Source organism: Halichoerus grypus, chromosome 12 (genome assembly GCF_964656455.1).
Source record: "Halichoerus grypus chromosome 12, mHalGry1.hap1.1, whole genome shotgun sequence".
Taxonomy (NCBI): domain Eukaryota; kingdom Metazoa; phylum Chordata; class Mammalia; order Carnivora; family Phocidae; genus Halichoerus; species Halichoerus grypus.
In genome coordinates this window covers 10,744,129-10,816,217 of record NC_135723.1, presented here as the reverse complement: position 1 = coordinate 10,816,217, position 72,089 = coordinate 10,744,129, and positions in this window count along the sequence as shown.

Sequence of the window (72,089 nt, the reverse complement as noted above, 5' to 3'; positions counted from 1 at the left end):
TACTTCTCGGTGTGGAGCCAGGTACCCCTGAGTGCAAAGCCCCTCGGAAGCAGATCTGAAATGCTGGGGCGGTAATAGTCTAGGTTTGCTCCATATTTTTCTATGTGGTCCCCAGACCATTCTCCACTTTTGTCTTGAAGAGCCTGGAATTCTCTCCCTCAAGCCTTCTTATGCTCTTGCCTTTCTCCTTCTTCACAGCTCTTTCCATCTTCAAAGATCTTTGTCTGCTTTTGTATTTGACTCTCCTACTTCTTGGGTTTTCCCCATCCCCTCGATGGTAAACATACAAAATTGGAGTATTTAACATAGTATTCGCTTCTGCATTGAAGAAAGCACACTATCCATTCTTAACCCTAAAAGGAGAAAAAAAAACAAAAAACCTGAAACTGTTCTAAATAAAATCCCAGAATGAAATTATTTGGCTTTGATGTAGCCCTTAATTATTGGTTGTAGTTTAAATATTTCCTTGTGAGTGGTCCTCAGAAGATAAATGTTCCTTTCTCCCTATCACAGATAACATCTAAGGCCTAATAAGGTCCAAAACACAGGGACTAAAAAAAGCCGCTCAGATTATATCTGCCAAATTTCACTAACTTTTGGCTCCACCCAAACATCCATTACTTCTTTTTATTCTTAGTCTGACTGTGATCCCACTGATGAGAAAAGAACCGTATTCACGCAATATTCAATATACATTTCTTGGACAATACCCAAAGGGCTTACGTTAGTTTGGATTTCTATCAACACCAGAAAAGGAGTTGGGAAATAGTAAATCCATTCTGTAGAATGAACTATGTGCAGTTTACTGAGACTTTTACTTTTGCAATATATATAATAGATATTTTCCAGCTAAAAATAATTAACTCATAAAACAAAGAGTTAATAAGGAGTCGTTTCTCACTGAAGAACAGGTAAAATCATTAGCCTGTTGGGGCTTGGGAAATTCCTCTGTCTCCTGAATCCTCTCTTTCTGTCATTATCTGGCTTAGTGTCATTTGGTAATCCCTTTCACTTTCATATCTGACTATGTCCCATATTGTTCTATTCCTTTCCTTGTATCATAGTGTCCTGGCCCTTTTTTTTTTTTTCCTTAAAGGATGATTGCATTTTCTGCCTCTGGATCTGCCCATTTTCCAATCCTGGGTCTTCAGCCTTTTGTCACTTCTATCATAGCAAATGTGCTTCCGATAACAGCCCCCCCCAATTCTTTGAGATGGGCAGACTTTATTTCTGTTGCTTGCAGTAACAACACAGACTGATTCACCTGCTTCAAATGAAGCCTGATTTGTTCTTCTGAATGTCTTCAAAAGAGGCAAACTTAGCAGATGAACCCTCTGTAGCATTTCCCAATTTTCTCTTTAATGATGATTTCATTTTTCTTTAATTGATAAAATGATCAGGTATAAAATCTTGATCTCAGTTTGCCTCAGCAGTGCTCTGGAGCTGCCTCTACCAGCTCCTGTGAACCAGGGTTAAATTTTCAGGAAATTTCTGTGAGTGGATTGTTAAATTCAGCTGTTTTTTGTTTTGTTTTGTTTTTTGTTTTTGTTTTGTCTAGAGGGCTGTGTGCGGTATCATGCTACACCCATTGTTCTGCACCTTCTCTTTCTCACTTAACCAAAACACACTGTACAACTTTCCATGTCGGTACGCACAGTGCTGCTTCGTCCTCAGCCCCATCACCTGGAAGATCAACATTCATCACGGGATCTGCAAACTAACTGCAGCCGCCGAGCACCTCAGACTGCCTGTAAGGTCCTCACTTTTCCAAAGGCAAGTCTGTGGGAGGCCAGCTTTTCTTCATATACAGCCATTAAAACAATAGGTCACAACAGATTGATGCAGAAGCATGCATGAGAATCCATCTGTCTTCTATCCATTCAGACCCAGAGAGATTAGCAAATATATAAAACAACATCAATCTTCTCACTAAAGATTTTATTTGAATAGCCATTTTTCATATGAATGTTATTTACGTTAAAATGTAATGGGTTTATTATTGTTACTTATAAATGAATTAATAAACATTTAAAACTTTTCCAGTTTTGATTGTTAATACAATAAATATTGGCAGCTGTTACCCACATAAACAAAAGCTTTTTGGAGTCTTTGATAATTTTAAGCATGTGACGGGGTCCTGAGACTAACTCTAAAGAGCACTGTCATGCCGTTGGTGTGGTGGGGTCCTCAAACTGCAGAAGGCTTCAAGTTCCTGAGGCCAATCCTCAGTGTAGGGCCCCATCTCACAGATTGTAAGATTCCAGGGCACATTATGGTGGACCTGGGATCACCAAGAGTCTCACATGAGTTGAAGGGACTTACAGAAGCTTTGCTCTCGGCTGTCAGAGCAGACTCTTTCTTGGGTTAGGACGTGGCCAGCAGTCTTTCTGGGATGGAGCAACCCCTTGGGGTGCAGACCAGGTGTTGTAGCCCTATTGGCACATTGTGAGGGTCCCTCAGAATGGCTGAGACCTGAAAAATAAGGAGTCATGCCAAATATGAAAGAAAAACACCAAATCCAAATAAATATAATCTGAAAATTAAAATCATAAAAATGTGTTCAAATTTGGGGCAAAAGATTTATATGGGAAGTGTGTATATTTCCAAAGGTATACTATGATGAAACTAAGGGTACCTAAGGTTTACTAAGGTTTTCTAGTGGTCCAATTGCAAACTCCAGGTAGAGTGAAATTTTGCAAGAGTCTCTCCGCATGTGGTTCACTGCTGTTATTTTGGAATGAAGTGGAGGAACTTAACCTAGCTTTCTATGACAAACACCTAGCCTTGCAGGATTGCCTAAAGTTTTTTCTAAGATTTTCCCCAAATCACTTGTGAAACTTTGTCCTGAGGATGGGAGGTGTAAGTAAGTTTTTGAAAGTGAGAGTGGAGTGCGGGACCCTCCCCACCCAGGTGCCCTAGTATTGGGTCACATGTAGGTGCCTCATTCTCCAGATGTCCTCTTTCCAACACTAATCATCTTGCCAGTTTCAAGTGCCTCCTTGACTGTCCTTGCACCTCCCAGGCCCCTCCTGCTTGTGGCATTTCCACTTGCTTTTTCCTCTGCCTGGAACGTTCTTCCCATTACTCCCTGACATCTTTACTAAAACGTCTTCTTATTGAGGCCTGCCTTGGCCACATCGCCTAAAACTGGCTCCTCTTCCAACACCCCCTGTGGATCCCTTCTCCCTATCATTTCCTCTTGATGACTTATCTTCGTGTGGAATATTATCTATTTTTTTCTCATTTATCTCATTTATCTTGCCTATCATCCTCCCCTCCTCTATAACGTTCACACCAGGAGGGCAGAGATTTCCTCCTTCTTTGTTCATTGTTGTGTCAACAGTGCTTACACACTGCCCAGGACATCGATGTTCAACAGATGTGTTGAATAAATTAATAAAGTCAAACCTTACTAGCAGGATATTATTTCTTCTCAGTGGTGTAGTTCTGCTTTTCTTGTACAGTCTTAGAGGAAATGGAGACGACAGGGCTAAAGGTGCCTCCTGGAGCACCCTGGTCCCCATACCATGTTGAGGTTTCAAGTTCCATAGTAAATAGATGATGGAAGGGGATAAGGACACAAGGATAGGGAGGAGATAAAATCACCCCACCTAGAGAACCTTGGAAATGACGATTCTTCTTGAGTCATCTGCCAGTGTGTCTATGAGGGCAGAGAAAGTATGGCTCTGGGAAGGGCTCCTTGGGACAAATGCTTGGCAGCCTGGTAGGGCACTGATGTTGGAATGTCTGTGTTCCTCGTAGGGGAAGGATGGGGAAATATCTTCCACATGTCCCTACTTAGAGACAGCTCCAAATTATATCTTAGAGAATTTTGGCCCTTAAAACTGCCTTCTAGGACTCCTAAAGGTACGGCATAGCATTCTTCTTAGAGATGTATTGACAAATATCAACCCTGTTCCAAGCTTAGCTGGCTGTGATAGCTGATGGGACATCAAAATATAATTGTCCTGGTTAAATAGGTGAAGGGGATTAAGAGGTACAATCTTGCAGTTATAAAATGAATAAAGCATGGAGATGAAAAATACAGCATAGCGAATATTACAATAGTATTGTAATAATGTTGTACGGTGACTCCACTTATCATGGTGAGCACTGAGTAATATATAGAATTGTGGAATCACTACGTTGTACACCTGAAACTAATATAACATTGTATGTCAACTCTACTTCAATAATAAATTAAAAAAAAAATTGTCCTGGAGGCTTAACCTCAAACTCATGGGTTTTCAATAACCTAGAAATTCAGTTGAGAGAAATATTTATGGAGAACTCTCTTAGAAATTCATTTTTTTAGACTCAGAGTTCTCAAACTTGGCCAGGTATTAGATTATTTAGGAACTTATAAATATACAGATGTCTGAGCTCACTGCTTGGGATCCTGATTCAGCAGGTCTAGAGTGGGACCCAGATATCTGTAGGGTTAGAAACCTCCACGGGTGTTGAGGCTGCTGAGACAGTATTGAGCTACTACACAGTAGTGCAAAAATTGAACACAAACTAAAATGCCTAAGGGGGCCAAGCAAGTAACATAAATGAATTAAGCCCTCACCATAGTGACGGCTATGGAAAAATCTATCACCTAACCCCTGTCCAAAAGGGTCAGCTGCTACTCATCGCCAACTAGTTTTGGCCATGTAAATCTAGGGTTGCCAAATCTTACAATTCTTTGAGGAATACGGAAAAGTCTGAATTTTTATGTGCAATTGCTGAATTTTTATGTTTGCTCAATTAAATCCCTCCCCTCCCCCAACTATTGCGGCCAAACCAAATACATTTCAGGCCAATTTTAGCTCAAGGGTAGCCTGTTTGCACCTGTGGCAAAAATCTTTTCTTGGTTGAAGCCAGTTTACTAGAGAGCCATGTTCCTGGACTGCATTGAATTGTCCCTTCATTCAGTAATTTTTTTAAAAAAATTGTCGCATTTACTTATATTAAGAGAAGTTACAAGAACAGCCCCAGTAACATGAGACACTCTATTGTAAAGGTGCTATGGGGCCTCCCTTTTCGACTACCTCTAGTCCTGGGGGACTTGGGGGAAATTTATTTTGAGCTTCAGTGTAAGGACAGGCTGAGGGGCTCCATGAGAGATTGGTTTGTACTTACTCTAAGGACACTGTGAATGATGTAACTTCTCATGTGTCCTGGTATTAATTTGGTCATGATCAAGCTAGATGTCCTAATTTTAGTGAGGATATAAATTGACATGGTATGTATTTTTTTCACACTGACTGAATTCCTGTTTTCACTTCATAATTTAATCTTTTAAATGTTTCCTTTATAACATTATTCTTACTTCTGTCTTATCTTGCTATGTTTCAATTTCTAGATTAAATATCTCAATTAACATATTTCTGCAGAGAATAGCTGGAAAACAGTGAATACTGAAATTTGTTTTATTTTGAAAGAACGAAAATATCATTTAGAGTTTTGAAAGAATACAGTCATGAATCAATACTTCTAACAGAGCTTACATCATTCTATATTAAGCCCATAATGAAACCAAAGGATTTGCAATATTTGTACATTTTTACACTATCTATATTAATTAGAGTCTGTGGGATTAATACGGACTTAGCATGAGATGAGGACTTAAAAAGTATTTATAATCAAATAAAAAAAACACCACCTTTACGGGGCACCTGGGTGGCTCAGTCGGTTAAGCGTCTGCCTTCGGCTCAGGTCATGGTCCCAGGGTCCTGGGATCGAGCCCCGCATCGGGCTCCCTGCTCAGCGGGAAGCCTGCTTCTCCCTCTCCCACTACCCCTGCTTGTGTTCCCTCTCTCGCTGTGTCTCTCTCTGTCAAATAAATAAATAAAATCTTAAAAAAAAACCACCTTTACATTTTTAATGTGCCTAAAGGAATGCATATTTAGGTATCTGGATGATACTGCAAAGTGATCCCTCCACAGTCTGTGTCTCCAGCTCTCTTCCCTTCACAACAAAGCATGAGGACACTTGTCTGCCTTTGTCTTCTCCAACACTGAACGGTGTCACTCTTGGAGATTGTTCTAACAACGTGATAGGTGATAAATTGCTTCAATTTGTTAGTGAACTTGAATATATTTTTGTATGTTGGCTATTTCTAGTTTATCTTCATAATTTTTTTTCATATATTTTCTAATAGGTTGTTTATATTTTTTCTTATGGAGTTGTGTGTGGTGTCTTTATACTATGGAAACAATATATAATTGATATCTGTTGTCAACATTTCTTGGTCACTTATTTTTAATTTTATATGACAAAGGATACCATAAACTTATATTTTCTTGTTGTCAAATTTAACAATATTACTTTGAATCTGAGTATTTTGCTCAGGAGAATCTTCCCCACTAAAATATTTGTGCAATATGATAGATATTCTCTATTTAGAAATTTTATGTGTAAATGCAACAGTACATATTTACATTTAGTTTCTAAATCTTTTTGAAATTTATTGTTGCATGTGGTTTTAAGTTAGGGATTTTCATTTTTTTTTCAATTTGAGAACAAATGGTCCCCAAACAATTTATGGTCCAAATAGCTCCTTATTTTCCCATCATTGGAACTGGTCTAGTTATTATATTCTAAATTTAGATAAATGTAAAGGACTATTTCAATGTATGTTAATATGTACAGCTTTAATTCATTCATTTTAACTTTTATATAGAGTCCAAAATGTGAGTATGACTTTTGTTTATTCATTTATCTTAGGTTGTTCATAATTTTATATTCTTACAAAAATGTTAAGCTCCCTGTGTCCATCTCCTTGGGCAATTATGTGAAAAATGTTTCTGTTATGTATAGCTAGAAATATGCATGTTAGGTATTAGGGTACCTTAAATGAATCTTGCTAGAGTACTCTCCTAAGTAGAAGTTGTTACAGCCAAGTAATGAATAACTACTCATTTCTCTAAATCCTTCTAATATTCGGTATTTTCAAACATTTCTACTTTTGCCAAACCTAAGTGTATGAAGTAGTATATCACTGTTATTTTAGTGTGCCTGTCCTTAATTGCACGTGATGTTAAATATTTACAGACCATTTGGTGTTCTTCCATCAATAAATACCCATTCTTATTCTTTGCATATTTTTCACCTTTGTTGGCATTAAATAAAATGCCAAATATTTTAAATATTTTGAAGTGTAAGTTCAGTAAGTTTTTTCATATGTATATGCACATGAAACCATCACCACCCCAGTCAAAATAGTGAACATATTCATCACTCCATTTATAAGTATGTGTCCATCACCCACATGCACACTATTCAATTTATATAAAATTCTGGAAAATGCAAGTGAATCTATAATGACAAAAAGCAGATCAGTGGTTGCAGATCATGTTGTCTGTCAATAATGACAATCTTGTGCCTTCCTTTCAAATCTTATACCTCTTCTGTCTATTTCTTATCTTATCACATTGGCTAGTAGTTGCAGAGTAGTAAGTTTTCCTCGATTTGGAGAGACTGAATCTACAGTCTCACCAAGATCATAAATAATCAGACTCAGTTCAAACTTTCTTTCATTTTAGTTTCCTTTCAAACCATAAAATAAGCACACTAAGGAGATAAGTAACCTAATTAAATGGATGCAGATTTCAATGACTTCATTATTAATCAGAGATCCTGCCCCAAATAGTGGTTAATTGCAGCTGTGAGGAGTGAGGAACCCATATGCCAAAGGAAATCAGAACCATCAGTGCAATCTCTATACAAATGAGACAGGGGAGGGGTCTCATTAGGCCCAAGGTTTCTCTCTTATCATATAAGAAATTTCTCCTCCAAGCCATTTGTTACATTCTTTTATTTTTTTTGTGTCATCAGGCCATGAATGACTATATTTGGTTTTAAAAATTTTCTTTTACCTATAGTTTTCTAATTTAAAAAATAGTGTTTGCATTAATCAAAAATTTATATATACTGAAATAAACATAAAGATTTAAAAATTTTAATGAGGTAAATTATATTAACAGATTTCTTAATGTTGAACCTGCTTTGCATTCTTTGAATAAACTCTATTTGGTCCTAATATATTCTTTTTCTTTGTACTATTGGATTTGATTTTCTAATATTTTAATATAATGTTTATAGTGTGTGACTTATAGATAATACTGATTTATAATTTACCCATCTTTTTTAACTGCTTATTTTTTCTTTATCTGTACACTAATGCTTTTATTATGTAAAAATATAGCTGGATTTTGTTGTAGCTATTGTTTTATTCCTATTTAATTTTCTCAGTCTTAAAATAGCCAATTTTTTATTTGTCATTTTTATATTAGTTATGTTTGCCAATGTTTGAAAATATTTCTACCATATGAATATGCACAGCCTGTTTGTCATTGTTTGTCATGCTTTCTCTTTGCTTCTTTTTACTTCAATATCTTCTTACAGATTGAAGACATATTCTTTATCCCCTTTTTTGTTACTAATTTAGAGGTTGTAAATTTTATTTCTTTTTTTTTTTGATTGACCTTAAATTTTTTAAATTGTTGCTTACATTTAAAATTTTATTTTATTATTTTTTTTACATTTTTAATTTTATAACAAAGTCTGTGTTTGTTCAATAAACTCTTCTCAAAGAAATTAACATGTTCTTCTCAAAGAAATTAACATGCTTTAACTTTCCTCTAAATTCTACCATTTCTATTAATAATATGTGATATTTTAGTTTTATTTTTTGACTACTGAGAATTATTAATTATTACTTTATTTAGATTTATCATCTTTTATTGGTTTCTTTGTTCACTTTTTCTTTATTTTTTTTTGTTCTCCCCTTTATTTTTTAGTATTTTATTAAGTAAATAATTGTTAAAGTAAAACCTTCATTTTTATATGTTATTAATACCTTCATTTCACTCTTAATACTCAATACTGATACAATTGCTTGGCATAATATCTTTAAAGATACCATAATTTCTTATGCTATTACTGTTCACTGGGAGAAGCCTTCTCTTACTCTGTATTCTTTGGTATATAATCATTTTTCTCCTAGTTACTGAACGATTTTACCTTTGATGTTATACAATTTTATTGTAGAGTTTCTAGATGGGATATAACTTGTTTGAGGACTAATGAATTTCTGCAGATTTGGAAAATTATCTCTTGACTGTTACCTTTCTCCTATTCTACCTCATCTTTCATTTTGGAATGCCCAGATGTTTGATCTATATTTGTCCTTCCCTATGTCCTCCATGTCATTTCACTTCTTTCCTATTTCCAAGTTTACTGTTTCATTACCTGTATCTAGTGAATCACTCAGTTCTATTTTCACGTTCACTAGTTCTATCTTAAGCTGTACCTTTACTATTTAACTCCTGTATTTTTTGTGCTATTCACCAAAGAATGTTTATTCTGCATTTATAGAATGAATAATGTTTTTCCTGTAGAAGTCCTTTTGATTTTTCATACCCTCCCAAATCACAGAATATAAGAATACAGAAAACATTTACATTTTCTCCCATAACTCAAATATAACATTTTCAACAAAATGATGCAATGGAAAATACCCAAGTTATATTCTAAATATACAGGTAGAGTGTCAGAATCACATGTGGCTATTTTGGGAAATGCCCCCAGTGCCAGCAAAGGGCATCTACAGTATGTAATTGCATATGAAGCAGCTGTTCACTAACAATCATATTAATCTTCCAGAAGTGATGCTTTAACCACTTCACATTCTAGCATGATTGGAGGAAGAAGAGCTGAAGGCATCATGTCTAAGAAGGCCGTGGGCAAAGTCAGTCTAGGATTGGCATAAACCACCTCAAGGAACTCTCTCAGGAACACTGTGAGTGAGGCGTGTTTAGCCTTGTTTTACAGATGGAAGATGTTTATCCTCAGAGTAGTCAAAGTGCTTCACAGTTTCTTTCTTTAGGCCTGCCTCTCCTTGGTGTCCCGCTTGACATGGACCTCTCCACCTGGAAATCCTATGCAAACAGCAAATGCAATATATTGCAATACATAAAACCCGAGCACGTCATCTTCCCTAGGACTGCTCCTCTTCTGGTCATCCCAGAGTCTTCTCTCTTCCTCCACGACACATATAATCAGACATTGAGTTTTGTGACTCAAACTTTTAACATGCTTTTGGAAGCTGTGGTCTGCTCATGCATGCTTCCACTGGCCCTGCTGAAGGCCTCATCCCTGCTCTGCTGCCTATTTCAGCAGCTTCCGGACCTGAGCATTTCCTCCACATAACTGCTGGAGTTATCCATCGGAAACTTAAGTGAGAACAAGTGAGGCTCTTTCTTAAAATAACTCTGTCTTCCTGGGGCCACTGAGTCTCACTGTCTATGGCTCAAGAGAGGCCCCCTGCACCTGCAGCCCCTCCCCAGCCCCTTATGGTTGTTGGTCATCCCTTCTCTGTATTCTTGCACTATTTAGGGCATGTTGCTGTTATAGCCAGAATGAGTCCTGAGTAAAAATACTGAGGTAAAGAAGACAGGAAGAATTATCCTGAAGATTCAAGGGAATGGTAGATCTCTAAAAATTATTTAATATAAGAGGGCACCTGGGTGGCTCAGTCAGTTAAGCGTCTGCCTTTGGCTCAGGTCATGATCTCGGGGTCCTGGGATCGAGCCCTGCATTGGGCTCCCTGCTCAGCGGGGAGTTTGCTTCTCTCTCTCCCTCTGTACTCTCTTGCTCTCTCTCAAGTAAATAAATAAAATCTTAAAAAAAAAAAAAAAGAATCAGGAAAAAGATTCCAAAAGAACAGGATGAGTTAAAAAGGCAGCAGGTTGAAATTTAAGTCTAAAATGAAAGGGGCAGTGGTGGAGAAGAAGAAAGACTTCTGGGAGACCAAAAATGATGTAGCCAAATGAAGATTAAAATTGGAAGCAATATAGAAAAGAACAAACATTGCAAAAAAAAAAAAAAGACAATATTTGAGGATAACCTGGAGTTCTCTCAGGCTGTAGAAGCAAAAGGGAAAGAGGATGGATTTAGTTTTCCTCTCTGTTACATATGATATATGAATAGTAGTAGTTCCTTAAGAAACTAGAAAAAAATAAGGAAAATGTAGTAATTATATACATATATACATAATAGAAGAAAATTTTAGAAGTAATTACATAGATAATAGAAGAAAATTATATAATAGAAGAAAATTTTCTTAGCTATATTAAGAGCTACATATGGAGATTTCAAATGCTTTTCTTAGAAGGCAAAGCTGATAAAAAGTACTTGCATTTGGACAAATATTGGCAAAAATGCTTCAAATACAAAGAAAAAAGTAAAGTGGTTTACTTTTTGCATAAGCTGATCTTAGACTTATTTGTAACTCTCAATGCCAGAACACATGGAAACAATGATTATAGTGGATTAGGGGAGAGTGTGTGCCCCTAAATTGTATATTCAATCCAAGCCTTGTTATGTTTGAAGGCAACAAGATAATTCAAGATTAGCAGTTTTAGGAAGTGTAAAATACATATAGGAACAAAGAAACAAACAGAAACATTGCTTCTTAGAAACAATCTCAATATAATTGAGAAGCAAAATAATATTAAGAATTCAAAATGTACAAATCATATATGAATAATGTGACAATGAGCACTGAAATCTGTTAAACATATAAAGAAGTTTAAATATTGATTTTAAATAAACATACAAATTAGATACAAATTGATGTTGGTAAGTGACTGTCATGATGGAAATACCAGAAATAATATTTCTGTCCTCCAGGCTGCAGTACATGCACAGTAAACCAGTGGCTGATCTAAGGTGTTATAACTCTATTGGTTAGAATCTTAAGTCCAGGAACCAAGAAGTGGAAGTAGAATTGGTTCTACCCATGTGCAGAATATTATATTGCTACATTAGATATCCTAGATCCCCTGGTTGGGGGAGGAGGGTGGACACTTCCACCAGGACACAAACTATGGGGCTCCTTTGAACTTGGGTCACTCTGGGCTGGGAGCGGTTGACCACGATCTCCATGTGGAGCTAAGGTTTCTGCTACAATGGAGCATGGATATTCACTGGGATGTGTTTAGCTGCTCTCATGCCCAGTTATCTAATTGAGTAAACATTCACAGCAACCATAGGCTGGCAAGTTCATGGCAACTTAGGGCATCGATTTATCAGTGACAAAGGTCTGGGTCATCCTATCCAATTAGCTTCCTAGATGAGCCCAAGTGCTGGCCAAGAGTGAGAGAAATGTAGACTAGGAGGTAGATGAGGGGAAAGGTGAATAGCAATTGTGGCCTTGGGACAGGATGCAGCAGAGGGACTGAAGCCCATAGCTTATTCCACTAGCCCTTGGTAATCACCTTTTGAAATAATTAATCGGGCCACCACCTTGAAGGGGATTCCATACTTGAATGAATATACTGGAAGGCGTGAAGAGATCTGAGTAATGCAAGGGGGTGATTATGTGACACCCGTCGTGCTTTGCTTCCTATCCTCTTGCCCCTGTCCACTAACTGTAGCCAACCCGGCATACACAGGCTCTGACCAGCCTGACCCAGGTGCAGTCTCAACCCCATGCCTTAGGACACCTGCCATGTACTTCTTGCTTCCTGCCGTGGGGCTTCTCAGTCTCTGTAGCGTGAACCACTCCGGGAAACTGAGTAGTGCGCATGCTCCGACAACCAAGAAATGCTGCAAAGCAAAGCGAGCAGAGACGACTTGGACCAGCAAAGGAAGGAAGCGGGCGGACTGACACTTCCTGCCTGTCGTGGCTGCGCACAGTTCTAGGAAGTACTCCGCACAGCTCATCGGGCCCACAGGGGGGCTTGACTTGCGAACACCGTGGTTTGCTCTCCCTTTCCCTGTTTATGTTCCCTGCATTCCCGAGATCTCATTGCCAAATAAACTAGCTGCACGCAAGTCCTTACTCTGGGCTCTGCCTTCGGACTAAGCCACACCTTGAACCGTAATAATTTTATTCGGAGACAATCGCATTGTACAATACAGCAGTTCTCTAGGTTTTTGGTGTCAGGACCCTTTTTGACTCTTAAAAACATTTTTACTCTTAAAAGCCCTTAGGAGTGCTTCTTAATATGGGTTTTATCTATTGGTCTATTGAAAACTTGAAATTTTTATTACTTTTACTTATAAATTCATTAAAAATGACATTAATAAATCTATCCCATGTTAATATAAATAACATTTTCATAAAGAAGAAACTACATCTTTCAAAGCAAAAAGAAAAACTGGTAAGAAGAGTGGCTGGCCTTATTTCACGTGTTTTGAATCTCTTTAATGTCTAGCTAAAGAAAAGACAGCAAGGGTCTGTGGGTGCTACTGAATTCAGTCTTGGTGATATCCTGTTTTAGTGCAAGTATTTGAAAAAACCCCAGCCTCACAGAGGCTATGTCACTGGAAAAGTGAAGGGTATTTAATAGTTTTTTCAGATATCTATAAATATTCTTCTTTGATAGAACACCAAAACTTGGCAAGTGGTAGTATCTGAAAGTTTAGTTGTAATGTGGAATCTGCTCTTTTACTGATGAAATTTTTGTTCTCTGTTACGTTAAAATCCATGTGGTCAATCTTAGAATTTGGATGGATCTTTCTCATCCATGTGTGATTTTTTTAGACCATGTACTGGTCACTTGGGTAATATTGATTTGCCGAGTTAGGCAGATCTTTCAAATATTGGCACATTTCATTATACAGTATCAAAAGAGGACATTTGTTAAAAATCCACGGATTGCAACAGAAAAATCTTTAATTATTGGGAAGCTTTCATGTGATGGGTACAAGTTTTCCAAAATTTTAATTTTTGTTTGAACACTTCAGTTAAATCATTGGCAACAAGTACCGTCGGATGTTTTTCTCAAAGTGACAGTCTCGCCTCATTCATTTTTAAGGAAAGGTCTGACAAATCCCCAAATCTGGGTAATGACAGGTTTTTAATTGTTCTTTCAAATAAAAGCGGTGTTTCGCGGAAACAGTGGCTAGTTCAGCTCCCAGCTGAAACAAGCATACAGAAGTTTTTCCTTGAGACAATCTTCCCCTTCTGTGGGCTGTAGGAGTGCTTTATGCGCACTTCCCACATCATCACAGAGGATATTAAAAAGATGGATTCTCCAGGGTTGAGATTAACGACATCAATCATTTCTACTGCCTCATCAAGGACATTCTTCTGTGAAATGGCATTTTTTAAATTGCGAGCGGACAGACGGGAGGGGATGACTGGTTTGTGCCCCTGTGGAGTTTCACCATCATGGCTTGTACACAGAGCAAATGTGAACACGGTGAAAAGAATAAGTAACAGCTTACTATGAAAATAGTTCTGGCCTCGCAGAGCCCCTGAAAGGTTCTTGGGGAATCCTAGAAGCCTAAGGCCATATTTTGAGAACCACTGATCTGAAATATTACCAGTTTTGTTTTCCCTTTCCCATATTTTCTGAAAGCCCAGCAATTAAAACAAAACAACGCACACACATACAGAAACACACACACCAATTTTATTGCAAGATCTACTTGTTTTAATATCATAGAATTTCACTCATGTGGGATTTAAGAAACAAAACAGATAAACATAGGGGAAGGGAAAGAAAAATAAAATCAGATGAAATCAGAGAGGGAGACAAACCATAAGAGACTCTTAACTCTAGGAAACAAACGGGGTTGCTGGAGGGGAGGTGGGTGGGGATGGGGTAACTGGGTGATGGGCATTAAGGAGGGCACGTGATGTGATGAGCACTGGGTGTTATATGCAACTGATGAATCAGTAAACTCTACCCCTGAAACTTAAAAAAAAAAAAAAAAAAAAAAAAACTACTTCTTTTGCCCCCAAAGTCTCCAGACAGACATTCTACCTGAAAAGGAAGTCTCTGCTTCATTTCTCACTGTGGCCAGAGTTGTGTCCTCAGAAACACAAATCTGATCATATCTCTCCCTTGTGTAAACAAACCTGTGTGAACCCTTCTTGGATTTTCTGTTGCACTGAGGATATAATTAAAACTCCTCTGCATGGCTTAGAAGGTTCTTTATGGCGTTCCTGAGCCCCCTCCAAGCATACCTCTTGCTTTCTGCCCTTGAGATGTCTGTCTGCTCTGGCCATGACTGATAATACTTTTGCTTAAATAACTCCTTTCCACCTTCCAGGTGCCAACTCTGGTGGCTTCTCTGGCATCTCTAGTCTGACTGGGCCCTCCAGTGCCCCCTGTGCTGGGATTGTGGCACTTTTCACGGTGGCTTCTGATTTCACGTCTAAGCACCCATTTTCTTCATTGCTCTGTGAGTTGATGGACGCAATGATGTTTCCTGTTCACTGTGACGTTCCCACTGCCTTTCAAAATGCTTGGTGCAGAGGGAAACCTGGCAGCTTTCACCTTCTACCTTGATGAGGAAGTTGGTACTGGGGCCTGGGCTAGGAGCAGGGACGCATCACTCAGGTTCTATACTTTCTGGAATGTTTGTCATTATTAAATAAGGAATATGTACTAGTTGTAAATACAACAATAGATACATGCATTACATATATATGGCAGTCACATACTGCAAATAATGCAATCATAATATATGGTGTTCTGAAATTTGCTTTTCACACAATAATACATCTGTGATTTTTTTATGCCAGTGACATAGATTCTCTTTTTAAAAAAGAACTGTCCAGTATTCCTTTGGCTTTATTCCATCGTATTTATAAATTTACTAGTTGTCTACTGATGTATCTGTAGACAATTTCTGATGAACTATTACAAGTAAAGTAGCAATGGATATTTTTATGCACATATCTTTGTATTATGTGAATATTTCTACAGAGTGAGTTCCCAGAAGTGAGACTTCCAAAAGTGCACTTGAAAAAAGCTGGATTAATACATATTTCACCAGGAGTATATATATATATATGATGGTGTCCTTTTCTCTACACTATATTATCAATTAAAAATTTCAAACATAAGTAAAAATGGTGTTTTATGACATTCTTTTTCATTTATTTAGGTATTAGTAGTTTGACTATAATTTAACGTCTTTGTCGTTTACATTTTTCTACCTGAATTGCTTGTTCATACCCTAGTGGTATATTCTTTCCCATTGGCCTATTGGTTTTCTACAGTAATTTAAAAATGATTATATATTATGAATAATAACCCACTGTTATATTTTTCAAATATTTTCATTAGTTTAAAAAATAGTTTTTTAGCTTAATTTATTATGTCCTCCCTGTTTCAGAAATTTAAAGTTTTCAAATAGTCAAACCTGTCAATATTTTCCTTTGTGATTATGCTTTTCACGTCATGCTTAAAAAAGCTCAGCATCTAAGAATGTAAAAGATCCCCCTGTTTTCTTCACAGACAAGACTGTTGAGTTCATCCAACTCACTAGTGCAGAACTATGACAAGAAGCCAAGGAGCCAGAAGCCCATTTTCCCTTCTCCCTGTGCCACGCCATGTCACGATGCCTTGCTCCCTAAAATAGCCAGACAAAAGGCAACTCTCCAACCTTGTCACAAACACTCTCCATGACTTTCAAAAATCAAGCACAACTTCCTGTCAGGATTGCTCCTGATTTCTTTCAGTCTGGAATTGAACATAAATGTTTTTGTGGAGGGGCGCCTGGGTGGCTCAGTTGGTTAAGCGTCTGGCTTCAGCTCAGGTCATGATCTCAGAGTCTTGGGATCGAGCCCCGCATCGGGCTCCTTGCTCAGCGAGGAGTCTGCTTCTCCCTTTCCCTCTGCCTGCTGCTCCCCCTGCTTGTGCTCTCTCTCTGTCTCTCTGACAAATAAATAAATAAAATCTTAAAAAAAATGTTTTGGTGGAAATTTGGGAGGCAATCACACAAGCTTCTAACAACTTGAAAACATGCATATCTATCTATCCAATATCCGGCAAATGAATGTGAGTTAAATGATAAATTTTTAGTTTTTAACTTTATTTTTAAATAGGTATTCCTCATTTTTTTTGAAGATTTTATTTATTTATTTGACAGAGAGAGACACAATGAGAGAGGGAACACAAGCAGGGGGAGTGGGAGAGGGAGAAGCAGACTTTCCTTGGAGCTGGGAGCCCGATGCGGGGCTCAATTCCAGGATCCTGGGATCATGACCTGAGCCGAAGGCAGACGCTTAATAACTGAGCCACCCAGGCACTCCGGTATTCTTCATTTTTTTAAGCAAAAAATCTCATCAAATTTTTTGTTTCATTTTTCTCCCTTGAGTTCTGAAATTCTTCATATACTCAATAGGAAATAGTAATTTTCACCACTGTCATCATAATTAAACATAATATGATAATAGTTAGGATTATGAATCACTGTCTTAATGAATGGTGATTATATTGCTCATTATTATGGCGGTTGCTATGATTATTATTTGGGGATTATGGGCTATCCAGAAATGGCAAGTTCTTTCCTAAGATGATGATTATAAATAATAACAATGATGCCAATAATAATATAACAACAGATTTCTGCTTTTTGGGGCAGATATGACTACTTTATAGGTAAGAATCCTTAAAAATACACTGAGAGATTTTCATCTAGAACACAAGGGACTAAAGGATGAATAGCCAAACAAGAAAGTGTGGTGTTGCTCAGCACCTCAAAACTCTTGACTACAAAAGTCAAAGGGCAGGAAGTTTTAAAACTATCACATTAATTTATCAAGTATCTATTTATGATCTAGTCTTCATGATGAATGATGCAAGGATCTAAAGATAATCAGAAGTGTTCAGTTTCAAATCTCTTATATTACAGTGATATGAGAGAAATGCCAGAAAGAAAAGAAAGGAAAAGCAAAGCAAAGAGAACACAGTGTGACAGGTGAAGGGAGTACACCATATAAACTCCAGTGGGAACATGTCAAATGAGCATCTAGAACATGAGGCTCTTTACTCCAATACCACCCCTTCTCCCACCTTCTGTACCCTCCTGGGAAATCGCATTTTCCCCATGACCTATGTGGGATAATACAGACTTCTAAATTTTAATTTACTTGAGAAATGGGAACAGCGATCTATTTTCCTTGAAAATTCTGCCCAAGAGTTTGGAAATAAGTTCATATTTCACAATTTTAGAAAAGAAGACTGCTGTTATTATCAATAATAGTACACCTGTTTAAAAGATGCTGAGGAAATGGACATACTTTATTAAAACTCTGGCTCAGCTCTCCTATTTCAAGCTCAAAATATTGTAATGCTTAGTAATACAGATAGAATATCAATTCTTATTTAGATTCACATGGAAAATGAAAAACAAACATTAGAAAAAGATGGAAAGGGCTCCAGTACAAACTTTGAAGTATAAAACCATCAAATAAAGTAGAATGAGCACTTAGAAAGAATGAATGATATTAGAACACTCAAGTTTTTCACACATAAGCCAAGGGGTATAAAGGAACCTCCTGAAGAAGAATAAGAATAGTTTGTACCAGCACTGCCTTTACATGATCACAGGACAACCTTAGGAGTTGGCTATGGCAGGTGGTATGCTCCCCAGTTTGTGGATGAGGAAACTGAGCCCCAGACCCAGCATCTGATGAAAGAACTAAAGCATAGGTTGGCTGACTCTTGGCCCAGTGTTCCAAATAGAAACTGTATTATCAGGGCTCTCCAGAGAAACAGAACCAATAGGGTGTATCTGTAGCCACATGTCAGATATAGATGTATGGAGAAACGTTTATTTTGAGGATTGGTTCGTGTGAGTAGGAAGGGTGAGAAGCCCCATGATCTGCCATCTGCAATCTGGAAGCCCAGGAAGGCAGGCAGCAGAGTTCTAGTCCAAACACGAGGGCCTGAGAACTCGGGGAGTCGATGGTACAGGTTCCAGTCCAAGTCTGAAGGCCAAGAATCAAGAGTGCTGATGTCCAAGGGTAGGAGAAAACTGATGTCCCAGCGTATGCAGAGAGAGCAAATTCACCCTTTGTCCACCTTTCCGTTCTCAGGGCCCCAGTGGATTGGATGATATCCACCCACATTGGTAAGGGCATCTTCTTTATTTAGTCTCCTGGTTCAAATGCTAACCTCCTCCTGAAACACCCTCCTGGACACACCTAGAAATCATGTTGTACCAGCTCTCTAGGCATCCTTTAGCCCAGTCAAGCTGACACATACATTAACCATCACAGTAACGTGGTCCCACCTATAACAACCTTGTTGACCAAGAGTACGTGACGCACAGTACGTGCTGTGTGCTCATCGCTGTTCTAGTTCCTTTACACATATTAACTTGTGAAAGCCTCACAACAACCATAAAAGGCAGGTATTATTATCTGTGTCTGCACATGAGGAAACTCAGGTCTACAGTATTTAAGCAAGCAAAGCCACATGATTAACAGTTGGTGGAATGAGAATTTAAAGCTCCAGAGCTCCACTGTGCTGGCTGATAAATTCTCAATACCTGGCACGCTATCTAGCACATACCAGGGATGCAATAAATACATAATGAAGAAATAAACACAGGATCGGCTTCACTTACTGATGACGTTTATTGCTAACAGTGTAACTTTTTTTTTTTTTTAAGATTTTATTTATTCATTTGAGACACAGATACAGAGAGAGAGAGAGAAAGCATGAGCAGGGAGAGAGGCAGAGGGAGAGGGAGAAGCAGGCTCCTCGCTGAGCCAGGAGCCCGATGTGGGGCTCGATCCCAGGACCCTGGGATCATGACCTGAGCGGAAGGCAAACACTTAATGACTGAGCCACCCAGGTGCCCCGCTAACAGTGTAACTTAAGGGCATGTGTACTATATATCGATTTCACATTATCCTGTGTATTCCTTCATTTATTTATTTATTCATTCAAAAATATTTATTGAACACTTCCCATGTATGGGAACTGTGCTAGACACGAGGAATATAGAAATAAACAAAAAAGATGTGGTTCTTCTTTTCACGGATTATATAATCTAATGGGAACAAAAAGCCCTAAATATCCAAACATACATTTATTTACAAATTCTTAGTTGGGGTGTGGCTAGGTGGTCCACGGAAGAACACATGGAACCATGTAGAATCTACAGTTGATCTGAAATGGAAGAACGGGCTCTAGAAGGTCTTAGGCAGGGGAGTTCTGTGATCCAATGTGCATTTTAAAACATCACTTTTCTTAGTTAGCTACAGAGAAAGTGAGTAAATCTCCTAGCTTCTGCTTCTATAAATCTGGGAGCACCTCTCCTAGAGATGCAGTTCCAGCAGTTAAATGTTACTTAGGGATTTTATATTACCCACTTGCTTTAACTGCAAAGACTGTAATGTCTCCGGGTCCAACTGCTCTGAAATCCTTTCAGCCTCTGATAAGAGAGGGAAAGCCTAAGATAGATGTTCAATAATTCTTCATGAATTTTAACCCATTACAATATATTAAAAACACGCACATCCACACACATCACATTCACACGAAACAGGCAGATTGAAGTCCTTGGTTACATTTCTAGAAGGTTCTCTAGAGGGCTAAAGCACAAGCAGTGCTGGCACAGAGCTGGGCCATTTTATGGTCCAGCCTGAATCTGCCCCAGTGAAATTCCCACCCCGGTTTTATAGACTCGACTTTACTCCATGTTGAGATAAGCATCTGAAAAGAATGGGAACACCTGCCCTAGTCTGAGGCTCACATTCTCACTGGCTGTAACTCTAGCCTTGGCCGTAAAGCTTAAAGAATGAGGCTCTCCCCTGACAGACGTGCCTGTTTTGAAGTTCATAAGGCACAATGCTTCTACCTGAAAATGTCCTTTCTGTTAAAAGGAGAAATGCCTATTTTGCAATTTTGAACTTGCAAAAACTATTTTAGCGAAAGACATTAAAGAGAACCCCGATTAATGAAGGCATCCAATTAATTGAGAAATTTTGCTGTAGTTCATTATTGAGGAGAAAGAGGCAAATTACACACTCCAGGCTCAAGGCAATCGCCATTAGCACATTTCTAATACTCTGTAAGAAGAACTGGTGTTTAGACTGATAAAAAGAGGCACATAAAGGACCAATCTTTTGTGAATATCAAATGTCAATCCTCAGTACATTGTAGTTACTAATGTGGGTTAATGCATTTTGGGAGGATTTTTCACAGGGGTAAAAATAAAAGGATTTGCCATCGAAGCCTGAATTTACCAGTAAATTCAATTAACTGGAAGGAACATCCTGCTCCCCAGCATTTTGATTAATTGATGGTCTGTGGTACAGTCATTAGATTCTGGTGTGCTAACATTAAAAGTGAAAATCATAATTACGTAGCATTTACTGAATCCCCTAGCATGTGTAAATGATACGTGGAATCCAACTAAAGAGGGCTACTCAGTCAGAAAGAACAGCCTCTTCAAAATACTGCAAGACCAACTAACATCCTGTTGCCACAACTTTTCTAATTGCTTTATAACCAAATGTTTAAAGATACATAAGGGTTACACATGTTTAAATTAAACCATGGCATTAACAGAATTACTTGTAAGTGATCTCTAAAATTCTTTACAACACAATTTAATAATAGACGTTGTATGCATCTCAAAGACAAGAATAGCCCCAGAATACATTTCACAAATGAGTCAGACAGAAATGATTTTTTTTATGGTTCTAGATTATGCCATGCATATTTCAGCAAACTCTACTTCCTTCACAAAAACATATTTCGGGCAATTTCCTTTAGATCTGAAGCTTGGGGAATACCGGAAAAATTCCCAACAAGGGGAAGAGATGCACCGGAAGAAATCCATTTTCACCTGATGGTTACTAATGGTAAGAAATATTGTGCAGGGTTCACACTAGGTGTGACTAGCAGGAAAACCCTTATCCATACACCCTAGACCTCATCAGTCTTCAGGGGTTTGAGCTATAATTGGGATGATTCAGTAGGTTAAATAAGTGGCCTTAACAAATTACTATTATTACCAATCATATTTCCCCCTGCAACTTGCTGGAGGTTCGTAACGCTTTCGGTTAGGAGAGCCGGTGCCCCTGAAGCTCCCTGCCTTATAACTGTTCTCTGCTTTCCAAAGGGGTTCGAGGGGGTGGTGCAGTTCTTGTAGAGATTTTGAATTTCCATCACAATGGGGAAGAGAAGGCATTTTGCCATGGCTCTTGTATTTTAACCTGTCTAGCAAACATACGAGCCACCAACAGTTCAAGGCTTGCTCCTTAGAGGAACACAGCACTTTCCCTTCAGAATGTCTGTATCATACTTGGTTTTGTGTTACCTGTAGAAGCCAGCAGCGCAGTCTCACGTGTGAAGGGACTCCACGCGCTTCTGTTGCAGATTTGCTAACTCTGCTGTTCATGTCCCTGAGGCACAGAAAGGAGCGGCACCACGTTAGCCTGTGTCCAACAGGATAATGATAGATACTTGGCCTAATAGCTACAGACTCCAATTAAAGTCACATGTTTCACTTTGTTTCTGTTGTTAAAAGACACATTTCTGGGGCAGCTGGGTGGTGCAGTCGGTTAAGCCCCTGACTTTTGGTTTTGGCTCAAGTCATGATCTCAGGGTCATGAGATTGAGCCCATCAGGCTCAGCGGGGAGTCTGCTGGAAATTCTCTCTCTCTCTGTCTCAGATAATAAAAAAGACACATTTCCAGGGCCAGAGATAGGACGATTCTTTGCCATCTTTGTGGATTTGTGCTTACACTGCTTCACTAAAATCAGAATGTAGCATATGCTTGCGATGGCAAGCCCATGACCGTCACTCAGGATAGTCACTGCTAAATGACCAAGCCCTCTGGAAACTTCCAAGCCCTCAACACAGCACATCAGGCAGCCACTGTTCCATTGGCATTGACATAAGTTGACCATTTATTTTACCATCATATGCATTCACAATAAAGTCTTGATGACTGTCAATAAATTCGCTTTTCAGACTTAATTGTTTTAAACTTAGTGCAGCTTGATGACTTGGGTTGTCCTTTCGGTAATGCTCAGCCTTGATTCTTGATCCTTAGTTTTCTGTTTCCTTCCTCCACTGGCTACTCTCCAAGGGGTGTCCGGGTGTTGGGGGAGTGGGCTGGCTTATGCGACTGTGTGGTGGAAGTCTTTAGAGACCCCCTCCATTTGCTGTCCAATATTCTTTTTTAAAAAAGATTTATTTATTTATTTGAGGGAGAGGTGGGGGGGGCAGAGGGAGAGAATCTTAAGCAGACTATCTGCTGAGCACGGAGCCTGACATGGGGCTCGATCTCAAGACCCTGAGATCATGACTGGAGCCAAAACCAAGAGTAGGACATTTAACCGACTGAGCCACCCAGGTGCCCCACTGCTCAGTACTCTGTATCTGCGTATCTGTATTGTATCTGTTTTGGCAGCCAAATACGAAGTCTGTGACTGGTGAACTGTGGTCTGCTGTTTTGGCTCAGCTGATGCTCTATGTGGGTCATCATTCATCTCCCACTGGCTGATATGGCCTCTTCTCTGCTTCTGGTGGCTATGGAACACCAAGTCTCTGTCACATCCCCATCCAGCCCCATGTCCAGCAATCCACCATTGTGTGGTCCCATATTGGCCCACTGCGGCTGTGGGAAGCTCAAAGGAAGCTCTATCTGGCCTTGCTGTTCTGCTCTCTTATGTGGGCTAGATTGCACCATATTGGCACAGGACTCCATGCACTGAACTTAGAGAATCATAAGTGGGGAATCTGGGGACAGCATGCCTCCCTCTGCCCTCTGAATTGCCCTAATTTATTGAATTCTTTTTAGCTTCTCTGGGTTGAACCTGGGAAAGAGGAATATTGGGACAAATATCTCTGCCTTATCATTTTTCAGCTCTTTCCTTCTTCTTTCTTAAAACTGCAGGGAGGAGAAGCAGCAGATTTTACTCTCCTGAGCCAGAATCTCTGGGGTGGGGCCTGGGGGATCTGTCGTTTAACTAGCTCTTCAGGTGATTCTGATGCAGCTGATGTCTGAGAATAACTGATGTAGGTTACCTCCTTCTTCCTGAATCCATCATGGCTGTGCTTTAATAGAAAATAGGATGGGGTGCCTAGGTGGCTCAGTCATTAAGCGTCTGCCTTCGGCTCAGGTATGATCCCAGGGTCCTGGGATAGAGCCCCACATCAGGTTCCCTGCTCTGCGGGAAGCCTCTTCTTGCTCTCTCATTGTTTGTGTTCCTTCTCTCGCTGTCTCTCTCTGTCAAATAAATAAATAAAATCTTAAAAAAAAATAGAAAATAGGTAATTGTTTCCCCATAAAGAGGGATTTGTGATGAATCCTCTGTGGTTAGCCCTTGATGTAGGAAAAGGGGAGAAAAAACTATCTTGGATAATCTATATTATGAGGGCAAGAGCTCAAATTTTGAATTTGTCCTGTCAAATCCTAACCTTTCTCCTCTCCCTACTCTTTGCTCCTTCCCCTAAGCAAAGCTGCCCTGGGTCAGAGTAAGAAAGGCATAATCTTAGGAAGGAAAAAAGGAAAAGCACATTCATTGTTTTTTCCATGCTATTTAGCCCTTACAGCATGCAACAAACCGTATGCAGCATACAATGTGACCTATGTGCTTCATATCACACTGTCAGAATGTACTCAGTAACAATTTGGCCACTAAGGGGATCATTTCTATCCAGTGCAGCATCCTGTGACTTACACTGTTTGGTTCACATCTCCTCATTTCTGCCTGTGGGATTCATTACTAATTGCAAAGGATTCCGAGATGTTTCACCTACAGTGACTCATGGCTTTTATCCTCCTCAATATAACAGTAAGGTTTGCCTTCCTCCTCTGCTCCATCTCTGAGAAGCACCAGTGTCTGTGACTCACCTCCTGAGTCCATCCCCTCTGAGGCTTTCTTCACACTTCATTGGCATGGGAAAAGGGGGCTCATGGCTCCCAACTTTCTTGTGGACAGAGTACAGATTTCAGAAGCTCTAACCAAAAGAATTCCTGTTGCTTATGCCTGATGATTCTTTAACATGATTTAATCATCCCAACAATCCCCTACATCCTCTCACCAGTGACCAGGTGTTGACACTTGTGTCTTATAAACTAATTGTTTCAAATCCTGTTGAGGTAGACCAGTGGCTCTCAACCATGGATGTGTATTAGAATCACCTGGAGGGCCTGTTAAGCCAGCGGCAGCTGGACCCATGTCTGATTCAGTATGGGCGGTAGGCAGAATAATGCCCCTCTGATGATGTCTGCATCCTAACAACTGTAACCTATGGTTATGTTACCTTACGTGGCAAGGAGGAGTTAAGTTTGCAGATAGAATTAAGGTCACTAAAGGCAACTGATTAAATAGGAGAAGATATTTGCAAGTGACATAGCCGATAAAGGGTTAGTATCCAAAATATATAAAGAACTTATACAAACCAACACCCAAAAAACAAATAATCCAACTACAAAATGGGCAGAAGACAAGAGCAGATATCTTTCCAAAGAAGGCATTCAGCCGGTCAACAGACACATGAAAAGGTGCTCAACATCACTTATCATCAGGAAAATGCAAATCAAAACTACAGTGAGATATCTCACCTCACACCTGTCAGAATGGCTAAAATAAAAAAACACAAGAAACAACGAGTGTTGGTGAGGATGTGGAAAAAAGGAACCCTTGCTCATTATTGGTGGGAATGCAAACTGGCGCAGCCACTGTGGAAAACAGTATGGAGGTTCCTCAAAAAAAGTTAAAAATAGAGCTACCTTACAATCCAGTAATCACGCTACTGGGTATTTACACAAAAAATACAAAAACACTAACTGAAAGGATACATGCACCCCTATATTTATTGTGGCGTTATTTACAATAGCCAAACTATGGAAGCAGCTCAGGTGTCCATCAATTGATGAATGGATAAAGAAGATGTGGTGTATACACACACACACACACACACACACACACACACACACACTGAATATTATTCAGCCATAAAAAAGAATGAAATCTTGCCATTCACAAAAATGAATAAAGCTAGAGAGTATAATGGTAAGCAAAATGAGTTAGTCCCAGAAAGACAAATAACATATGGTCTCACTCATACATGGAATTTAACAAACAAAACAAATGAGCAAATGAAAAAAGAGAGAGAGAAACAAACCAAGAAACAGACTTAACTATAGAGAACAAACTGATGGTTAGGAGAGGGGAGGTGGGGGGATGGGTGAAGAAGAAAAAAAAGGTCACAAATGAGCTGATCTTAAAATAGGGAGGGGCACCTGGGTGGCTCATTCAGTTAAGCATCTGACTCTTGATTTTGGCTCAGGTCCTGATCTCAGGCTTGTGAGACTGAGCCCTGCATCAGGCTCTGCGCTGGGTATGGAGCCTGCTTGGGATTCTCTCTCTCCCTCTTTAAATAAATAAATAAATAAATAAATAAATAAATAAATAAATAAATAAAAAATAGGGAGATTATCCTGGATTATCCACATAGCCCAATGTAATCACAAGGATCCTTAAATATGGAAAGGGAGGCAGGAGAGGTCAGAGTGATTAAATATGAGAAGAACTCAACTCACGGTTGCTGGCTCTGAAGATAGAGTGATATGGCTGGGAGTCAAAGATGGTGGGAACTTTCTAGAAGCTCTAAAGACCAAGAAAACAAATTCTCACCAAGAACCATCAAAAGGAATGTAGCTCTTCTGACCCCTTGATTTTAGCCCAGTGAGACCCATTTCAGACTTTCTGACCTCAAGACTGTAAGATAATAAATTTGTGGTTTTTTTAATCCACTAAGTTTGTGGTACTTTGTTACTAATACAGTAGGGCTGAAATGTGGTCAGTGATGCTGCTGGACATGGGATCAGACTTTGAGAAGCATAGATGTAGACTCTACTGGTACCTGTGACTTTCTGAGGCCTTTTCTAGTTGTGGCAGACAGACTTTAGGACCGCCCACAATATCCCAACCTCCCGGCATCCTCTTGTACCCTCCCATCTCACTGACTGTGGGTAGGACCTGCATCTTGTTCCTAACCAAAAGAACATGGTAAAGTGATGGGATGTCACTTCTGTGATTTTTATAACAGACTCTGTCTTGTTAGCAAATTTGCTCTTTTCTCTGTTGCTGTCTTTGCAGAAGCACATTGCCACGTTGTGAGAAGGCCTATGGAGAGAGCCACCTGGCAAGGAGCTGAGGGTGGCCAGTAGGAGCTGAGGGTGGCCTCCAGGAGCTGACATACAGCAGGAAATCAGGGCCCTCAGTCTTTCAGCTGCAAGGAATTGACATTTGCCAACAATGAGTGAACTTGGACATGGATTAGTTTCCAATTGAGCCTCCAGATGAGAACACAGCCTAGCCAACACTATGACTGCAGAATGCTAAACAGAAGACCCAGTAAAGCTGTGCCCAGACTTCTGATCCATAGAAACAATGAGGGAATAAATGCTATTCAGTTTTTGGTCATTTGTAACACAGCATAGAAAATGAATACAATAGTATAGTCCAGAGACTGGACTAAACAGAGGCAACCTTTGGCAAAAGAAGAGTCAGTGGATCCCAAAGTGGATCATGTCTGTTATTCTATAATAATAAAGTTACCATTCATGGAGCATGTTCTGTGTGCCAGGCATCAAAACTGTCCTGAAAGTTTCATACTCACTACCTTACTGAATCCTTGAAATAGGTATTAGCCCATTGCACATATAAAGAAATGAAGGCCCCAAGAGTTTAAGCAACATTGTGATGTCCCAGAGTTAGTAAGCAACAGGACCAGGCCTGAAATACATATTGGTCTGACTCCAAAAGTTACACCCTAGTCGTGCGTGCAGGGCTACCATCCTGAAGTGAAGGTGGCCACGGCACTCGGGGCGTTCCAGGGCTTCCCCAATAACAACAATCTCTCAGTGATGACTGTGCATGAGCCACCTATGGCATGGTTTGGGAAACAGGAAATGTTAACAGCCCCACGCAGAATTTGTGGCCATTCAAGCTGCCATCTTTCCTCTGAGTCCTGCTGGCCTCGGGGTATCTGTGATGTACTCTACCATCTCCTAAGGTCTGTGCCTGGAAAGGGGCTGAGGCGGAGACACCCTCTTTGGAAGTTCAGATCATAGGGGAAGAAATAGGACTTGCCCACTTTGACAATAAAAAGCACTTTTACAAAAAACATTTAAAATCTGGAAAAGGGAGCATTTGACTAAACCATTTGTCTACATAACATATTTCCCTTAAGTTTGCTCGTATTGGATGATTTCTGTACCTTCATGAGTACGGGGATGAGATACTGATTTTAAGCAGACCCACGCGGTTGTGGCCACATTTATAACTGTCTCATTTATGAATCTCAGCAAACCCATTGAGCGTAATGAAGTAGAAAAATTAGGAGCTCAGGAGGTCATCGAGCACTATGACTGTGTGCAAATACAGTTAATGCACATCTCAGTAATGGTGGTGAGGAAGTATTCTCACCTAATATCCGATTCAAGACAACCAACACGACTAACCCAGCGCTTTGTCTGAAGACACATCTGAAATACATCAAAGAAATAAATTAACTGTCAAACACTTCATTTATTCTCCCGAGATTATGAAATGCAGCTGGGGAATTCATCTGAAAGATGGCTGCAGGAGGGAGCTGTGGTTGACACCCACCACGGAAGGGCCCCAGGCAGCTCAGGGCAACCTCGGATGAATGGATGCGACCCAGGCCAACTGCCGCCATGACTACAGAGCTCCCAGAGGCCAGTGGCTTGGGGGCCCGAACTAGGGCAAGCTCTGGTGGGGCCGAATTAGCAGCACAACCAGTGTGGTTGTGGTAAATTCCTCTACTCAGTTTTTATTGAGGAAATAAGTCATGCTCCACCCAGCTTTTTCAAAGTTGTCAACTCTCTCCCCCAATTTTCCCCCAAGATTATTATTTTGTGGGTGGTATGTCAGAGGAAGTGGGGATGGGGCAAAGGTTCTCAGTTAATGAATTTCTTTTTCAAACACTGGAACTTTAAATTGCAGTTGTTGAGGGATAAAACCACAAGCCAACTGGGTGAGGTGGTTCATCCCATTAGAAAATGGGATGAGCCACATGTGGCAAAAGGAACCCATGAAAATTGGATTCCATGATGAAAAAAAATGGGTGGTATTAAAAACAGTGGTGCTTTACACTGCATACACACTTGTTGAGACTACAAGGAGACTTGTAGTCTCCTTACAACAGCCCTTTCCTCCCCCTCCAAGGGAAAGAGAGTTGTCTTCCCATGAGTGTTCAAGACTCAGGCCCTTGTTCCTTCTCCCACGGCCCCAGCCCATGAGGCATGCCCCAGGTGAGCAGCTAACACCTGCCCCTTGCTAGTACTGAGTTGTCATGTTCCCTAACCCACTTAGGAATGCCATGAAAACACAGTATGCCCATTTTGCAGACAAGGAAACAACAGCTTGGTAGGTTTAAACAGGTTCCCCAGGGCCACCTGGTTGGGAATGATAGAGCTTAAATAGCAGACCTATTAAAAAGAAGAACTGAAATACTAGAATGGCCCATCTGAATTAAATTCAAATGTCTTTGCAAAAGGACGATGGGCCTGATGTTTAATAATCCTGAAGATTAACATTTGTGGAGAGTCTGTAGAGAAAAATAAACCAGAGGAGAGAAATTCAAAGAAGCTTTCAGAAAAGACAAGAAAAGCAGCCTGTGCATGAATATACATGTAGAGATGAAGATGGAGGGAAAGAAAATATTTCCAAATGAGATCATGTTTTTCAAACACTGACCAGAGCTAGGGCGAGGGTCGGGGGCAGAAGACCTGACAGACGAGGCAGGAGGAGTCAGGTGGGGTGGGAATCCCAGGGAACGTGGGTTTCTTCCTTGGCAGCTACGCCTTCTCTGGTTCAGCTGGGCCCTGAAGACAGACATTCCGCAAGCTGTTCTTGAGGTAGCTCTGGTTAGACTAGAAGCAGGAAGTGCCAGAAATCTCGTGGGGAAGCCGATTCTCTTGACATTTCCTGCCCTCAAGTTTCAAGGAGCTCAGGCTCACCTTTAAACCTGAGGAAGCTTGGTGAACTTCACCAAGTTCACCAGACCCGGGGAGAGCCCTGTGGGCTGACAGCTCTCACCAGCCCCAAGGATTTATGTGCCACATTGCAAAGGACACGCATTTTAAGGATCTCTTGCTGTGTGAGAAACCATGGGGGCAAAATGGACGAGAAAAAAAAGTACACCTGATTGTAATTAATGCTGACAGTAATCCCAAGCTTTCCTTCTGCAAACAGCCAGATGGGAAAGTTGGAACCGTTAATAATAGAAGACGTTGCCATCCATGGTTCGTGGAGTCATAACTCTTTAAAGACTGTTTGGATTCCAGATCTCTCCAGGCCGACCCAGGCCAGATGCGGCTCAGACTCTCCACAGCTGTAGGAGAGGAGTCAGAGAAAGAAAAGCTGTGCTCCCAGACCCCCGGCCCTGATGAGAAATCTATGCGTGGGAGGCCTGGCGCTGGCGGGAAGAGAGGAAGGCAAGGAAATAGCAAGAAAATGTGGGGTCAGACTGTGGCATTGAAACATCTTCACTAAGAGCCTCCCGGACAGGCCTCGGGGAGGGAGGAGCCCGTGAATTGCGGGGGGTCCCAGCCCAGATGAGGCTGGAGAAGCACATTGGAAAAGGATGTCATTCTCCAAAGGGCCGATCAGATGTGGTCCAGCAGAGGTGAGGGTGGGGGTGTGCCTGGGTGCAGGTGAGTGGGAGCCGGCAGTGCTGTTTTAGGCAGGGGACAAAGGCCAGAGGGAGAGAGCTTCTCAGGGAGCAGCAAGCAGCCTTGAGTTGTCTTCTGTCCCTCCGGGACCAACCAGAGGGCTGTCTGCGTTCTGCCTGCCTGGGCGCCCGCCGGCTGGGGGCTGCCTGGCACAGCGAGGACAAGTGAGAGGGTGGCAGGGATGGTGCTCCCTTATGGCCTCAGAGAAAAAAGCTAGTGCTGAGGGATTTCATGGCCAGAGAATTCCTAGGTCGGAGGTGCAATATCGGGGTCCAAGGCGGCCTCTGGCAGCAGAGGAGGATGCCTTGGTGAAGGCAGGTGGGAGCCTGCCATGAAAGCTAGAGAGCTCAGTCCCCTTCCTGTCCTTTTCAAGAGCACCCCAATGAGCATCACCAATGTCCTCCTGACTGGGAAGGAGAGACACACGGAGGGGCTGTGCAGTCCTTGTAGGAGTTCTGACACGCAGTCAGGCCGGCAGAGGTGAGCAGGCTCCCAGGAGGGAATAAGGAGGCCGGCGGGTCTGCTCAGAAAGAAGCACTCAGAGAGGCATTGGGAGGGCTGATGGTTCAGCAGTGAGAAGACCTGAATTCAAGCCAGAGAATGAGCCTCCCGAGAAGCCAGCACACACCAGAGGGTGAGCGCTGGGCAGGCCCGGCTTCCTTCCCCGCACACCTGCCAGAGAAGGAAGACGGGGGAGAGCAGCTCCTCGCTACAGGCCGTGTTTGCGCGGGACCCCTTGAAAGATGGAACTCACTGGCAAATGGAATCATATGGATAGGCAGGTCTGTGAGGTCAGTGATATCTGCTGGATGCTGCATGAGGTGTCAAAATCCTTGCTGAGCTGCAGGGATTGGCCTGGAAAGAGAGAGGGACTGAGGGAAGCAATAGGAGGAAAAATGTTTCAACAAAGCCTCCCGACAGCCCACACCATCAGAGATGGGATTCGATTTCCACCAGATAGCTAGATTAAACAAAACCCCAACATACCTTTACTTTATTCCCACAAATACATCCTAATAATTTTCACTGAAAGTTGGGTAGAGATGAGAGAAACATTTGGGAGGTGCTTGGAATGGGGATCAAAGGATGTTATGAGTAAAAAAGACATTAAGGACAAAAGAGTAGCAAGGTTTTAACTGATTATTTTCAGACAGGGGAAAGCTTTCCTTCCCCCCAGACAGAATCTCATGGGGAACCACAAATGGAAAATAGGAGAGTGGAACTGATTTTTCAGTCAGATCCAAGACTCCATGCCTGGCCAGCTTCCTTCTGGCCCATGAGTGGCCACAAATGTCCCCTGAAAAACCTGATGCCTGGGAGGAGGGGTCTGGAAACCACAGACTTCATCAACCCTTTCATTTTGAAAGTGAGGAGGCAGAAGCAGCTTTGTCAAGAAAAGGGAAGAGATGTAAGTTAGAGGCCACTTGGACCCGCGCTGGGGAGAACTCCTTAGGCCCTCCTGGATATGCTTCCAGCACTTTGGGCCCGGCCTGGGAAAGGCAGAGGTCTGTTCCCTCCGCATGGGCGCTGAGACCACAGGGAGGAACCGGCACAAACTTGCCCCATGGATTTGTAGATTCTTCTATTAAAGGCGATTTCCACATGCCGTAAACCCAGCTCGGCCTCACAGCGGCTCTGCCTGAAATCCTGAAATGAGTGTGCAGGGGGCACGTGGTGAAACCCCATTGGGCCATGAGGCCCCCTGTGCCTACGGACGCAGCCTTCTGAGCAAGCACCCCATAACCCAGGTAATTACAGAGCCCGAGCCCACTCAGGGGAATTAGATGAAGCAACAAGCTATTATTTCCCTTGTTTGCCAAAATAATAATATGTAGTACCTCCGTAGCACCTTTCATCAGGAGACTTCAAGGTACTTCCCAGGCACTTTTGATTGTAAACTCTTTTACCACTGATTTGCAATAAAGAAAATGAAGAACAAAAGAGGAGTCTCTTGTCAATGAGCTGGTATTAGCTCAGCAGCAGGAGCGGGGCTGCCTCTAGGATAAGGGTCTGATTCCACTCCCCCAGACAAAGGGAAAGACCGCACCCGAACAGCAAGGCTGAGGCTGCCACCGGCCACGTGGGCACAGACGGGGGTGAAGAATGCAAACAGCAGTGCTGGGAATTGCTAGAAAGACTTAGCATGTGCACTGTGCTTCCTCAGGTCAGCAGCACCAGGCTCTGGGCGCGCAGAACAGAGGCCGAGGGAAACAGGAGAAGGTCCGGGATGTTTAAACAATTTCGCTGAGTTCCGAAAAGGCCCCAGAGGAGATGAGATGACTAAAGCCAATAAAGCAGTGGTTTGATAAAGGAGCCCATGGGGACAAACTAGGAAACTGCAGGCTGGTCCATTTGACATGAGTTGTGGGCCACTTTGAACTGGTTTTAAGAGTCAAAGAGGAGAACATTTGGTAAGATACAGATCGACTGGGGTGACTGCGGCGTCTTCAGGAAGGAAGGGGCATTGGATTTCAGGAACTAAGAGAATTCTTTATAGATCCGGCAGGTCTGGCGGACAGAGGGAACAAGGCCTTATGCTCGGGAAACCCACCTCCTCGAGGCAGGCCGGCAGCACCCACAGAACAGACGTACCGAGCAACTTGTGATGAGAAATGAAGACAAGTAAAACAAACAGGAAGGATTTTAAAGATTTCGCTACCATGCACACTCTGTTAACCTTTGCCATCAATCAACTCCCAGAGCAGAGCTGCATGGCCCTTTCCCCACAGCTGCATTTCCCAAGATGCGTCCCTCAGAACTGTGGGCGACAGCCCTTGAGAATTGTTCCATATTGAAGTAAATCTCGAAAATGCCACAGATGGCTTGAATCCCCTCTGGAAGATCAACAATGCATATTAGCTTATTAAAGGCCCTGACAAGTTTCGTAGGAAACAAACATTTTCAGTTGTCTTCATCCCTGTGTTCCCAGCACCTAACTGGGACAGCTTTTCCTTTTGCAGGCACTTGTGACTTCCCCACAGAACGGCTGGTCCGCAGAACACTCCTGGCAAGCACCGGTCAGAGAAGATGCCGTGCTGGCCCAGAGTCCTGTCTGCTCCTCCAGGACGTCAGAAGGGCAGAGGCTGCAGCTTGAGGCACCCTGGGACCAGGGGGAGCCCCAGGACAGGTGGAGGACGTGGGGAGCTGGGAGGGGCCCTGCTGAGTAGCGCAGGGGAGGGTTTCAAGGCTCCCTCCAGGACAGCCAACCCATCAAGAAGACAAGGTTCAGAGAGCAGAGCAAAGCCAGGCCTGGGCTGGGCAGGGGCAAGGACACGGGTCCCTTGGGCAGCGGGGCAGGCAGCAGCTACCTGCTAGAAGTGTCGGGCAGAATTGTCACTGCCTGGAAGAGTAAGGGTGAGAGTCATCAGCTGGTGCTTGTTTATGCTCTTGGAAACCCTCTTCAGCATTCTGTATGCATGCATCTCCCTGAAGTCTTATAAGAAGAGCATGATGTCAATCCTAGTAATACATCTTAGAGAAGTCAAGTAATTTGCCTAAGGCTGAACAGAGAGCAAACTGTTGGAGTTCAAGTTTGGAAACCAACCATCTGTCTTTAAAGCCTTTCCTTTCAACCTCTATGCCAGGGGTTGGCAACCTCTGGCCCGTGGACCAGGTTCAGATCACGGCTTGTTTTTGTAATGAGCATTTTACTGGAATACACCTAAACTTATTCATTTACCTATTGCCTGGGTCACTGCTGGGTGGTGGGGCGAGGCGGTCTGTGACTTGGAATATCACAATTGTTGCTCCTTTAAGTGACTTTTGATAGTTTATAATGTGCGTGGCACCGCGGGCCCCACAGCCAAGAGATCCTGGGTATATCGCAGATCTTAATTCTGAGCCACACTGGCTTTCTGCTGCAGGTAATTTTTGTGATCCTGGCAGGATCACTGAGAGCTGAAGTTGTCCTAGCCTGTACTTGATTCCTTAACTGGCCCAAATGTAGCCTGCGCTTGGGCCTCGAAGCAATGGCCTTAGCCTCAGGGAGCCGAGAAAGACGGGGCTGAGGCAGGAGGTGGGGGCTTGGCACAGCTCCCTGGTTGGAGCTGAGAGCCCCGAGCTTGTGACCTTGGGGGTACTCACTAATGATGAGGGCCCCTTAGCACAGCGGGTGGGGTGCTGCGGATTAGCCCCAGGGGTAATGAGCCTTGTGTGAGACTGAGTGAGTTCTCAGTTTTGAAGTCAATCTGTCCCATGTCCTCTTGGCCCCGGGGAGAGTCTTAGAGGCAGGAGCCTGGGCAGATGCTGGGAAAATAGGGGAAACTTCTTCTTTCTCTGGCCCTCACCCTTCAAGTCAGGCTAACTTCCAAAGATTGTGTTCGAAGGTCTATGTTAGGACACAAGAATCTGCATTTCTAACACATACTATCTCAGGTAATTCTTATTGTGTTGGTTCTTGGACCACACTTTGATATTTTCTAAGGCTGGAACTCTCTGACCTGAGCTAGCTGTCATCTGCTCTCTCTGGTACCCTCCCACCTGAGCTGGCTTGGCCTCGACCTCCTGTCCAGGAGCCCTGCTCCAGAGGTCGCCTTGCTGGAGAATTCCCTCTGGCCTCCGACATGCTGTGAGCCCTCCGAGCCTGGGTGCTTGAACCAGGGGCCTCCAGATACCTAACACTTGATGTGCCATGCATGTTAGCATCCTCTGTCCCTGCTAACACAAATTCTTAGCTTCAGACCCTGGCTTTGTGAAATCCCATTTCCAGGTTGCTCCAGTCCCCCCACGTCCTATGAAAGGCAGTGGATCTAGGTAAGTACATTAGGGTCTATTCTTCCCTGAACCCCTTCTTGTTCCTCCCACCTGCCACGCATTGGGCAGCGAGTGAGATCCTAGCCATTTCCAACCCTTAACCGGAGGAAGACACCACTCCCATCCATCAAGGGACAGATGAGAAACTAAGTGCTGCCCCTCGCACTGTGGCCCAGGCATCACCAGCTCTGCCCCTATGTTCTATCCTGGAGGGGAGTGGGGCAAGTCCTACTGGGCCAGCAAGATTTTTCCCAACACGGGTGGTTGTATCTAGGCAAGCACGTATGGCATGCAGGGTGTACTTCCACGGATTCTGGCTAGTGGCAAGTCTCCCCTTCTGTGGAGCTGTTGTGGGAATTCTGGTGGCCCTAGAGCACAGATGACTCCACTGGCCAAGGTGTCCCCACAGATTTCCCCTTGTGGTCCACATGGAACACATCGACAGTTGCCGGGCCAGCGCAAGGAAGGGTTGTGAGGACCCCATAGGACAGTGCTTTTCTGTGTACCTGTACCCTCTTAGAGAGCTTCCAGGACATTCCCAGCATCACCAGATTTCCTTCAAAATGCAAGTACGCCTCACTTCACAGAGACATGTAGCAGCTGACTCATGGTCACTTTGGAGATGGAAACGGGAGATTATTAATTTAGGATGTATAATGCATGTTCCATTGCAACATTCACATGTGTTTTTTTTTTTTTCTTTTTAAATATATGACTTTCCATCTGGGATGAATTAAAATCATATACAAATAGTCCCATTCAGATTATCTCTCAGCTCCTTCCTTGCAGTGACCCTGCAATATCCAAAGTCATGTTTTTCCTGGTGACTGTTCTCATAATTGCCACTTTGGATGCTGCAGCCAGCTAATAAAAAGGCAAGCAGAATAATTGACTATTATATTGTTTCAGCTTCTAGGAAGGGTTGAGAAATGAGCAAAAGAACAGGAGGCTTGGCCCAGCCAGATCCCACGTTGATTCAGCCAATCTCAAGCTGCCATTTTTCTTTCTCATGCCTCCGGGACAAACCTTCAGGAGCAGACCCCTCTGTGTTTTTCCTCTCCCTGTCCCTCAAGCACACACTCTGAGGTGAGCATTGGCCTCACAAGGCGTGCGGTGTCCATGGTGCTCTTCCCTGAACCCAGGGCACTTTGCTCCCGCTGGGGACTCAAGCTGTCCTGTAGTCGGGGAAGGAGTGCAGGCCAGCCAGTCCACGGTGTGGCTGGGACCCAGGCAAGCAGAGAGGCTTACCAAGTTATTACCTCCTCTAATCCTCAGTTCCTTCATTTCAAAAATGGAAATAATGATAAGAATGGAAAATGAAGGAATATATATAAAGTGCCTCCGCTGGATCATTTGGGTTGGTGAATGAACAACCTAGCCTGCTATTTTGGATGCACATGTGGTGACTATCTACTCAGACTTTGTGTCTGCTTCCATGCTGCCTCTGGTCTTCTCTGACTAGTCTAAGCTTGTCCCGATCCTAATGCATTCAATGAACAAATTCATTCCATTCACAAATATTTATTAAACATCTGTTATGTACAGGTCTCTAGGCTAAATACAGAAAATACCACTATTGCAAAGAAAATAAGGCCCTGTTCCTGTCTTCTGGGGAGTACAAGAGCCAGCGACTTCTGAATGGGGGCTTGCTGTCTCTGCATCTCAGCAGTCAGCCCCTCCCCCCATCATTCCCCTCTCCAGCCACTAGAATGTTCTAGAACTAATCTCTGTCTCTCATCTGTATGTGTGGCACAAGGATATGTCTGTTAATCAGCTCTGCCTTGTCTCTATCTGATCTCTCTCCGTTTAAGAAATGAAAGCAAGGATGATAACAGTAGTGAACATCAGTGCCCTCACTATGGGCCAGGTACTATCTTAAGGATTTTGCATCACTAATGCCATTTCTTCTTTTGGCTACCCATTGACGTAGGTACTATCTTTGCAATAAAGAACCAGAAGTGTAGATTGGTTACCTTGCCTAAGGACTTACAGCTGATCTGCCAGGAGAACCAGGATTTGGAAACAAGCAGCCAGAGGCCAGAGCCTGTGTCTTAAAACTCTGCTCTGTGACCTCACATCAGCATGGGGCACTCCTTCTTAGACAAAGATCTCTTCCAGCAGCCCCTCTATGTTGTCCTCAGCAGCCTGGGTTGGTTGGACAAGCTGCTGCTTTGGCTAATTCTTCTCTGTTGAGAAATGCCATGAAAGATGATGGCTTTCTCTAAGTCAGTGGAAAGGGTCAAGATCATAGAATCAGTGTTCTATTTTCGTCTAACAATTTTTTATTTTACTTTTACATAGGCTGTCTCCACTGTAAAGCAAGACGAGGGGGCAAACTTTCTTTTATGATGTCATTTGGTTGACATTCCTTCTCCAGGTTTCCATTAAAATCCCTATGAAGATGAACTTCCCAGAGAAGATGGCAGTGAGTTAGGGGCATGTTATTTGCCTTCCCAAATTCTCATTGAAATAATTATGGAAATCGAGTGAGAGATAAAAGCTTCCACAGTACTGGAAATTAGGAATACAGACTAATTAATGATTTGCTAGATGCCAGGGGGTATTTTTACCAACTAAAGCTTAGATGGTGCCCGAGGTAGACAAGCTGGATCAAGCAGAAAGACATTGAGAAATTTCCACCCCATCTTAACTGAGTTATGTATCCTAGAATTCTGGACACTGCACCAATTAAATAATGAAGCAACTGCTTTCTGTCTTAGCTAAGGTCATTTTATACAATCAAACTCTGTCATTGGCACTTCTCTTTTGATACCCCATTTGAGGAGTACCATTGGTAATACAAGAGGGTCAGGTCAGAAATAGTCGGATGCAGGTATGGGACACTGGGAATCATAAATGGAGGGGACAGGGAAATAGTGAGAGCATGCTGTAGGAATTGCAGTCCAAGCCTGCATCTGAAAAGGAAAGTCCTACAGAATACCAAAGTATCTATGAATAAGTTGTGTTTCCTGGTATAAGATTATCAGGCTGGGGAAACCGACCCCACAAAAATTCAAAAGGGCTGTCTATAGATCACTGACTTTTTTTTAATTTAATTTTATTATGTTATGTTAGTCACCATACATTACATCATTAGTTTTTGATGTAGTGTTCCATGATTCATTGTTTGCGTATAACACCCAGTGCTCCATTCAATACGTGCCCTCCTTAATACCATCACCGGGCAAACTCATCCCCCACCCCCCCTCCCCTCTAAAACCTTCAGTTTGTTTCTCAGAGTCCATAGTCTCTCATGGTTTGTCTCCCCCTCCGATTTCCCCCCTTTGTTTTTCCCTTCCTACTATCTTCTTCTTCTTTTTTTAGCATATAATGTATTATTTGCTTCAGAGGTACAGGTCTGTGATTCATCAGTCTTACACAATTCACAGCGCTCACCATAGTACATACCTTCCCCAGTGTCCATCACCCAGCCATATAGATCACTGACTTTTAAAGACTTCACGTTTAGATGGAGTTCTTCAATAAAGCAGCCTTCAGTTTGGGGGCTGGGAAGAAAGTCCTGATGGTGTTCATATGGTTACTGTTGGAAACAGGTGACTCCCTGCATTTGTAAATATTGGCAAACGTCAGGCATGGAGAGCCCTCTGATCCTTCAAAAATGAGTAAACAGGGAAAAAAAATATCCCTCATAGGGCAAATGGAAAAATAAAAGAAATGTATCATTAATGTCAAGTTGCAGAAGGCAGATGGAATTCTGAATCAAGATCTACTATAGGAAAAGTTTGTCAAGTCAATCACCTGTATATTCATTCTGTAAAATACTTGAAGATGTATGGCAACTGACTCATCAATAAATTGAAATTAAACAGCTAAAAGCAGGCAAGCAGTGGCATTATGGGAACCAGGTAAATATTGAGTTAAGATTCTTGTTGTCGTGATTAGAAAATTGAATGGAAATGTTAAAAAAAGAGAGAGAATATAAATAATATACATAACAGTGATACTTGTAAGCATCATTGTATTCATCAGGGTCATGCTCTATTCCAGGGGAACCAGGAAGATGACGGCAAAAGGGACAGACAATAAAATAATGTGCATTTCACCATCTTATTTATTAAGTGCAAAGGGTCAGCAATTCTCTCCCTTCCTGAGAAAAGAACATACACTGGAGCATTTTAAAATTTATACTTGAATTAACTACCAGTAAAACTAAAACCAGAATATGCATCTTGAAAATTACCAGATTGCAAAATGATTAGAAAACATTTCCCGCATAGGAAAAAACTGAAAAACCAAAGGGAAGCAGTCATGAATTACAAACCATATAAAGCATGAAATGAGACAAAGGAAGAAATACTCCGCATTATTAAGCACAATGAATGTAAGTGGATTATGTTCAAATATAGACACAGGTTCAGGATACGTAATGAAGAAAAGGAAATACAGATACATAAAAATAAAAATAAAATAAAAGTGGATAACTTTTTAGGGGTGTACTTAGAAAATATCCAAATTTTGAGGAAATGATTTGTTCCATCGTCACCACATAACATCTGTGTTCCTTTCTCAATTAATGGGGACAGTTTTTTAGACAAAAAACAAGATTGAACACCATTTTCTTTGATATGCACAATATTCTGTACCCCGGAAATTAAGCCGATGAAACTCAGGGTAGGTAGGATTTCCAACCTTCTTCATGTCTCATCAAGTGAAACCCAACTTTTATTGCCCATGACTGAGGGTAAATGGGTTCTCCTGGTCCCATTTACCATTTTATAAGTCCTCTCTTGGATAATGGTGTGGTGAATTGTTCAAGATCAAACCTTGGTATTGTGATTAAAACTAGACTCACATTAGAGCAATTATACGGTTATTTGCCCTATGATGTAATCAGCTTAGACAAAAAGTCTTACATAAGTCGAAATGTCAGTCATTATTAATATTATTGTTGTATGCAGCGAATTCTGCAGTTTTTTATATTCTGTATATTCGCTGCTTATTTCTGTCTCATTCAACATAATCCTTGTAGGCTGAGCAGATCCTGATGTGAGCTGACTGTCACAGTGGTTGTTTTAGGTACATGTGAGAGTGTTTGTTGTCATTGTTTATTTGAGTGGAATCATTTTAACTGAACCAATCTTATTTTTGAAATAACTGTTAGTGTCCTAAAGTGGATGTCTGTGTGCAAATATTAAAAACACAGCCCCAGAGCCTTGTGCTGCCTGAGACTGCCCGTGAGGGGAAATGGTGGGCTTGCAGCTGTGGCCCCTGGAACCATTAGGAACAGAATTCATATCTCTAAGGAGGGTGGCTGAGGAAGTATGGTAGGATCATCTCACAGTGGAGGGAGGGATGGAGCCGAGGATGAGTCTGGGGACAGTCAGATGCAGGCCAGGAGGTGGGCATCTTTTGAGGGTGGAAAAGCCCAGCAAAAAGTGCTGACACAAACAGAGCTGGGTGCAATGGAGTTTAGAAAATTATGAGTAGTTTAGATGATCAGAGCAAAAACCAGCAAGAAGTGAGATCAAGAAGGAGCTGAGCAAGGTATGAATAACAAGAATTTGTTCGTTCACTTGTCCATTATTCTGTAGGGGATAGGGAGTTCTTGAAGAAAGGGATCTAATCAGACCTGGTTTTAGAAAGACCCCTTTGAGGGTGGCGTACGGAGAATGGAGGGATGAGGGGGGAATGGCGGGGGAGAGAAGCAGGGGCTGCTGAGCTCCACAGGATCTGACATGATGCGCTCCTGAACTCAGGCTCTCTTCCCTGGGATCAAACACACAGCGGGCTTCCTAGTTCTCTTGCCAACTGGGTCAGAACATGATCTGCCATCAGCTAAACTCTCTTAACTGGCAAAATTAGCAGCCCCAAGTTGAAAAGTTCCAGAGTGGTTACTTCTGCCCTCTCTGCTCACACTTCCACTACATTTACAGCAAGTGGTTGACCAGTAGCTACTTACACTTGATCTTAGCCAAAAGGCCGAGAAGTGATGACCAGTAGCTACTTAAAAATGTGTTTCTCCAACCTTGATTCCTGGAACTCTCTTCCTTAGCCAGTCTGCTCCAGATGGTTCAGGAGATGGTGAAGCTCCTTGTCTGTCCTAGGCCTTCACCCACTGTGTCCCCTCCCCATGGCCTTTGGGTCTGGATAAATGGGCACCTCCTACAGAAGCTATCCCTGACTACCTTTTCCAGCATATTCACCATGCCCCTTCATTCTCCATCCTCATGCCACGTTCCTTCACTCGTGCCACTTGCCATAATTGGAAAACATGATTTACATGTTTTTAAATGTAATTATTACTCTCTTCTCCCCAAACTGTGGACTATACAAGGGCAAGGCATATATCTGTTTTATGTACTCGTGAATACTCAGCACATTTCCATAGATCCTCATTGTTTGGATGTTCTTAAATGTGAACCTAAATATTCTCCCCTCTAGTGTCTGGATCTGCTTTTTGTTATCTACTTCAAGACAGATCAAAGGCCCTGCAGGGGGCTCTGGGCTCCTGGCCACTGAGGAGAGCCCACTGGGCAGCGTGTGTTCTCCCTTGGCCCCTCCAATCTCTTGGGGATCAGCAAGTAATGACTGGAATCGACACTGGACTCTGTGAGCCAGTCTTGCTAATTGAGATAAAATTTTTGTCCCTCGGTAATAGAACTTATCCTTAAAAAGATGCTAAGTTTCATAAGGGAGAAGATTCTAGTCTTTTACTTCCCAATTCTCTCTCTCAGGATATATCCAATGTGGAATAGCTAGAATAATGAGGATGAATACTACACTGTTTAATTATAGCCCAATAAAAATATAAATAAGATTATCAGTCATTTATAATTACCTTTTGATCTGATCCTTCCAGGGAGGAAGAAGTGAACTATGTTCCCTTTGGAGGTAAATTAACTCTTTCCGGCTCCGTATTGCGATAGAACTGTAATTTTCCGAGCACAGTGCTTGCAGCAAAACAGTTCAATTATAATTCAAATGCAGGCAATTTACTAACTGGTAGGATAGTGATCTCAGTTCATACTTAGGAGGAGGCAAACATCAGATGGAGCCTGGGTCTGTTCTAACCGCCTGTGGCCGACATCACTGGAGCGGGGTTGAGACTTGTTTAGGGTTCCAATTCTCTCATATGTGGGGACTGAGCCATTAGGACAGAACAGCCCAGCAGGGAACAGCCCCACACTACTTGCTTGCTAATAGCTTGGAACCTGTAGCTGAGAGGACCCGGGGTGCAGATCTGGTCTTTGTGCTCCTTCAGTCCGAACCTATGGGGCCTCGGAGAGTGTGGCGTGGTACTCTGAGAGTGTGGCTCAGTGCATCTGTGGTCACGGCCAGGTCTGCACCTCCCCGGAAGCCAGCCCAGATGGGTCCTGGAAGACCAGTGCTGTGGATTCCACAGGGTGACAAGAGGGCTGGGGGGAGGGGAGAGCACGGGCCATTTGGCAAAAAATGACACACATCAGAAAACCGGCTTCAAATACTGCAAGGTTTTGGGCTGGGGACCTATAGGGCCTTGATGTAGCATTTCCTGTCAGCATTCTGTGACACGTCCTCTAACTGGGGAAGTGTGCTGAACACCCAGCGTCCGGCCCCCTGGAAAAGGGTCAGTTCTCACGGAGCCCAGGAGCCCATCTGGGCGGGACACTCAGCTTCCCTGAGAAGTGACCTCTGGCATGGCTGGGGATAACACTGGATAGCTTTCTTCAGTTCCGTTTGAATTCTTAGTACATGGGCAGAAAAGTCAGATCACAGAGCACAGCGATAGAAAACAATGCAGTCACACCAGCTTCGGGATGCTGAGAGGCGACTCTGGCCAGGTTCCCAGCTCCGTGAGGGTTTCATCCAGCTCACCCTGCAGCAGGGGGGCTGGTCAAGAAGACCCCCTCACCCTTCTCCAAAAGGCCCCAACTTCAGTCGGAGGTATGGGAGTCGAAGAAGCAGGGGTTGGGTGAGGGATGGGGTGAGCGCATGGCCCCCAGGGCTCCCCCTCACTGTCTGGCCACTCCATGAGCCCCCACTGAGCTGTCTCCATGGAGTTTGCTGCCTCCTGAAGCAGTTGGGGCCTCACTGGGCAGCCTTGTCTGGCTTCCATTCTCTCCAGCTTCTGGCTTCCCCTGGTATCTTGTTATGAGGTGGGGAAGAGGTGGGGGACTCGCACTTCCTTATTCATTATGGGGGGTAAAAATGGCACAGGACTGTTCCTAAAGGGGGGAGGAGGCAGAACTAGCACTAGGAATAACATGCAGGCATTTGCCCATGTGCTATCGCGTTCCCTTCTTAACAGATGACCCTTCTCTCTGGCTTCCTCCCCTTGTAACACCCCTCATCCTGGCCAGGGATCTATTTTAGCTCCTTATTTACACAGCAAGTGTCTGGTCCTCGGGTAAGAACTGTGAGCACATTCCTCTGGGGTGCATCAAGAGGTTCTTTGCAGGGCTTGGGGAGGAGCTGAGGACTGCTGCACGTCCATCCAGGGTCCTGACCAGAGACTCTCCTCTCTCCCATGGGTTCAACTGAGGCTGAAAGTATCATGAGGTCGGGGGGAGGCTATCCCTACATGTTTGTGCTTCTGGCTTTTCAGACTTTCCTTTCTCTGGAGCATGAAAACAAGGCAGGCAGGCAGCAATCCCCTCTCTCAGCTATGGACACTGGCATCGATTAAATTCCCTTAGGTATTGGACCCCGAGGAAAAACTGTGTGGCCAAATGGCAGGTACTTTACTTGTGTATCCTCTGCAGACCAAGTACACAAATCAGAGTAAATTTTCTTTTTTTGTGGTATTTGATTTTATTTTTTTAATTTATTTTTTATTATGTTATGTTAGTCACCATTCAATACATCATTAGTTTTTGATGTAGTGTTCCATGATTCATTGCTTGTATATAACACCCAGTGCTCCATGCAGTACGTGCCCTCCTTAATAGCCATCACTGGACCAACTTATTCCCCCCACCCCCCCTCCCCTCTGAAACCCTCAATTTGTTTCCTGGAGTCCATAGTCTCTCATGGTTCGTCTCCCCCTCTTATTTCACCCCCTTCATTTTTCCCTTCCTTCTCTTAATGTCCTCCATGCTATTCCTTATGTTCCAGATATAAGTGAAACCATATGATAATTGACTTTCTCTGTTTTACTTATTTCACTTAGCATAATCTCCTCCAGTTACATCCATGTCGATGCCTAGATATGGACCCTCAACTCTATGGTCAACTAATCTTCAACAAAGCAGGAAAAAATATGCAATGGAAAAAAGACAGTCTCTTCAATAAATGCTGCTGGGAAAATTGGGCAGCTATATACAGAAGAATGAAACTTGACCATTCTCTCACACCATAGACAAAGATAAACTCTAAATGGATGAAAGACCTCAATGTGAGAGAGGAATCCATCAAAATCCTAGAGGAGAACATAGGCAGTAACCTCTTTGACATCAATCACAGCAACTTCTTTCAAGACATGTCTCCAAAGGCAAGGGGAACAAAAGTGAAAATAAACTTTTGGGACTTCATCAAGATAAAAAGCTTCTGCACAGCAACGGAAATGATCAACAAAACAAAGAGGCAACTCACAAAATGGGAGAAGATATTTGCAAATGACACTACAGATAAAAGGCTGGATATCTAAGATCTATAAAGAACTTCTCAAACTCAACACCCAAAAAACAAATAATCAAGTCAAAAAATGGGCAGAAGCCATGAATAGACACTTCTCCAAAGAAGACATACATGCATGACTAACAGACACATGAAAAATGTTCAACATCATTAGCCATTAGGGAAATGCAAATCAAAACGCCATTGAGATATCACCCTACACCAGTTAGAATGGCAAAAATTAACAAGGCAGGAAACAACAAATATTGGCAAGGATGTGGAGAAAGGGGAACCTTCTTACACTGCTGGTGAGAATGCAAGTTGGTACAGCCACTTTGGAAAACTGTGGAGGTTCCTCAGAAAGTTAAAAAGAGAGCTACCCTATGACCCAGCAATTGCATTACTGGGTATTCACCCCAAAGATACAGACGTAGTGAAAAGAAGGGCCACATGCACCCCAATGTTCATAGCAGCAATGTCCACAATAGCAAACTGTGGAAGGAGCCGAGATGCCCTTCAACAGACGAATGGATAAAGAAGATGTGGTCCATATATACAATGGAATATTACTCAGCCATCAGAAAGGATGAATACCCACCAGAGTAAACTTTTCTTGAAAGTAATTCGAGGACAGTGAGCTTCGTCCTCAGTTTTATGTGCAAACAGGAGGCAGAGACTGCCAATTCTCTCCCCTCTGTCTTTCCTGCAGAATTCCAGCTGTAGTCTACTAGGCCATGGACCCCTGCACCTGGGCGTGGCCACCTGGCCAATGAGACCTAAACTGAGGCCACCCCAGAAGCTTCCTAAGGGAGTTGACGACTGGGGAACATCATTTCTGCCATTTGAGCTTTCTTTCTTCTTTGAGCCTGCAGGTGGGACCCAATGGCTAAAGTGACAGTGTCCGTCTTGGGCCACTGATCCTGGAAGACACATGTTAGGTTGATAAAGCTGAACACAGGCGTCTGGGCCCCTGAAGACCACCAAACCAGTCCTTCCTTTGGACTTTTACATGAGAGTGAAATAAACAATGTCTATCTTATTTAAGCCATGGATTTTTTTAAAAAAATGTGTTGTTTTCTATTCTGAATGCCATCTGGCCCTTTAAGAGCCTAGGTGCCTGTGGGTGCTCACTCTGTAATCTGTTGGGATATTGACTGCATCTGATTACAACCAACTGAATCATTTTACTCCAGCCTTGGGGAGTTAGCTGGGCTGTTTTGTTGGCAATGACCAGTCCACTGGTTCTACATAAGCTGGAAATAACCTTGTGGCTATTCCTCGCCGTGTTTTGTCACCTCCTAATCCCGCCCTGACCAGAAAGGATAGCTTTCTGCAAGAGTGCTAACCAGAAATATCAATTCTCCTTCTCCCTCTCATTTTCTATTAGACTCTTGACTTAATTTTGTAAAAAATTTCTCCTAGCTCTCTTGCCAAAAATTAGGCACAAGTGATAATTTATGCATCTCAATATTGCTGGCAAGAATAACAAATAAGGCAACAACCATAAATTTAAAAGCCATTTTCATATATTTGATAATGGTGATAGAATATTCCGCTAGTGATGGATGTTTTATCCATGACCACGGGAGTCTAGCTCAGGGGTCAGCAAATTTCCTCTGTAAAGAGCTCAGATAGTAGATATTTTAGGCTTTGCAGGTCATGTGTTCTCGGTCACAGCAACTACTTAGTTTTGCTATCGTAGCATGAGACAAGTCAGAGACCGTACATAAACAAACAAGTCTGGCTGCGTGCCAATGAAACCCTACTTTCGAAAACAGCTGACAGGACTGGATTTGGTCCATAGACTGTGGTGTGGTGTCCCTGATCTGCAGGGGAGATTCTGAAGCAAGGAGCGGAGTGAATATTCAGTGATTGAGGAAAGACACTGGTGCAGTGGCGGATAGAGGGTGTGTGCTGGGGCTGTGATGATATGGGACTGTCTGCATTGTTTCGTGTGATGACGGGGATGCTCTGCAGTTCTGGGACTGTGGGACTACGGGCTGCTGTTGGGCTTCAGCAGGGTGGGGCAACTGCTCCAAGCGGGGAACCGAAGATTTTTGGAAGCAGACAATGGATAAAGTTATTTTTCCCCCTGAAAATAAGAGTAAGAGCTTCTGCAAATAAAACTACGACTCTGCAAATAGGCACTCTCTGTTCTCCGTGTGTCATATGAATCTCAGGCTCAAAGATGATCACTGAATAAGAGCTTCACGAGCATGCCTTCTGCCAATCACACTGGGTTGCGTGTAGCCTCCCCCTAAACTAGTTGGAAATACAATGAATACAAAGAGAACTGGTAAGTTGTGTGCCAAGTCCAGGCTCAATAAGATTTAACAGCAGAAGCGTTGGGTGTTATATGCAACAGATGCATTGTTAAACACCACATCTGAGACTAATGATGTACTATATGTTGGCTAATTGAATTTAAATAATAAAAAAAAAAAGATTTAACAGCAGAGAGGGATGACTGCAGCTGGAGCAGCCCAGAAAGCCAGATCCAGGATGGAGAGTAGAATGTAAAGCAACAGAGACAGGGGGGAGTGTGTTCTATGAGGAATTAACACATGGGCAAGGACAAGACATCCGGAATGAGCCTGAGAGAATGGGAGAGTGGCGACAGGGTATCCTCCTTGGTTCCAGCCAAATCATGGAGCTGCTGCTTAGGAGTTGGGAAGCCAGACGTTGGGGGCCCCATAGGAGAACCAGGGAGATTTCTGAGCCAGGCACTAATCTTCTGACATGAGTCTTCTTCGACCATTTCTTGATGCACAGTGTAGACCACGTTTATGGAAGGAAATGGCTGGAAGTTGAGTGCAGTGATCAGGAGCTGGGTTGGACACCAGCCTGGAAAGGTGGGCGCCTTGGGTGCACTGAAACTTTAACACCCCATCACACTAATACTTTACATTTGTTTTAACATTTAATTAGCATAGGGAGGAGGGGAACAGAAATAAACTGTTTTCTAAAATCTTAAAAATATATTTTTAAGTTCAAAACAAGGAACTTACTAAGTGAACTGTACCAAATACAAAGAGAACTTACTGAAAATTATTATTTTAGGTTTTATGTTACTCATAATCAAATACTTCAGTCATCTTTGTTTACTAAAGATAAGTGCATGGATATATTTAGAGAGTTGTGCTTAAAATATGTTGAAGGTCCCACACCCCAACCCTTGGAGAGTAGGTCAGCGAATTTCGCTTGGATTCAGGGGATATAATACACTCAGCTTACAGCATATTATAGTGATAGAAAAAATGAGAGATAAGCAGGAAAATGTAGTGTTTGTGAGGTCTTAGCCTGTAGGTGATCAGTGATCATTACAACCAAATCGAGTATTCCCAGAGGGGAAGGAGACAGAAAAATTGACTAGGGAGAGGTGGATAAGGTCTGTGCCCATGTTAAGAACATCAGAAAGGGCCTGCATTCAGGGACCTCTAACAGCTTCCCTAATGAGCCTAGGCTGCTGGAGATGCCCCACGATGACTTCAGTGGTCCAGATTCCCTCAGTCTTTCCCATCACGGCCCTTAGCTTGTGGTGCATGGTCTTGAGGTGGTCCCTGCACCTCCAGGCATAGTGTCCACATTCCAGGCAGGATGGAAAAAAGAAGGGTAGAGGGTTGCCAGACAAATAAAAGTACAGACACCCAGTCAAATCTGGATTTCAGATAGACAATGAATAATTTTTTAGTACAAATCCTGTATTTTATTTGGCAACCCTAGTGGAAGACTGAAGACGAAGACCTGAAAATACACAGAGCCGAGTCCAACCCCTACACCAAGCTTCCGCGGGTCTAGCCAGGGGCTCAGCTCACACACCATTGGCCACACGAGAGTCACGTGACCTTCCTTGGCCACATGTGACTCTGGGACCCTAGGTGTGTTTGACCAGACTCACTGGGGTCCTGAACAAAAAAGATACCGTAAGGGAGGAAGAAGGGAGGATAGGTACAGGGTAAGAAGCTCCTGGAATGGGAGAATTTCAATGCTAAACCTAGAAAGTCCTGGGCAAACCAGGACGTGCCGACCACCCTATTCGGGAATAAACAACTGGCCTTTCTTTAGAGGGCCTCGCCTTAGTCCTAAACCTGAACGGGGAGCTAAGGGTCAGAGGAACAATGACTCCAGTCAAATAAGGATCCTTAGAGTATAATTGACAAGGAAGTTTCCATGGATCTTGTAGAAAAGACAGCAGCCTGAAAGTCAGGGGGCTTACTTCTTCCTCTGCCTCCACTCCTGACTTACTCTGGAATCTCGGGCAATTTGCCTTATCATCTGGCCCTCCCTTCCTCAATCAGCAAAACGAGGGAAGTAAATTTGGTAATTTCTAAGGGTTTTTTTAATTTTCAAAGTCGAGAACCTGATCGTTTCTTCTATCCCTTAACACAGGAGGAGCCTTCTCCGACTGTGTGAATCTGTGTCGAGAAACAGGTAATTCTCGCATACCCTCTAATTCCTTTCGGTTTGGATACAAATCTGTTGTGGCCACCAAGAAAGAAAAAGATGACTTTAATTAAAAAATTTTGGTTAGATCTGATGATCTAACAGCCAGCTCTACATGGTAATGAATGAGTGTGTGTGGAAAACCTCCCGTGATACATTTGCTCTCCCTTTCTGTTGACTCCTTTCCAAACAGTCAGACTGAAATTACCCCCTTCAGTGAAGTTCTAGCTTACTGTCTGTAGTAAATATTTTATGCTTAATCCATATCCTTTGTGTGATATGTTTAGCTTTGTTGTTTTCAAAGGCTATGTGTGTGTACTGTGCTTTTGCCATGAGGCCGCACTGGGGAAAAGCTGTGGGAATACCAGAAGTGTACCAGAGAGTTTCTCATCTTAAGGAATTTCTCTGGGAAGGAGCTAAGATCCATAAACACAGCAAATAGAGAATACAGAAAACTATGAAAAAAGTATAAAAAAAGTCATTCAACAAGAAGCAAAAATGTATATGCTGCAAGGACTAAACACATATTCTGTATTTTCAGGGACACTCTTGTTTTCAAAAATACTCTGCCCCTTTGTTCCTATCAAGATATCCCAAGAATGGCAGCATTTTTGGCACTCAAGCTACCATTTCTTTGTTTCCCATATCCACAAGTAGTACGAAATATTTCTGTCAAATTGTGTTCTCAGTTTGGGGACTGAAATATGGATTTGATTAAGAACAGAAGCAATCAGTATTGGCTAAAGTTATAGGAGTGTCTTCCTGGAAGAATTAGTACTTAGATTTAGAGAGTGTTAGACCTGGGTGGAATTTCAGAAATTATGTAGCCCAGACCTTCTTTGTACAGGCCAGGGAGATGAGCTGACATGTCCAGGCATGATTCTAAGGGTAACAGAGTCAAGAGTGGAAAGCAAGGCTCCTGACTCTCAATACAGGGTTTCAACTATGTGCAGAGGTGCCATTTCCAGGATGGGCTGCCTTCATTCCTCTCAAGTATGGTTACTCTGCCCTTGTTGCCCTCTTAATAAGACTCGTGGTGGGAATACAGCCTTGTCCTTGCTCATAAATAATGACAACATTCAACAACAGTGGATACTAAGGTCCAAAGTGGGATGTATTTGGAAGATCAGGAAGGGGGATGATGGATGTTGGGAGTGGGGAAGCCAGCAGAGTAGGGAAGACTGGATGGTGGTTGCAGACAGCGTCAGACAGTGGAGGGGAGACTTACCACAGAGATCCAGGAATCCAGGCTGAGGACCTGGGACCAGACTGCGAAGGCAAGATAGGGAGGCAGATTAGCATAAGGTAGAATCAAATGATCTGGGTTCTATTCCTGGTTCTGACCTTGGTTTTAAAGACCTAGCCAGCTCATCCACAAAATAGGTGTAATAGCATTCTTTTAAAGGAGGATCTAATGACAAACTATATGATATGACATGATGCCCAGCACACAGGAGACTCAATAAACTTGTACCATCATCATCATCATCATTATATAATATTATTATTATATTTGTAAGTGGTGCAGAGTTTGAGCACAACACAATCAATATCATTTCTTAGAAAGAGACTTTTGAAGTGAAACTGCCCAATGTTTCCTAACAGAAAGTTGGTATAATCCTTAGAAAGAAATGGTGTGGGGCACACTGTACCTGTTGTGGGTTGAATTGTGTTCTCCCAAAAGATCAGATATGACAGTGGCCATGTCAGGCAAACTTCTACCTCTCAGTTTACCTGTGGAGGGGAGGAAATGCCCTCCTTCCAGGGCTGTTGGAAAATCAAATGATTTAATGAATATACAAATGCTCTTGATGAACTTGAAAATGCTATATAAATGTAAGAGGTTATTGAATTATAATTCTTTTTTTTATTTTTCAAAGGGACTACATTTGGAATATAATGTGACCTGAAGGAGTCACTCTTGAAATACTACTCGATCAGGACCTTGCAAGTAATGGCGCTTTCATGTGAGAAGAAATTTCAAGTCCAGTGGATTATACAACACAGGGGTTCTGTGAGTGGTGGAAAGAGGGAGAAGACAAGGGATTTTTGGTGAATGGCCTTTGAGGGAAGGCATTTTAGAGATAGTATGATGTCTGTCTCCAGGGTCTGTGAGAGGAGCTTAGAGCACTGCTAGAGGATCTCTGTGAGCTGTTAGGGCCAGCATGCCAGGGTGTGGCACCGAGGGGCAAGGAGTCCGCCCATTCTAGCAGAGTAGCTTTGGCATCACGTTATGGGCACAGAGCAGTTTGGGGGTGGGGGTGGGGGTGACTCGCAGGAGTAGCACCAGGGACAATGAGAATGTGCCTACATGCCAGCGCATGATGTGTCCGACCCAAAGGGTGCTGAATCAGAACAGGAGACAAAGCGGATGGCCAACCCCACACCACGACTGAAAGGTTAGTCTAGCGACAATGGCGATCTTGAGACACCTTTCTAGAAAAGCCTAGAGTGTAAAGTAGGGGTGAATGAGAGTGAGTTGGGCAAGACCATGTTTCTCTAAACAACTCTGTCCATCCCTACTTGCTACAGCTGAACGGTAGCCCCCAAATGTACAAGTTGAAGTCCTGACCCAGTACCTCAGAATGTGACTGCATCTGGAGATAGGGCCTTTAAAGAGGCAAAGGTAAAATGAGATCATTAGAATGGCCCTGACCCTCTCTGACTGGTGTTCTTATAAGAAGAGGAAGTTTGGACACACAGACAGACACCAGGGACGCCCACGCAGAGGAAGGCCGCGTGAGGACACAGTGAGAAGGCGGCCGTCTGCAGGCCAAGGACAGAGGCCTCAGAGGAGTGCAAACCTGCCGACGTGTGGATCGCAGATTTCCAGCCTCCAGAACCGTGAGGAAATAAACGTCTGCTGTTTAAGCCGCCAGTCTGTGGTGTTTTGTTACGTCAGCCCGAGCAAACTAATGCACCACTTCATCCTCATTCTCTGTTAGAGCCTCAAGGAGATTTTCTTCTCAGAGGGAAAAACAAAACAAAAACAGAAAAACCATTCCACACAGCGATGAGATCAACACGGTCCCTTTCCTTCCAGACCATCTCTGAGATGCCAAGAGGAGCCGTTGGTCTCCTTGTTGCCTGTGACGGCGCACAGAATGAATTTAGCATTCCAGGGGACTGTGTACCTGAGCCAGGCCCCGGCAAGAGGAGCATAGTGTGGTGAGCAGAAGTAAGCTCCTTCTGACTTGGGAACAGCATTGCCTGGCTCTAAAATTAACAGGAGCAGGAATGGATGTTATGAATACTTTTAGAAAGGTATATCTCTTACCCCTCGGGACACATGCTTTGAGTTTCAGCTCCAAATCTGCTGTTGGTAAGAGGTATTACTTGCTGTCCACTCCCAGAACTAGCTACAATGGGAAGGGGGCAGGTGACTTTTCTGTCTGACTTCAGGGAATTCAGAAGCTCCCTTTTCTAGGTGGGTACTTAATTGCTTTTCTTCTTAGAATGTCAGAAAGGAATACAGCTTTGAGATTGGGGATTCAAAAGACGATCCCAGAAAGCAGAAGTGAGGGAGTGGAGAGGAGAGACGGGCACGTGTGGAACGCCAACAGAGGATGCATCCAGGGCTGCTTATGCTGTGCACACCTGGGGCTTAATTCCTCAGGGCCCCTCTGAGGACCCATGTAAACTCCAACCAGAGGACAGGAGGTCGGGCATTTATTCACCGAATCCCTTTGGTTGGGGATGACCCTGGCCCATTAATTTCTCTGTGGGACCAAGTTGCTCTGCACTTGGGCTCTCTGGGGTTTCAGAGAAAGTTCTGTGGTAACCAGGCAGGGGGTGTAGTGGCACACCCATGATGTAGGGGCTGGTGACATATGTGGAACAGCCCATCAGAGCTGTGAAGTCAGCTGGGGTGAAGGCATGGGGCATGGTGCAGAGTATTCCAGGCAGAGAAAACAACCAGTGCAAAGGCCCTGAGGTGAGGGCCTCCCTGAGGCATTCAAGGAGCACCAGAAGGCCAGTGTGGCTGAATGGAACAAGCAAGGAAGAGAGTAATAAGAGTTTCAGGCAGAGAGGCAATGGGGGCCGCCTATGGGAAGACTGCTTTTACTCTGAGAGACGCAGTGTAACATGGTCTGATTTATGTTGTGCTAATAATGCAGTTGGGTTGGGGTAAGGGTTCAAGTGGAGGCTGTTTCCACAATCCAGGTGAGAGATGACAGTGATGGCCTGTCCCAGGGCGGCAGGAGGGGAGGGGAGGGGTAGCAAGTTGTGTACGTTCTCTGATTCTCTAACAACCCAGCAAGGTGATTCTTATTTTTAATCCTCAGAGTTTAAGTTTTTTTTTTAATATTTTTTTAAAGATTTTATTTATTTGACAGAGAGAGACACAGCGAGAGAGGGAACACAAGCAGGGGGAGTGGGAGAGGGAGAAGCAGGGAGCCCGATGTGGGGCTCGATCCCAGGACTCCAGGATCATGACCTGAATTGAAGGCAGACACTTAATGACTGAGCCACCCAGGTGCCCCTAGAGTTTAAGTTTTTTGAGAGTTTGAAATCTCTGTGAATCCTGTAGGTTAAGGAGGTTGTACAAGTGTCTGCCCCCAATAATGGTGTAAAACTATGTCCTGAGCCTCCATTCTCCCTGAGCTTCCCTGATGATCTCAGAAAGGCTGGTTACTCTGTGTGTCCTGCCACATCAGCCACGGGCCTGGATATACTTACCAATGAAGGATAAGAAGAGGCAAGAAAGGAACAAAAAGTCCATATGGTCTTTCTAACAGAGAGCCTACTTTTCTCATCACATTCCAAGATGCTGAACAAACTAGATGCAAGACTTCAGAAACTATAGAACAGCAAATTATTGGGTTGGGAAGCAATAATTAGAAAGGAAATGAAGAACATGGACGTTGGGGGCCTTAATGTGAAGTATGACATTGATAAATCAAAGGAAGCCTTGAATTAGAGATGTGGATATTTCAACTGATTATCCAAGATAACTCATATCCTCCATTAACCTCGTCCATCTTGTTTTGCCTTTGTGAGGACAAAGACAGTCTTTGCAAATTGCCAGGCCACAGGATTGTGTCTCCCAAATGTTTATTCAAAGAGGGCGGGGAGGAAGGGGATGAAGTACTTGAAAAATAATTTGCTTGTTAAGCAGCCCAGAGGAATGTTCTCCTTTCCACCAAGTCTGGTATATTTACGGGAAAGATAATAAGAGAAGCTTATGATGGATTTTGACAGTAAGGCAAAAGTAAACAATCAGCCCAGGCCAGGATAAGTTAGATTCACATACCTTTACTTTTGATGCTTATCCTAATAGTGGAGTATAAACAAAGTGCCACATGACTGTGGAGAAGAGTAAAACTCACTCAGCTGCCTTCTCTTTCCCGATGATTCCAAAGCAAATGATGTTTATTTGGGGGACTTTATTTTTATGTCTTTTTTCCTGAGAAAGATGCCACTAGGGACAAAAGTCATGTTGGGACATTAGCATAACCACGTGTCTCCAGATCATTTTGATTCATGTGATTATGAGATGAGAGTCCGAAGGAGACCACAGAAGTGGGAATGGAAAAGACCCGATTGGATTATTCCATTTCAGCTACTCCACCCTTCCTGGCAGGAGAGAGTCCCTCGACAGAAGATGTACGGGCCGGCCTCAGCCAAATATCCCAGTCGTCTGGAAATTCTGACGATACAACAAGAATTTGAACTGGAGCCATGAGACACCCTGTGGGCAGAGGAAGAGGGTTGGATTCGTGTTGTTACTTGGGTGTTTTACAAGTGCTTTGGTGCTTGTTTGATGGCAGGTGACCTTGTGCAAGATCCAGGAGAATCCCTTTTGTCCTTTTTCTAGACCTGTGACTGCTCCCCTGTTCTATTATCAGCTGTTGCTTTCACAAGTAGAGCCGTCTGATGCCAGTCCTCACAGGAGTGGGTCTGGTTTTCCCCGTGACCTGGCAATAATTCAAGAGTCTTTGCTTTCTGCCTAGCTCTGGGAACCAGGGTCTGGTTCTGCAAAGAGCACGAAAGCCTGAGGCCTCTAGAACTAACGTATTATGGCACGAGGGCTACCTGTTGGGTGTTGAGACTTGCTCACCCATCCACAAATTAGCTCTCACCTAGCCTCGAGCAGGCTCCTTACCATCCCTTACATATGCCATTCCTACCTCCACCTTCAAACTTTAAAAAAATTGTTCATGTGATACCACCCTCCTAAATTGCCCCTTACTTTCTTCCTTATTATTTAAAATCCCTAATAAATGGGTTTTTCTTGAGGAATTGTTTTTACAAATGTGTAATAAATGTTGAGAATTATGGTACCCATCCTATTTCCCATTCTGACCTTCACTGCTTAAAAATTCAGGGCTAAAATTAATACTTATTTTTAGATACCCTGGTAGTTTTTGGTTGATATGCTTGCTTCCTTTTTTCTGTTTTCTCTTATTTCCCATTTTAAGTTTTAAATATGTACATCATTTATTATAAGCTTTCTTATGTTTTTTTATGGGAAGCAGCAGAGACATAAAGACATAAAGTAAAAATGATCACATGATATGCTTTACTTGCTTTGAGCTCACCTAAAGAAACCAACTCCACCAAATCAGAAGCAGGTGTGATGTCCTGCAATGGGCAGCCTTGGCCATCTGTCAGCACAAGTGTGCCCACATCAAAAGGAAGGCTATAGCAAGAGGATGCATAGATAATGGGCATCTTCCAACAACGCTGCTTGGTGAATCTGCTAAACCTATGGTTCTTAAAGTTGGTCCCCAGACCAGGAACATCAGCGTCAACTGAATACTTATTATAAATGCAGCTTCTCAGGTCCCCCGAAGATCTACTGAATCAACATGTCTAAGGAGGGGTTCAGCAATCTGTGTTTTACTGAGTCCTCTAGTTGATTCTGAAGCACGCTCAAGTCTGAGAACCACTTGCCAACCCATATATTACATGCAGGTGGAGACCATCAGAGAAAATTCCCTTTTGATTGTTTCTGTTCAGTTTGAACTTTGATGTACAAGACATCAGGTTGTATTTCTCCTTGTATTTTCTTGCTCAGTCTGAGTCTCATTTGCTCCTTTTCATTCACTGAGGGGCCATTTCTCTGTATCCTTTGTGCAGGGCCCATGTGATTGGACACTGGTCTTAAATATCCTCTTGGACCCAGAAACTTGGTTTTTTCCTTCAGCTTACACATTAGTAAGACATCAAGTGAATTCTTCATTTCTTTGCACACGCTTGTCATTAATTCATTTGCTGGTGGCCCTGCTGATTCATACTATTATTACTCACTGCTCCTGTCACTTTGAACTTTAACAGAGAGATATAACAGGAGGGAACTTCCATGTAAGTGTCTTTGAGAAAATGAGCAGCAAAATTCCAACAAGGCAGTGAGTGCAAAAATGTGAGCCTTGTCTTCTCCTGGCAGGGGGCATTTCACTATGGGTGCAGGAAACAACAGGTGAATGAAGAGTTTCTGAAAATGGGGGAAAGCACTCAGCCTTGAAGGTAGCTCTTTCCTGCCCCAAACTGAGGATATTTATAAGACCTTTCCTACCACATAAGTGCAAAGAAGAAGGCTTTATTTTTTTTTTTCCTCACTAGACATTTGACAGAGAACAGCTACAATGGAAGAGAATTACATTTCCCCCTGGTCATGCATTGCTCAAATATACTAAGATGTTCATTACTTTATTTGGGGTTCTGAACAAATACGCACTGAAGACTGGAATCAAACTGGCAATCAAGGCCAGAAATAGATTGAGGCCTGTACAAGAAAGGGCAGTGAGAAGGGGATACTTGGATCACCTGCTGCAGAGCAGGGCCTGTTGCTGTTTGAATGTGTTGCCAACTGTGGAATCCATGCTCTGGTCACCTGTGGTGTTGAATGCCCTCCTCCCACCTTCCTATCAGGCTTCTGCCTTCCTCCCTTTCACTAGGTAGGTCCAGTCCTATCAGCACATAATCCACAGGCCACAGCATTCTGAACAGCTTGATGCCAACCCTACTGTAGCTCATGAGGATTGTAATATTTAGTATTAATCTAGATAATTCTGTGATCAAGTTGAGGCAAGGAAGAGTAATCCCATCCTGCCCAATTAGGCTTTTTTAAGGCTAGCCTGCTAAGGCTGGGTTTCCTGAGACATTGTCATAATCATACCCAACTCCCAGCATTTTTATGAGGTTTACATGAGATAACAATTGAGACCTACTATGATAGCATGCACTTGTAAATGTTACATCCCTTCCCTCCAATCTTCAAGCATCAAACTGTGATATGAGTATTTCTTGCCAAGCCATGAAATTAATGGAATCATAGGGCCTACAGGGCATTGAGGCCCAGTTGACTCTGCCACGAAAAGGGCCATCAGGGCATATTTCTCTTGCAAAATTGGCATTGGCCTTCCCATTAAGGCCATATTTTCCTTTCAACTGTTTTCATCTCAGACTCTCAGTTCAACACAGACATCTAGATGCCAAAGGCAAGATTTCTACTCTTTTTTTGCTTGTAACTTTGCCCAAAGTGATCTAAATAGTAGGGGGAGAAGGAAGAAGGTCATTATTTTATTTCAGGTTCTGAACAAGTAGGCATCAATGTCTTGAGTAACTAAGGTAACTTGTGTTTAGGCAAAATTGTACTTAAGAAATCTATTGCAGGTGAGATGTCACCATTCCTGTTGTTAACCTGATCATATAAGGAATAGCATGTATGAAACACAATAAAGGATCAGGAATGTGGTCTGCTCCCCAGCTAAATATGTAAGTCCTGTATCTTTTTTCTTCTGTACATAAAAATATTCACTAAATCTTTATTAGCAAATAGGTACAAACTAGCTTATATAGCCATCCTGTTCTGTAGGCTTGATGATATTGATTTGACTCAAGGCAGACATGCCAGCCTTCCAGAAACAGTATTCTTTACTTTAAATGTTCATCAGGCAAATAGAATCCCTCCTCATTCAATGGCTATTCATAGGATTTTAGGCATAAAGTCTTGGTACCATCCTCCACTCTCTCCTGAGTGAAACTGCTCAGCCCAAGAGTGCTTCCCTATGGGCAGTGGAAGATTTGTCTCATGGACAAGGACAGAACACATGAACCCATAGGCATATCAGGGGATTATAAAGTGGTTTACTGTAAAGAGAAGGGCTGGGGGCACTGCAACTCCTTCTTGAACTAGGAATACAGACAGAGTGAGGCACTTGGCTTCTCTTCAATGAGAGTTGAAGCTCACAGAATGCCATGTAGTCGTGGAAATTTGGGATGGCCATCATGAGCCAAATGCAAACTCAGCTGGCCAGGGACAGAAGCAGAAGATATGTGATTCAGAAAACATATAGGATATGAGGTATAGATGCCAGCTGATACCAGAATAGGAAAAACAACAGAAAAACAAAAACAAAAAAACAAAAAACAAAAACAAAACAAAAAAACCCCCAGCTGTCCAGAGGGTCTGAGTTGTATGAATACAGGAGCACCAGTGCTGAGATGTGGACTCTTGCTGCTACGGTCTTTAGAAAAATACTTAGGCCCAAAGCCCCCTTCTGGTCTAGTGTCCATGGAATTTGCTCTAATTATAGATCCTTGTTACCCACTCTTCCTCTGTTGCTCTCCATGAGATTCTGTATCCCTTATCACTCCATCCGTGTCCTTAATAAATAGTCTTTTTAGTTCAACTAACTTGAGTGAGTCTCTGAAGCTTACAACCAGATAAGTTAACCATATTTCAGTTCTTCGCTGTGTTTGCCACATTCAAGTATTGCATTTTATCACAGATTTAGCCTCTGAGCTTCTCCTCACCTCTTCCTGTTAAACAAAGAAGGATGCTTCTCCTGGCTTCTAGAAAGTAGTATAACAAAATTGTAACTGGTAATCTACTAAGAGTTTTTTTCACTTTTCACGAAGAATCATCTCCATTTTACCATTCTTCTGCAAATTGGGCTCTCTGAATTTATTTTTATTTATTTATTTTTTTATTATGTTCAATTAGCCAACTCCGTGAATTTTGTCAGCTCTGGTTCTAGCTGACCCACCCATCTTTTTTTTTTTTTGAAGCTTTTATTTATGTATCTGAGAGAGAGAGAGAGTGCAAGAGAACACAAGCAGGGAGAGGGGCAGAGGGAAAGGGAGAAGCAGGCTTCCCACAGAGCAGGCAGCCTGATGCAGGGCTCGATCCCAGGATCCTGGGATCATGACCTGAGCCGAAGGCAGGCTCTTAACCTACTGAGCCACCCAGGAGCCCCTGACCCACCCATCTTGTTACGATGGCTTTGTGCCCTTCTGTTCTCAATGTCATCTTGGTTCATGCCTGGGAGGACCTTGGCGAAGTCAAGGACTGCCTCGGGATGTCACGTTTAAAAGAAAGGTCTTATATTTTTCTTATTAGAAAAACTATATGCTTACTGGAAAAAATAGAGCAGAAGAGTAAAGAAATAAAAAATCACCTATAATCTCAGAGAAAAAAAAATCACAGTAAAATTTATATATGTTTTATCTTCATTTCTTTGTACATGTAAGAAATAATTGAGATCATATGGCACATACGTTGTGGAAGCTTCATAATTCACTTAGCGTTGTAATGTAAATATCTTCCCAAGTTTTAAAAAGCTCTTTGTAAACATCACTTTTAATAGGGGCATGATAGCCCATCAAATGTGATTTCATCACTTGCAGTGCAGCTAATAATTCCACAGTGTTGAACATTTGTTTACAATATTAGGCTAATATAAATAATTATGTAATGGATATTTAGTCCATGTTTTGGATGATTGTTTTCATATGGATTTCTGAATGTGCAATCACTGGGAAAGAGTTTGCTTTGGCATTTGTAAGACCCTTTAAAGGCTTTTTTCAAACTTAGAAACTTTTGAGATTAAACAGCCTGTCCTCTATGGACTCTATCAACTATCATGAAAATTCAATAGCTGCACAGATATCATGACACCTGGATGTCAGATCCCCCGATGACTAAGCCTGCTTCCGTGCCTACCTAACTCTGTGGTTCAGAAATGTCACACAGTAATAACCCGATTTCCTACTCAGGAAGTCTGTCTAGATGAGTAGTCTTAGCTAAACTCAAGCTGATGGATTAGACTGCTGTGTTGGATCCTGAATAGATTGCTATTAAAAGTAAAAAAAAAAAAGTATCAAAAGTGTATACACATATAACATATATGTATGTGTGTGTGTATGTATAAAATACTCCCTTCTTTCTTTAAGACCACCTGCTTGGCAGAAGATGGGGAGAGCCAGAATGGAGAAGCAAATGCTCTGGCCACCCCAGTCCTGCCTCGGCTTCTACAAGAGGACTCTGCATCTATCTTCTATATATTTGCCCTCTGGATGAACTATCTTTTGAAGAATGGTACTTGGAGGTTGGGGGAGGGAAGAATTCAAGAGTGCCACTCTTAAGGATAATGTAAGTTTACAAGAGAGAAGCTGAAGGAGTTTAGCCTTTTTCTGAGTTTTATGGTAGTAGCATGACTTTGAAACACAGTACATTTTCAGACTATCTGAAAAATATAACTTATAATGCAGGTGTCAAAATCCATAAAGGGAAATATAAGTGAAAGCAGATTTGTTACCCGTCATTCAACTTTCTTTCCAATGCTCATGTTTAAATGATGTTAAAAAATATCGCATGTTATAGATAGGGGCCCTTTTAAGTATATACCTCTAGAAATTCTAGAGATACTGGACCATTGTGGTACTCATGGTCTTTTAGAACTGGTCTTAAAACCAAACAAGCAACCAACCAACCAACCAGATCAGTGAATATAAAATGAAACAAAGCAAAGAGATAAAAACGCCATCCCACAGAAAAGAAGTTGTAGAAAGTGGGGTAGCTCAGTGATCAGTGAGTGTGATCAGTTAGCAAATCCATCACGATGACCTACTGTGCACCACGTGCTGTGTGATAGATGCTGAATATGCAACATTAACTATAGCCTAGTAAGGAAACATACACAGCAAAAATGAAGATACCACAGGATGAGCGGCAGAATGGAGATGTCTGTGGAGTATGGGGGAAAAGAGAAGAAATCTAAATCTTATGGAGAAAGTAGAAAGAAATTCAGAGGAAGAGAAAATGAAGCTGAGGACAGGGCTGCCTTTATGGGCATGAGGCATCCCAGCTCCATGCTTAGAAGGGCTCTGTGCTTGGTTTAATGCTCTACCAAATATTGCCATTTTGAAATTCTTGATAATTTTTGCCCATGTTTTCATTTTACTCTGGGCCCTGCAGATTATGTAGCTGATCCTGGCTGAGGGCTTTGTCCGGTGATGAAATGAGGGAAGGTATTCCAAACAAATGGAGTAGCATAGTGAAAGACATGAATCTGAAAGAATGGGAAATATAAAGTCTACTGAGAGTCATGCAGTTTGACAAAATTACATGTTGGGGTGGGGCAGGGGATGCATGTGAAGGTAAGGTAAAACAAGTTGTAGGACCTGGATCCTGAAGGGTCTTGAGTTTGTTGAAAAGAATCTAGATTTTATCCCATGGGTAATACAAAATCATTCAAAATTTTGACCAGATGAGTAGCAACATAGCATTTTTACACCCACAAGATCATTTATGTAGCAGAGTGGAGATAAATTGTAGAAGGTCAGCATAAGAGGTAGGTAGACTGCTAAGAATTCTTTAGAAACAGAAACTGAATGGTAGTATAGGGGATTTTTAGGAGACACAGGATGAAGGTGAATGGAAATAGAAACAATGGAAGCAGATAAATGTTGGTTGGCTCTAGCAGTTAGGGAGGAGGGAGACACAAAGAGTGAGTGCTAGATTTCTGACTTGAACAAATGGATGGATTGGGATGTGGTCATCTGAGAAGGGGAATATAAAGAGATAAAGTTGTGGAGTAGAGATGATGGGCTCAATTGTGAATATGTTAACTATGAGTCCATAGTAGATTGACATGCCAGTGCAGAGTTGGGTACAGTGGTCTGGCTGAAGACCCAAGTGTGGAAGGCACTAGGAACTGAAGATCAGTGCAAGGATGAAAGCACCCACTAGAGTATATAGAGTGAGAAGAGTATATAGTTGTGAGCTCTGGAGAAAGTCACACATAAGGCTCAGGTAGAGAAACTGGAATCCACAAAGCAAAGTGATAGAGAACAGGTGAAAGGAAGCACCAGCCAGCCAGAGTGTCATCTGCTAACTCCAAGAACATGTTTCAAGAGGAAAGGGTAGTCAACAATATCAGGGAAAGGAAGGTTTCCTCACTCTACTCCAGAACCCGGTGCAGCTGCAACATTAACCATGTGACTTTGTCCAAGTCCTCTTTCTCTCCTTTTTCCACATCTCATGCTGGTTTTGAACTCTGGTCCTTTGTTTTTTTTCTCTCTCAGTTGCTCAGATTTTATACTAGCAGCTTCCTTGCTGACATCAGGTTCTTGACCACAACCCAAAGCCTGGTTTCCCTTTACAATTCCAAAGTCATCCTTAACAGGAGAAAGGCACCACGCTCCTAGGTGGCAAGAGTTGGGCAAGAAGAACAGATGCAAATTCAGCATGGAGATTGATTGACCACCTGTTTGCCATGACACCATGACTTTAAGCCAGACCAAATCACCCACGTGCCAAGCACTGGCTTCAGACTTCTACGTATTTATGCTGTTGTGTTTGATTCTCTCTTCAGCCTCTCCTTTGTACCTCACCTCTTGCTTAGCATCTGCAGCACCCTAGTCTCTGGGCCTCCTGGTCTTGTCATCCTTCTGCATCCACACTTTGCCTTTGGATCTGATGGGCAGAAGCAGCTACTCTTGGCACTCCTTAGGACACACCTGCACTCACCTTCCGGTTCCTTACATTCTTGGCTCATCTGACCTGGCAGAGCTGAGTCCTGGGACCCTGCTGGAATGATTATTCACCCAGCTGGAATCCCCCGCACTTGGTTTGCCACTATAAACCCTACCTGCCAAGACGGTGATGGACATTATCTTGTTCTTGCTCTTTTTCCCCCAGACTTAAGCCCACCGTTTGAAAGCTATGGGATGCCCTTCTTTTCTACTCTTTGACATTCTCCACAGAATGGTCCTTTGTTGATGTCCCTTCAAATGACAGTGAGAGACTGAATAGGGTAGTGAGGTTGCCCTGAGTGTACTTGGGATGGGCATTCTATGCAGTAAATGTCAACTTTGTCTCCACTTACTGTATCGTCCGAATTCTTAAGTGATTCTGCTGGGTAGATTCCCAGTACAATGGTGTGCCCTTGTACGAACCATTTCTCAAGCAAAAAAGCATTTCCGAGTGGTTCTTTTTTAAGCTTTATGTATAATTTTAAGATATATGTATGTGTGTGTGGGTGTGTATACGTATACATGTATTTTATATACGAGGTAAATAATTTCAAGAATCTTTAATTATTTCTCAAGTATTTGTTTGGCAGTATTGTCAGGAGATTATGCAAACATTTCCATCAAACACAGATCCAAAAAGGAAAAAATAAAGAGGAAAAACATTATAGAGTCCTGGCAAGGCACGAGGTAACAAGTGCCTGGTATCCATCTATCTAGGCTAGTAAGTATTTCTGGATATGATACGCACTCTGCCTTCCTAAAAAAGGTTTGGAACTTTTTCGCTGGGAAGGAATGCAAGACAAGATCTTGGTTTCTTAGTTTGGACAAGCGTGCTGTTCAGTGGCGGGAGCTGTGTAAGAAGCTGTTTTGAGAGTGTGCATGTGTGCGAGAGGGTAAAGGGCCAGGAAGTGGGAGAGGGACTGAGGGACAGGCAGAGGTTATGACAATGGAGGATTCACTGGGATTTGCTACGCTAAGCCTCAGCTGGCGGGGCCTCCAGAGGTCATATTAGGGGCATCTGCTTCATTGGATTTAGAACAATAAAAAGGCTATGCTCTCTTGATAATTACTTGCCTAAAAAAAACCCCAAAAAGCAAAAAAAAAAAAAAAAAAAAAAAAAAAAAGAGAAAGAGCTAAATCCTGGTTTTCCAGAAATAGTATCATCTCCTGGTTCTTTCTAAGACACAAAATATAAGGCAGAATAAAAGAAAACTTTATTCAGGGTTCCTTTGGCCTGAAATTTTTCATCAATTCTAACTGTTCTCAGGGTCTTTTTCTAGTAACCACTGGACCAATTATGGTGTCCTGGAAGTGAGTAAGGGGAGAGTTGGCAAATGCCCCAGGGGATCTGCATTAACTCACCCCTCAGGGATAGCAAAGAGCGTGTCCTTATGCTCTGAATATCTCACCGCCAAACCCCTCTCAGTACCGGAGCCAGGGAAACATGCCTGATCCGCGGGTGGGAGCAACTAACTCAGCCCTCATTTTCTTTCAGTTGTGTGTTTTAAGCCGTTCCTGTTGCCACGTTTGGCCCTGTAACTTGGATACTCCGATCTCCCTGAACTTCCAATATCTTTCATTCATTCAACAAGCTTTTAATAGCCACCTACAATATTCTCAAGGAATTAATCATGTAATTTGAGTAAACAGGCAAGTGAGAGGTAATATATAAAAATTGTGAGCCATTTGGTCAATACGTGGCCCTTCACCCATAAAATAGCTGCTATGAGCTGGGTAAAATATGTACTCGGAAAGTCCATGGAGTATCACTGAATTCATGCAAATAAGTAACCTGGTTCTGAAATTACTTATAGTCAAAATGAACTTATTAGCTCCCTAAACATGGTGCTTAATAAATGACTGCCTGTGAGTGAATTATCCCACAAAAAACACCTTTCAAAAAACCGTAATTTTTTCTTTTTTGCCTTTAATTGTACATTTATTGTGGGTTAATGCTCATGGTAAGAATGGAAGACATGACCTTTGGGAAAAAGATAATTTCTTAATATTTTCTACTCACCGATTTATCAAGGAAGACTCTGCCCCAATGCTCTGTACCTTGTTCACCTACGAAACAAATTACAAGAGAGAATATAGAATACACAATGGAGAGACATCTAGCTCAGTTACTAGTGATTCATGTCTGAACTCAATGCCCTGAAGTGAGTCTACTTTTCCTCCTACAAAATGGGAACAATATGGTTTCCATCATTTTTAAATCCCTTTTGAATTCTCAGATAAAAGTACTGAGTTAGTGCAAAATACCTACCCAAACAAAACAAAATAAAGCAAAACAAGACAAACCCTTTGAGTTCAGTATACCTCAGAAGTACAGTTTAATTTTTGAGCGGGTGGCATCATCTACGAAAGCACGCAAGCAATTTTGCTGAATTAAAATGAACTTATTTCCACAGTCCCACTCCATCAGCAACCAGAAGACACAGGTCTGCCGATTATTTGTGCCTGTTGAGCCAAAGCCTATGGCAGACACCAGACAGGGTCATGTGGGCAGGCTGGGACTCAGGCGGAAGACCAGCTGCAGGTCACAGGTCCCTGTCATCACGTGTTTGGGTTCCAGCCCTTCCTTGGGGCTCTGCATCAGAAGAGGGACCCTGATTGCCTTGCTGCTTTCTCTTTAAAGTAGAATGACCGTGGGCATGACCTGGTGGGCATGACCTTGTGGGCAGGGGATTAACACTTGGGCTCAGACACCAGGCAATCTGAACCCAGATGTCAGCTGCTTGGAGGGAGGCTGAGAAAGGCCAAAGCCCAAGCCTGGAGCCATGTAAGACCCAGGGCCTGATGGAAACTGATTGGGTGCAGCCCTTCCCCCCTCAGACCTAGAAACGCCAGGGCATTTCTAGACGACCTGGATGAGCCCTGCTGCATTGTGATGCATACAATTTTGAGGGATTCTCATCTTATCAGATATATACATTCTGCTGATTCCTTAACTGATTTTTTGAAGTTTCTAATTTTCAAGAAATAAGAAGTAATTTCCATTCAATCTAAAATCCAACCCCTCGTGGCTTTAAAGAAGGACACTTTTTTTTTTTTTTAAGAAGATTTTATTTATTTATTTGAGAGAGAGAGAGCAAGAGAGCAAGCACAAGCAGGGGGAGAAGCAGAGGCAGAAAGAGAAGCAGACTCTCCACTGAGCAGGGAGCCCGACGCAGGACTCGATCCCAGGACCCTGAGATCCTGACCTGAGACGAAGGCAGAAGCTTAACCGACTGAGCCCCCCAGGCACCCCTAAAGGAGGAGACTTTTAAATGTAAAAATTTTAGCAGAATAGATAGGTAACAGATAAAAAGATTGTCAAAGAAATGGACCTGAAAGAGACGGATATTTACATTCTGGTGAGGCTCAAGTAGTTGGTTAATTAATTAAATAGATTAACACTTGTTAAGCACCTCTCAACCAGCCACTGTGCTATATATTGGTGATGCTAAAATTAGTAAACATATTCCCTGCTCAGGAGGGGCTGAGGTATGTGTGTGTGGTGGGGAAAAGTGATAAGCTGATAGATGAATGCAGTCCAGTGAGATGAATTCTGTTAGAGAGAGAGGATGGTAGGTGACTGGGGAACAGGGAAAAGCAGGTCAGACAAGGTCTTCCAGAGGATGTAATGTGAACCAAGTCAAAAGGTCATTTTTAGGTAGGTAGTCTTTCATTACTGTGAATAAAATATTTTTATTCATGATATTTTCTAAGGTTGACTTTAATATATTTATGAAATATGTTTTAATATATTTATCTTTTATAGATGCTAAAATATTACAATAGTTCTAATTTCTTCCAATGATTATCTTTAGTAATCTAAAAAGAAAAATGCCATCTGTGAAAATACTTGGTGTTCTTTGGTAGCCTTTAATATAGTATTTACATAGTTATATAATGCATATTTTATGGCTGATATTATCCTTTCTTTTTGTTTATCTGATTTTAATGGGAATGCTTTTAGGTTAGCATATCCCAAAATGTGTCTATTAAATTGTTCAAAAGAAATTTAATATGGCTGTTGTGAAAAAGAATAGTCTATGCTCAAATAAAAGTGGTGGAAAACACTGGGTTTAAGAGTTAAGCTCAGTCCTTGGATTTCTCAGAGGCTTTATTTAATATGCTAATTAAAATTTTAAAGGTGAATCTCCAAGGGGAACTGGTCTGAGTGTGTTTTCAAACTTATTTGACCTCAGGACATACACTTATGTTTGTGTTCTTTCTTCCTAGGTACCATATCATGGCCATCTTCCTGTGTTGTTAAATATTCTCTTATACCTATTTCTAGTGAAATATACGAAAGCTTAATTTACTTAACTGCCTTATACTTCTAAGTTTTTGCTTTATGTTTTCAGGGGCACACTCTGGTTTGTGAGGCTGGAATTTCATACAATTTTGAGAGTCATTTTTAAGAAAATGTTTACAAAATTAGGAACATAAAATTGTTAGCATCTCTGTTTTCTATTGTTACACTTCATTTTAGAAGTTGTCTTTAATGAACACACAAAAAAATGACTGTCTTCCCTTAATACTTATGCCCTAGTTGACATTAAAATTGATCATCCTGCCTTTGTTTTTCTGTTACTGAGTATCTTTGCTTTAATTCATCAGATTGTCTTTGTTTCTCTTGTATTTCGTCAGAAAAATATGAAAACCAAAAGGCTTTGCTTATAAGATACTTCTGAAAAGGGTTCGTGTAGCTCACCACTTAAGAGCTAACTCAAAGGAAAGACTGTAATAGTCGCCATAGTATTTACAGAAGAAATAATTACAATAATAGCTAGCTAACATTGACTATTTACTATGTGCCAAGTTTTGAGCTAAGCACTTAATAAGGTCTATCTTTTTTAAAAGGAAAAGCAGGCACCGTGAAAACAAGTATTATTAACAGTCGCATTGCCTAGATGAGAAAGCTGAGGCATGAAGTGCTGAACAGCTCCGAGCGAGGAGTCAGCTTCACACCAGTGCAGGCTCGAGACCTGCCTCTTTGCCAGAAGTCCCAGTGCACAAGGCCCATGGGACAGAGTCGAGACTGTCAATGCGGTAACAAAATGGGAGTATTTTGTATATGACCTTGAGCATTTTCATGAGAAACGGGACAGTTTCACATCAGGAACTGTTAGCATGATGTTCTGTTAGGCTAACCCGCCCGTGCCCAGGCAGGTGGGTGCTCGGGACACGCCTTGGCAGAGCTTCCAGGGGTAAGGCAAGCCCCCCCGCCCCCCTGCAGGGTCTGAGACATGCGGGTGCCTGAGAACAGCGGCGGCAGCAGCTCCTGGAGAGGCGAAGCAGAAGGGAAACTGTTTGATGGCGCCGTCTGAGGCCCACGAAGGCGAGGTCAAGGACGCGCGAGCGCGGTGACAGGTGACCGGCGAGGGGCCTGCCTGCGGCGACGGCCCGGGGCAGAGGAGGCGGAGGGAGGGAGGGACCGGGGCGGGGGCGGGGAAGGGGGCTGAGGTTAGCTTGCACCGGGCCGGGCGCAGGGTCACTCCGGGGAGAAGGCAAACAAGGGTCTGCGGTTGCTCTGCCCGGCAGCCAGGGCGGGGCCTGGAGCGAGCCGCGTCCGCACCGTTTCTAGGAATGTCCGCCCGCTGGGCAGCGGGCCCCCAAGGGCTTTGAGGGTGAGCCGCGTTTACGGAAAACTCGTCTCCGGGCACACCCGCCTGGCTCCGACCGCAGGCCGCTGGCCCCCTCCGGCTGGTCCAGTCCCGGGCAAGCGCACCGGCCTCGGCTCTCAGCCGCGCTGCGGGGCTCTCACTCCCGTCCGTCCCCTCGTCAGGGCCTCCTGCCCTCTTGCAGAGTTAGGACTGCCCCAGCTATCGGGCAGAGCTGCCAGCCCCTCCGTCAGGGCACCTGAGCTCGCTTTCAGCACCCCAAAGTCACAGCCCGCGCCACCCCCCCCCCCAAGCCCGCGTTCTCCCGGGGAGGGGCGTGCGGCTGGCGCAATGCATGGGAGCTTCCAGAAAAAAAGTTCAGCTCTTCACTTGGTCTATTAGCTTTTCAAGTCCGGTGAATGCAAACCCAAGTAGAGGCTTTACCTGGACATTTTCAAATCCTGTGGGTTTTCCCAGGCTCTCTGAACACGGAGATGAACCCCGAACTCCCTTGTTCATGATGTGTCTCCGCGCAGGCGAACCACGGGAAGCCCAGCCTGGCAATCCGTCCCAACGGACAACTCTGTCTTGAGCCACCATTTGAAACTATCCCCCAGGCTATTGTATTCAACCTTTACTTAAAGATCATTTCTGTGAGGCATCCAATTTCTGCTGCTCCCTAGGTACGGTTTAAGTCAGACTTCACAGCAGTTACTGCTAATAGTTTTGAGCTGACAACTATTTAAGGGCAAGAGATTTCAGCTGCCACCACCCTTCACAGCTTTTGCCACCAACACGTTTGCCCGACAGAACTAGCTGGAGCTTCGGGAAGCCAAGGAAACCGGTTTAACGTGGCACAGGAGAAAGGTTTTCGAATTTGGCCTTGTTCTCCTGCTGATATGGTCTGTGTCCTCTGTCCCAGTTGCTGCGTGGGGAGTTAACAGTGGCATCGGTGTGGCCTGCAGGAATAATCACTGTCACGCATCTAGGGTGGTCAGCTCTGCTGGGGTGACTCAGCTCTGCTCCGCATACCTCTTCGCCTCCAGCAGGCTAGCCCGGGCGTGTTATCAAAGCAAAGGCACAAGAGCACAGCCTTCTGGAGGCCTAGGCTTAGAACTGGAACAGGGTCAAGGCCAGTGAATTCTGGTAGCCAAAGAAAGTCTCAAGGTCACCCCATTTTTAAGGCATTGGGAAGTCAACTCTGAAAAGAACTCTAAAGTCACAAGACAAAATGGATAGCGCTGGGGAGCTGTCCACGCAACCTACCAGGGCCGTGCAAGTAGGCACCTGTCCCCTCTTCCCTGGAGTTATTTTACTGTGCCTTGTTCATCTTGCTGTCTGCCATACCCTACCACAGCACCTGCATATAAGTAACCTTGTATTCGTTTGAGCACAACCGTACCCAGAACTGGCATTTAAACTTTTTCTTGTTACAAACACAACAGCCCTGGAGACGCGCCATTGCCCTCCACCCACATCGACTTCTGGCATTTTCCCTTTACAGTTCCCTGTGATGTGTCTAGGTCTGGGTTCTTTTTGTTTATCTACTCCTCCAAAAGGGCTTTTCATATACTTCCTCTTTAACTACTTTCTCTTTGACTGTTTCTTCTCCACCATTTTCTCTATTCTTTCCTTCTGGGACATGCACAAACTCTATGCCAGACTTGTCTCATTGTATCCTTCGTGTTCCTGAACTCCTCTTGTATACTTACCATTTCATCGTCTCTTGTTTTTCTGCTTCTCTGTTTTAAGCTATTGGGTTTTCAAGCTACTTGGGTTTTTGTTATTGTTATCTTTATTGTTATTTAATTATTTCTCTCTTCAGCTGTTTCTAGTAATTTCTTTAACAAAGTACTTCACAGTACTGACCACATCTTAGAATCATCCTGCAGATTAAAAATATGTCAATGCCTGGAGCTGCCCCCAGAGTTTCTAGTTTAATGGGTGTGGGTCATCAGTATTTTGCGAAGCCTGATGGTGATTATAATGTATAACCAGAGTTAAGAACCGTCAAGGAAAACATTTTTTTTTTAATTCTTTTTTTCTCAGTGACCATATTTCTCACACCCAAGATTTCTAATCCTTTCTTTTTTAATACACTAGATTTATTTTATAACTTCCTGTTCTTGGTTTGCAGATGACATTCCTTCCTTAGAATATTTCTAAACATCCACAATTTGAGTCTCTTTTACATTGTTCCATTATCTGTAACTCCTAAAATGTGAATTCCCCCTGGTTGATTCTAGCTACTCTCTGTCATGGTATTGAAGTTTCTTACAAGCTTTGTCATTTTTGACTGTGAGTTCATCTCAGACCTCATGCCTTGGGATATGAGGAGCTCCTAATGGGGTGTTTTCACGCTTGCCTGTGCTGGGTTCTGTGGGTCTCACTGGCTCCATGTCAATTTTTATGTAGGTGTATTTTCTTGGGCTTGTATTGCACTTAGAGTTCAAATTTAGGGTCTGCATCTAGTCACACGTAGCCTTAGTGTTCTGAGCTCACACAAGTGACCCATTTCACATCATTACCTAAGGCAAGAGGCTAATTTCCAGTCCGAAGGGTAAGGATATCTGTGTTTTTATTTGTGAACTTATAATTCCTGAGTTCCAGTTCACATGGGGAGCCCAGTGCTGGCTCCTTGGTTGGTATTCCTAATGGGCACTGCTGTGTCCAATTCCTGGGCATCACTTTGGACACACATCTTCAGCTTCTGTGCACTATTGTGGATTTCTTCTCCATGTCTCTCACAAGGAGATTTCCTTTTCTTGCTCTTAAGCTATCTGTGTTTTTTCTCAATAAAAATTTTGTTTTATTATAGTTTTAGATTTAGGAAAAAATTCCAAAGATAGTACAGAGAGTTCCATGTACCCTATCCTTAGGTTCCCCTATTGTTACCATTTCATATTAGTTTGGTGCATTTGTTAAAACTGATGAACTAATATTGATACATTGTTAGTTAAAAATCCGTATTTTATTTGAATTTCCTTACTTTTTACCCATGTCCTTTTTCGGTTCCAGGATCCCATCCCAAATACCATATTACATTTCAGTCATGTCTCCTTAGGCTTCTCTTGGCTGTAACAGTTCACCAGACATTTCTTGTTTTTGATGACCTTGACAGTTTTAAAGAGTACTAGTCAGATATTTTTATAGAATTTCCTTCAACAGGGTTTTGTATGATGTTTGTCTGGTAACCAGATGGGGTTATGCGTGTTCAGAAGGAAGACCACAGAAAGAGGTGGCATTCTCATCACATCATATCAAGGCTGCGTACTGTCAAGATAGACATATCAATATGGATGTTGACCTTGATCTCCTGGATGAGGTAGTGTCTGTTAGGGTTCCTCACTGTAAAGTTACTCTGTTTACCCCTGTGCATGTTTTCCTCTTGGGAAGGAAGTCACAATGCTCAGCAAATGCTTAAGAAGTGGGGAGTTATGAGGGGCGCCCGGGTGGTGCAGTCGGTTGAGCTGCAGACTCTTGGTTTCAATTCACGTCATGATCTCATG